At 36.3% G+C, this 72,089-nt stretch overlaps 2 protein-coding genes across 7 annotated transcripts; both read left to right on the forward strand.

Annotated features, from left to right (window-relative positions):
- The first annotated feature begins 4,654 nt into the window (after positions 1 to 4,654).
- On the forward strand, positions 4,655 to 9,569 carry LOC129282147 (dickkopf-related protein 1-like). 2 transcript variants are annotated; one of them, XR_010296465.1, is made up of 3 exons: positions 4,655 to 4,917; positions 5,398 to 8,457; positions 8,841 to 9,569. XR_010296465.1 is itself a non-coding variant. In XM_054918075.2 (2 exons), the coding sequence occupies exons 1-2, from the start codon at positions 4,764 to 4,766 to the stop codon at positions 5,949 to 5,951; spliced, it is 708 nt and encodes a 235-aa protein (XP_054774050.2). In that variant the 5' UTR covers positions 4,655 to 4,763; the 3' UTR covers positions 5,952 to 9,569. The 2 variants fall into 2 exon arrangements, 1 of the variants encoding a protein (XP_054774050.2); XM_054918075.2 differs by having other exon boundaries at positions 5,398 to 9,569.
- Positions 9,570 to 28,689: 19,120 nt separating this feature from the next.
- Positions 28,690 to 57,604, forward strand: LOC129282146 (cytochrome P450 4V2-like). 5 transcript variants are annotated; one of them, XM_064112874.1, is made up of 12 exons: positions 28,690 to 29,049; positions 35,566 to 35,754; positions 36,275 to 36,387; positions 42,285 to 42,370; positions 42,833 to 43,026; positions 44,708 to 44,777; positions 45,464 to 45,590; positions 47,407 to 47,583; positions 50,086 to 50,188; positions 51,473 to 51,607; positions 52,816 to 52,995; positions 55,014 to 57,604. In XM_064112874.1, exons 2-12 carry the CDS (start codon positions 35,589 to 35,591, stop codon positions 55,172 to 55,174), a joined length of 1,512 nt encoding a protein of 503 aa, XP_063968944.1. In that variant the 5' UTR covers positions 28,690 to 29,049; positions 35,566 to 35,588; the 3' UTR covers positions 55,175 to 57,604. The 5 variants fall into 5 exon arrangements, with proteins under 5 accessions (XP_063968944.1, XP_063968942.1, XP_063968943.1 ...); XM_064112872.1 differs by lacking the exon at positions 36,275 to 36,387 and adding an exon at positions 38,342 to 38,460; XM_064112873.1 differs by lacking the exons at positions 28,690 to 29,049; positions 36,275 to 36,387 and adding exons at positions 34,653 to 34,889; positions 38,342 to 38,460.
- Positions 57,605 to 72,089: the final 14,485 nt, after the last annotated feature.

Consider the following 72,089-nt stretch of genomic DNA (forward strand, 5'->3'; position numbering starts at 1 on the left):
GACGGAATGGCATTAGACTAAATGAAGGTAGACCATGTGGTGAGTGGACGAGTTGGCAGTGGACGAATTGGCAATTTACCGTTGTGACGACATAATGGTTATGATTAATTTTGAAAAGATTTCGCAAATGTCTATCTTCATAAGACGAAAATGATGTTTGAGTAGTGTTCCGTTAAACTCTTTCGCTGGTGATAATTGGGCCTAAGTGGTAGGCATAGGTCCAACATTGTTTCTTATCTAAGTGACCGGATAAAAGAACTCAAATTTTTATTTTAATAGGCAAAAATTAAAGAAACATCATAAATAGATACATGGGTAAGATAATGAAAATCAGTTTGAAATATTGTCATCTCGGTCGACCTCTCGGTTGTTGTGGTTTAAGCTTTTTCGGCGCGTTTCATTCTGCAGTGAATATTTGCGAATATTCGGTCTCCGTTATCCTATTAGTTTAGGTCTGGACGTTAGCAGTTATTTGCTTGTTGGAATACCATAATCTTACCTATCATGATAATAGACACATCGTTATTGCCATATTCTCTGACTTTTTAGGAATTTGAAAGTTGGAGCATGGAGACATTGGTATCTCTATGGCTGGTGTATTGTTAGTGAGGTGCGCAATAAGTGAGGTTTTCAAACAAAAATAACATGTCTCCGTTTTTCAGAATCCTTAGAGTGCCTTCTATATATATTTCCACTGTCACCCCAGCTATTCCCACCATCCTTGAACTCCTGGAAAGAGTTAAATAAATTGATGATATTCCGAGAAAAATCCTCTCATCCATCTTCCTCAGTACAAGCGTTGTCTCTTCTTGAAGATCTTCCGAACTCATTATTGTTAAGAGAGGTCAATGATTGTTCCTCTTCACTCAAGTGCAGGTCGAAGCATGGACCTAGTACCTGATGGAAAAACAAAAGAAGCGGTTGTGATACTGTCAAGTGGACACTACTTTCTTTCAAACTTCCAAGTGTTTAGTTCAGTGACTTTTTTTGTTTCAAGAAGACCTGCCCTCCAAAGATCTCAACCACACATTGAAGCTCTTATCATACTTGTATAGACCATGGAGGTCCATGTATTATTGTATAGACCAATGTGCTTTGAAATTGTCTTGAATCTAAACCTTTTCCTTAGATAATAATTAGAAGTATAATGGTTTTTACATAGATTGTCATTTTGATCTATTGTAAATTAGGTGTATTTGGGAGCATTGTGTGAAATAATTCAGTTTCTTTGCAAAAAATTGGACTATGAATACTTTGAAGAATAGTGCATAAGACGTCCTTTTAAATAAATGTTGCATCTTAGCTGAAAAATAAGGGACCACTTGAATAATTTAGGTTTTGGGGATGATGTTGTTCCAGCTATCAGCGGTATAGCCTGCCTCACTTTCATGGCGTCAACACATCATATGGACATTCTAATGAAGTTATAACCTAACTAGTCAAATGTGTGAAAACCGTAATTATTCCATGTTGTGACGACAGTATTTGCTAGGTTGTGTGGTCGATTTTGTTTCTGTGTATTGTTATATGAATACTTTTTCGAAGAGAACTTAAATCTTATCCTACATATTGGACTGGCAAAGTGTTTGTACCCGTAACATGGAGGCAAATGCTCCTTTACAAACTTTGCGAACTATACATGCAGGCTATTAGGCATCATGGACCTGATGCGAAAGTTCATTGGGCCCTTGACTTGAGAAAGTTTCGCCTGAAGAGCCGAGTCAGCCGACACATTCCTGCTCGCTCGGGTCCTTTACACCCACTCTCTCCTTCTTGGAAGATAAGATTGATTCGTGTGATCGGTGAGGAAGCCGTGTAAACAGAGCCTACGATTTAAGGCGGTGGACTTCAAAGGGGGTTCACAGACCTGATGCCTCTACGTCAACTATCGAGGAAAAATAAAGAAGATGTGGGAAGAGTGTGAGAGAACTGCATGGAGTGTGGGATGGGCAGAGAAAGAGGGTGCCGAGAGAGAGAGAGGGGGGAAGAAGGTGCCAAGGATGAGAAAGAAGGGGTAAGAAGACACACTGTAGCTAGAAATAAGTTCTTGAAAGGCAATAATGAGAAAATTCTCATGAGAAATTCAACAAAAACAAAGAATTAATACAGTTATTATTAATCATGTTAATGGTTGTGGAAATATTCCGAGGTTAAGATGCCGCAGTTGAAGTCAGAGGGAGGGTGGAGTCGAATATGGAGGTGGATAATATGGAGACAATTTAATTAGTATAAAATTGGCATGTTGGATAAAACAAAGAGAGAGGGCGGAGGAAGAGAGGGGAAGAAAGTTATCCTGGTTTGACCTCTCGCATCACTTTCTCCCCTGCTCATTCTCGCGCTCCAATTTCAGCCACCCCTGATGCCCTCTGCCACCAATTACCCACTACCAATCGCCGCATCCCTTTGACCCACGGGGGCTCAAATTGACAGTCATTATCTTTCACCTTGCTACCCATCCATTAATCCACCGCTCACGTGTCGACTTCTGACGATGTGGCGTTTCCTCTCGGCATGTTTTCAAGGATGGAGCGGGGCTTTGGAATGGGGCATATGTAAAGTTTCACCCTCTACTTTTCGTCATCCTTTTATCTCCCAGTCTTTACCGTCACACCTCTCCACCACACCCCTGGCCTTGCTTTACCCCCTTCTCATGGCCCTCTATCAGGTGAAACCCTGGAAGATCCTCGTTTAAAAAAAAAATGACTGCAGAGACCTTTAACAATCCCTATCGCGTCTCTTAGCCACGTTAACCATGTTAACTGATACAAGTTAATTCAGCCTTTGCAACACTTGTGATCAGTGAGGTCATGGCAAAACAAAACGGCATAGTTCATGGATGGTTTTTATTCATCACCTTCCGTCTCTTTAGCTCATTTCCGCTCTTTATAATTCATTTTAGACTCTTGATCTTTTCAAAAATGACTTTTGTGGGAATCCTACCTTTAAACTTAGAACAAAACGTAGGAATAGAACCAGAAGTTTAATTTCTGGCGACCCGATCCCTCAGCGTCGGTCGAGATCTCGTCACCCTTCGCCGCCAGGCCCCGGGTTGACGTCGGCCCCGTGTGTGGTTCGTTTACTTCCGACCCAGCCACGGTGTATACAAGACATCTAAACACATCTTTAGTTGTTTATCAATGTCGTTTGATGGAACACAAATTTTGGTTCCACTCACAAGATGCTGTAAATCATCAGAGGGAACTTGGCTGCTCCTATTCCGTTCTCGTCATCTGTATTCAATCGTTGTTTTGAAGCCCTTCCGCTATTTGACTGTTATATCTTAATGAATGTATACGTGTGGGCCTAAATACCTTTTTGCTCTCTCACACGCGATTATCCAATAATTTTGTCTGCAACGTTTGTACTTAGATTCCGACTTAAACTTTTAATGCCATTTGATATTTTCATTTAAATGTAACAAAATTTGCTTTATTAATTTACTATGAATCCTCGTCTAAGAATATATCGTGATTTTAGAGTTGCATTCGTAATTTGCATAGTTTGCATTTGTAATTGAACTTTTTTTCACAACATTTCGGATCACAAGGCGGTGGTTGATAACATGATATTCACATTTGACTACTTTTGAGAGCTCGTGAAAATATTAAAGGTCAATTCTCATTTGAAATTCCTTGTCAAATTTCTTGTAAACCTGTACAGATATCCTTTAGGAAACCATTATTTAGGACTGAGCGAAAAGCCGTTTGAAGCGTACCTCGGGTTATTATGTGATTAAATATTACGTTTCCACGTTCCATAGCCTCATTTTATGTCTTTGCAGTTTCGACAAGTGACAGATTTACGACGTTCGATCATAGTTAAGTGTACGAACAATAAATATAACATTTTATGTGTTGCTTTTACGCGAATAAAATCTGCAGTAAAAGTCATATTTCACGATCCAATTTTACGTCATCTCTGAACTCGCTCTCTCCGATCTCCCCCTCTCTCTCTCGTACCCTTCATCATATCCACTGATTGGAGGGATGTGATTATCTTATCTGCCCTTGTTTAGTTTGTCTATCATCTTCTCTTTCAACCCCTCCCGCTTTGCCCCCCTTTCGTGGAGAGTGATTGTAACAAAATATGACATCGAATTGAATTATGATTTCCGGTATCATGTCGACGTGTATAAAGCGTGTTTGTTTCAGAGGCTACCACTAAGTGTAAACGAAACGTTCAACGTCAAACATGAACTATTCTATAACTATCCATATTATTAAACATGAAGCAGAAACCCTCCTCATCTTAAACCTAATTTTAAGTCAAGGTCTGAAGTGTTTTATTGGAGTTTGTTGGCAATTGCGTGACATTTTATTTCTTGTTGCTCACATTATTAAACCCCCGTTGATGGAATGTTCATGGTTGTAGAAATAAATAGATAATTAAACATAATACAAGTGAAAATAAGTCGCTATTTTTAAAGATATTTTTTATGTGAAGAGGTATGGCAGACACTAAATAAGCGCAGTAAATATTGGTAAACCATGACAAACCATATTTAGTTGTGTTGTTATCGTTAAGGGTTCAAAATGACTTCAACCTTATAACCTAAACCAATGCATATTGATTTTAAACATGTTTGATTTTTTAACAGTTATGTAGAGAATTTATTTTCTTCTTAAACAAAACTCTCTTTATCATTACAGGTCTTATGTGAAACAGACAGGGAGTGTCCATACAAGTACTACTGCCACAGCGGCGAGGGCCACAAATCATGTCTCAAGTGCAGAAAATCGCATCGTCGCTGCCATAGCAACAAGATGTGTTGTCAAGGAAACACGTGTGTAGAAGGCCGCTGCATCCCCCACCAGTTCCGTTTCGACGAGGCATATAACACCGCCGTGCAGAACTTCGAATCGGAGGTGGAAGAAGAGGAGAGCTTTATCCAAGACACCAAGTACAAACTGAGAAAAGGTAGAGAATGTTTCTTGATTTCATTTACCATTGCGGTTGTCTGGGGCAGTTTCTTTGAATTTTGATGTGTTTGAGAATCAAAAATAAAAATGATAAATTCATTGATTTTAACTGACCGTATCGGTCACTAATAGAGTAAGGCTGCATTGGCATAATTCCATTTCGACAACCCCTTTAGTTTCGAATTCATTTTAATGCATTACTTGGAAATGAGTCATGTTTAATACGAAAGATAAGAGATCGGATTGGGCAATTTGGAGCTTATGTTTCATGTAGCTTGGTTACATGATGAAAAAATAGGAATCATAGGATTAATCCTAGAACCCGAGTGTTATTGTATTCATGATTTACAAAGTATGTGTAAGTTGCAGAATCGAATGATGAATTGGTTTACCAAACGAAATGAGCCGTACAATCCTCCAAGCTCAATTTCTATTCTCCTGATGAATCAATTTCTTTTGATTTTTATTTTCTGGACAGCTCGTGAGGGTGAGCAGTGTTCTTCGTCGGTACAGTGCGAGGATGGTTTGTGCTGTGCTCAGCATCTCTGGTCCAAGATCTGTAAGCCCATGTTGGAAGAGGGTGATATCTGTACCAAAAAGAGGGACCGTCTCACCGACGTATTCCAACGATGTGAATGTTCAGAAGGTCTTTCCTGCAAGAGAGATTCTGTTGCCCAACGACGTCTCCACGTCTGTCAAGCCGTCAAACACCGATCGAGTGGCACAAGCACAGAACGGGATGGCGCAGAGGGCGCTTTGCGGGATGAAACCTCAGCACAGCGAGAAAGATTATTATCACTTCCTGTCGAAAAGATCAGGCCGCTTCCAAGCAAGAACGACGGCGATCTTCTCGGCTACCTTTCGGCGGAATCAGGCGAGAAGCTCTTCGACCTCGCTAGTAGAGGCGAGCGGTGGATAATGCCTTTGGGGCGGCCGCCGGCGAAATTGAAAGGCACGGCGTACAGGGACACAACCGAAATTACGCGTACGGAACAAACCGATATTGAGGCAAGTCAGTTAACTGTATTATGATCGCTATGATCCTTACGATGACTTGACGAGGTAGCAAGATGGTGAGATGCAAATGGTATGATGAGCATCTTGCGCAAAATGATGAGAGGATAATCACAATATGATGAGGAAGACAATCATAGTACGGGCGCCAGACCTTTGACGATGAGTCGGGACAGTCAGACATGCTAATTGGAAAAGTAAACCTTACTCCTTGATGAAGCCGTTGCACTGCCGAACTCTCCCTGTCTGTCGCCGCTCTTTAAAATCTCCTCAAGCGGTGGTGTCGCCACACAAATATCTCGGTGGATCGTTCCACTTCATGAAAATATAGATAAAACTATGATTGGTGTGGGATGGATTAAACAAGCGAGTTATAAGAGAATCGTTTGTCGGTCATGATGAGCCAAATCATGGTATCTGTTTAACTAAATTGATAATACATGGGACATGTTGCGATGTATAAATTGGAGGTCCAACATGACCTTTCAAAAACGAAAGCAAAATCTGGTATTACGTTTACTTTGAAAACCCGAAGTGTGAAGAGTTAAATTGTCATTTCTAAATGGCCAAACACTGACCTCACTCCCAATAGGTAATAGGTGGATAAACACCTTTAACATGCTAGATGCAATAGTCTGAATCTATTATGTTAAAAGTACTTGTCTTCCATTTTGAAACGAAAACTTGTCACTTCTCATACCTTGGTGAAAGAACACGTCATTTTCTATGGTTAAATATTCTATATGGAGCATTTCAGCGGGTTTTTTTTTCTTACAGTTAAATATCAAAGGTCACAAAATATGTCTAGGCATTCAACATGTGAAAATGCGAATATTAATGAATATGAAAATGCATTTTCGTATTCAGATTGTTTGATAGATTATTGTGAGATACATAACTATCATTGGCTATAGGGAAGTCAGTCTCTGCGTCAAGTTTGCATTCTTTAATAAAAGCAGAAAATGAGAGATTAATATATCGATCAAAGTTTAACGGAACTCAATAGATAATAAGGTTATGATGTTACTTTAGAGCTGCTCCCCCTTAATATCACGTACTTTAATTCCATAAATTGCATTCTTAATGATTTATTGTTAATCAGTCGATCCCTTTTCAGGGAAACGTGAACGAGCAAATTGTCAGAAACTGTATTTTGATGCCCAGCATAGTTTGTGGTTTTCTGTATTGGTCACACAGTAACAGTGAATCGTCGTATGGAAAAGCAGCTCCAAAGTATCATCATGATAATTGAAACTAGAAAAATTCTTAACTTTTTTTATCCTTAGTTTTCTATTTTCCTCGAACTTTCATTGATATTTTTCTCCTTATTTTCAACGTCTTTGTAAACATGCTAAAAGCAAGATGGACGTCCCTTGTACAATTGAGACATTTTGCATTTATCAATGTAGAATGTGATGAAAGATCTTGTGCATCAAGGAAAAGGAAATATGACATTAACCTTTAATATTCAAGTTTACAGAAGTTGATTCAAATACGTATTCAGATATTAATATTTGTTATTGGCGTTTTAGTCATTGCACAGGTTAAACTAATTATGTGACATGGATGACCAGTGTGTGACGTAACAGCATCAATCATGTGATCTCTCTTTATTGATCTCACGTGACGTCGTGTCAGGTGATGTAACTGTCACGTGATTACTTGAACATGTTGTATCCGATCCGACAGTAATTATAAGTTTGATTTCGTATTGTTGTGGAGCAATATAGAGTTAACCTATTATATGAGCATATGTATTATTTTTCTTTTTGTAAATAACACGGGTAAAATATTTCTATATCGATGTTAACATCATATTGGAACGAATCTGCTTATGGTTTTTCGAAAAAAAACTATTTATGATTCCAATAAGAGCTTTAGTAACACATTTTTATGGTTTTTTTTCTATTTATGTACTTTCTAACAAGCTGATATAATTACATAGACATGAGGCTGTTCTACATGCTTAAAGCATGTACTTATCTTAAATATCATATCATTCGTAATATTTGTTAGACTGTTAGAACGCTAACTCTTGTTATGATTTTATTTAACGCTTTAGTTATTTATATTTTCTAGACGATGTCAGTCTCGATGGAGACCGAGTTAGTCGTTCTGTGTAAAGATCCTAGAACAATTATTGAAAGTGACACCGTTGCGTCGAACCCTTTCAAATTTTCATTGCTATTGTTAGAATTGTTTAGTTTTTGTTAGATGTGTTTGTTTTTCTCAACCTGGTTTATCAGAAGATATAAATCTATCATTTGTTCTCAATCATCATAATCAGAGAATCACACTTTCCTTGTTTGCATCTACTGCCGAGGTTAATTTCCCGTTCAACAGTCTGATATTTTCAAGTTATTGTTAGATTATTTCAAAAAGTATATTTTGTTTATTTTAAGTTTTGCATTGAAAAAGTGAATACGGTGTTTTTTGTGCTTGTCTTACGTTCATGAAACAATGTAAAATCACGAAAGGGTAACGATTTAATGTGACGATGATACATCGCTTAGAATGGGTTAAAGTGATTGGTTAACATTGTTTTGACTTTTTAAAAATCTGAGCTAGAAGGTCACACTTGTCACCTGTGTCTGTGAAATGTTACAAAAAATGAAGCCCAGAAAAAATTGCGTTCGAAAATAATTATTTAGTGCTTCAAAAATTGAAATATAAAGTGACCGAAAACACCATCTTAATTTCATCCCATACACTTATGTGTACTATTTAGGCGTCTATAAGACGCCTATTTACAAAATCGGGGTTTGCGTTGTAGTTTTAGCTTTTCATTCTCAATAATGGTTGTTTTCAGGGTTTATTAGTTCTAATACATGCACTTGTACACATGTTTCATCTTGGTTTGAGAATTTTTTAAATCGGCTGCTCACAAAGTTAAACAATACCTTTAAGCGACTGAGCAATTGTGGTTAGGAACACTTTATTGACCATGATTGCAATGAAAAGCTATTACATTAATAGTTATTGGACACGAATTGCAAGCAAAAAGAGGTGAAAAGTGATGATTTAATGGCATCGGAAATATCTATTTCTTGTCATTATCACCTTGGCAGTGGCCTTTTCCCTTTTCTTTGTTTCAGAAAAGTTGGCTTCAGGACTCGGCTAAAGATTTTAATAGCTTCCCCTAGCCACACCCTTCACCGTGAAAATTATTCGTGTTAGTCTCCGATCCATGCTTTTAAATTTCACATCGCCATTATACCTAACCCATAATTCAATATTTTGTAATGTGACGTTTAAAAAAATAATTGAGATTGATCGCTGGGGTTTATTTTCATAATAATTCAGTGAATGAAAATTCGAAGTTTGGAGTTGCATTTGATGTGGGTTTTCTTTTAAAAAAAAAATGAATATTTGTTTTCCGAAAGGTTACTTTTCGCTGCCAACGCTGTGCGTTAATCGACCACACCCTAAATTTCGTCACCAATTTACCCTGAAATTCATGGATAACGTTTATATCCTGATCCCTTTTTGGTTCAAAATGAAATAGTTGAAGTGTGACACATTTTATAATTAATCTAAGTTAAACGACATATGAAATTTAAAAAAATGGTTTTGATATCCCCCATCGGACTAATGACATATATTGAAATTGCAAACTAATATCATTTCCAATGACAGAAAAAAAAAATTATATACCTTTTCGGCATTCAGTGGGCGCGATTCGGAAAAAAATGACTGTATTTAACGAGAAAATCATGTCGTTTCACTGCTGACATATTAATCACATTTTGACTATAGATTTACACCCACCTTGTTGCTCTTGCGCGATATGAACAACAGTTCTTGTCATTCAAAGAATGTTTGAGATTTCGACCATGTTCTCATTTTTTTTCAAAGAAAACTATTGATATCAAGTCTACTGCGTTTTTGTGGAATTGCAATACATGTTTGAGTACATTATTTATTAATATGGATTAGAGGCGAGGCTTGTATTCTCCTCTTTTTAAAACATGTTAAAGATATTTATGAAACTTCAATTATTGTTTAAATCAAAAGATTTATATAGTAGCCAAATTCGAATGTGATATCAACCTTTTCAACATTAATGTTCGCCTTTTTACCATGGCGGTGTAAATCATTCAAAAACAGTTTTGTATACAGTCAAGGTTTTCGCGATGGTAAAAAGGCGAACATTAATTTGGAAAAGATTGATATCACATTTGGATTTGGCTATACTATATAAATCTTTTGATTTAAACAATAATTGAAGTTTCATAAATATCTTTAACATGTTTAAAAGAGGAGAACACAAGCCTCGCCTCTAATCCTTTCTGTATTGACAATTATTCACTCTAAACTGAGTCAGAGAGTAATTTGCTTGGAGAATAATCCCTTTTGTGGTTTTAACTCATCTCGAAATATGACGAAACCTGGTACGATTACGAGTGCTGTTGGCGTCGTCTTCTCACAAATTTGGCAGGTTTTACAGCGCGTCGCAATATGATCCTGACTTTTCGCATTTACTACGGGGAAACTCTACAACGCACCAATTCCTTTGAAAAATGCAAGTCAAATCAGAGCTGACAGTCTTTTGTCGTAAAATAGTGGACAGGGACAGCATCGGAATCTCTTGACTTTGGACAACGACATATTTGCAATTGTTCGTCCGGTGCAAGTCTTTGGACGATCTAATGTCCCAGTCCACCAACTTACGACAAAAGCCTTTTAGCTCTCCCATGTGATTTTGATTACATTTTCAAAGGAATCGATGCGTTATAAAGAGTTTCCCCGTAGTAGATGCGAAAACTATCTATTCCTTTGATTAACGCGAACACGGGGTATAAGAACGCCAATGCTTCGTAGTGAGTGGTGTTACGTCCCCGCGCTCTTTGCGAATTTTCGTGACGTTCTTTCGAATTTAAAATGGTCTTAGTGCGATTTTATGGGAAAATGCAAAGATAAAACGACATTCGATCTGATTAATGACCATTCGGTAAAGTATCTTGACTTTAATGGAACATCAGGTTTAATGTCCTCGGAAGTTTGATATCCAATTCGGTGAGTAATCGAGTGTGAAGACTCGAAGCTAATTTGGATTTATATTAATTAGGTTGCTTTTAAAATTATAATCTGTAATCGCATTTTTATGCACAATGCCCTTTTCAGAAATTGATGAATGTTTAAATTCCATCAGTGTCAATGCATTTTCAGTTTCTTTGGACATCGATATGGACAATGACAATATAATTACGAGTTGATATTCGGTAATAAGGAAAACTGACGGTGAGGCTATATAGACCCTCTTCTATTATGGTTGTGAGATTTTATAATGCCTTTCTTTTTTTATTGTTAAGGTATTTATCCTGAAACGGGTAAGAAATTGTTTAAATTAGACAAGTCGTTGCCAAATTGTAAATGAAGAGGGGGTATATAGCGAGGATCTAATTGATGAATCATTCGATATTCATTGGCAAATAATGATGTAATCAAATTTCTTACATTAGTGGGAACTTGGACTTGGGGTAGTGTTGTGTCACGGTAGTGGTTTTGTGTACTTGTTATTGCTGTAAAGACTGTCGAATCAAATTCATAGTATGAGACAAGATGTGATTTCTTGGGCGATACCGCTTCAAGAAATTTAATAAGCTTGTTTTCTCGATTCGCTGATTTTCATCACCGACCATGCTACCCTAGTTCAACCAACTTGTTTCCTAAATTAATTCACGATCAGAATCATTTCCTTTTGGTATTATTAAGATGATTGGATTCTTGGTAGAATAATGATTGAGTTTAAACTCTGGCAATTTACTAATCCCTTTCCAATCGCTGACTAATCGGAGAAGAGTTGAATTCATTGGTTTTGGAGTCGTGCCACTATTTACTTGGTGTTTTACTTACGTTCGTAGCAGGATTTTGATATCTCTTTGGGCATATATGTACCTTCCTTGTTTAAAAATATCATTTCGCATATTCACATGATCCCGTGGGATTATACAAACAGTTTAGGCATTTATGTTTAGAAAGGTTTGGGGGATGGAGCGGAGGGGTCATCAACTAATTCAAGAAAAAAGAACGTTGTTATGGTCTAGAGTAAATTTATTATCACAAATCGGGAAATGTATTCTGCCAGTTGGATTAAAACACATTTCGAACTTTTATGAGTTTAGTGCCTTTATTATGATCTGTTCCCCGCCAAAAGTTTGTTCAATGTATTAGGTCTATATTTGGTAGTTACGACTTTCTTACAGTAACCCGACGAATACCCTCGTATAGTGTTTTTATTCTATATATAAAAGAGTAAATCTTTATGATTTGAAATCCCCATGCACTCTTGAGCATATCGTCATTGAAAGTTTACTTTATCTGCTTGGTGGTCCACGATGACATTTCATGATGACATATGAGAGCCATCCTTTTGAATCAAACCACAGAATAATTACGTCCTAATTCTGGCTTTGTTTTAGACTCGTACCAAGCCATTTATCCTTTGTCTGTGTTTGCCGCCTAGCGCCATAATACGGTTCACGTCGTAGTTGCTTATCTTTTCGATTTCGCCCCTTATTAAGCCGACGTGTATCATCTCTTCGTTTTGATCTTTTCTATGATGGCGTATCATGTCCGTACTTTTCATTAGGCTCATTTTGCAATCTCAATATTTCTTTCATATCTCTTTCTCTCTAGTATTTCAGCTCTTGTTGGCTAGTAGCAGTGCGGCGTATAGTCGATGGCGCCAGTTGCATTTGCATCTCAAAGGGTGCCGATGTAGAAAAATAATTTCTTTATCTTTAGGTAATGAGTTTCTGATTCTTTGTGATTTCGGTTTCATTATCTTTTACAAATGAAGGAAGACTCTTATTACGAAAGACGAATAAATTTGTGTCCCCTCCCCTTCTCTCTCTCTCTCTCTCACTTTCTCTCTCTCTCTCCCCTTGTAACCTTTCAGTAATGACGAGCATGGGTATTTTTATTCCCCAGAACACAATCAACAGTTAATATTCGAGTGAAACAACATTCTTCTTTTATTTTCGGTGGGCAAACCTGTTTTCACGTGACAAATTTGTTCATATTAATGACAGTTTTTGTGTATTTACCATCAAAGCACTTCTACATGTTATTGAAAATTTGTATTTTGGCACTTATTCGAAAACGCTGTATTCATTTTCTATTCATTGCATAAAGCGTTGTATTTTGTCGACATTGATTAAAAAAATACTTTGAGTGAGAACGTAAACTTACAATGATATTAACAGGGATATATATTTATGTCTGCATATATAAAGAAACATTTGTAAAAACTATATTTAAATTTTCACATTTTTAATTAATCATGTAAACAATTTTAAAGAGTTTTGAAGAGTGTATTTTTATATGATATAGCAACACTAATCATGTACTGAAATCGTAAGGGCAATTTTGATTCAAGCTTTTCTGCTTTTCGACATGTTCTATGGATTGAAGCATACTATATGTTTTGGTTCAATATTACATATTGTTCTTCTTTACAGTTATGTTATTGGAACATTTGTTTTACTTTCGCCGTTTTTCATTTGTGTTATTTGATTAATTTTTTGTTCTACGGCTTGAAATTAAGTTCAATGTGTGATTAGCTATACCGATACCAGTATTTTTATTTGATTCGATCAATACTTATCCTATATACTTTGTAAACCAATTACACATGGAATAAGGAATCATTTTCATGTTAGATTTCCCGGCAAAATGTTTCAGACTTTCCTTAAAAAAAACTTCCCCTAACTTCAGGTAAAATAAAACCAACAATTTTTAATTGGTATTATTTGAAGACACCCGTTAAATTTATGTACTCTTTGAGAACTTTCTTGCAGGCATCATAATCTTGTGATCACAGTATTTATTCCAATGTTTTCTTATATTATTTAGAGGAATTATTTTCTTGCAATCAAGAATAATGTTCCTTCTCCTTTTTTCTTGATCAATGATGGTTACTTGTTTTGATTATGACTATCATTTTACTACAATTCTATCTGTTGGTAAATTGGTTTATTTAGTGTTTTTACCTCGATTGGATGTTTCTTTTTATGTTGTGCTTTTTATCTTGTCTATTATTTATGAAAGGGCCATTGTGGTACCGACTTTTGTACATATTTGTACATGCCTTTATACAAGAGAATTAAATTTGTATATTACCGAACACGTTATGTCATGGTATGTTTTGTCGGTAATTGTTTACGTTTTCTTTACGAGCGATATTGATTGATTGATATTCATTTGATTTAAAAAGTGAATGCACAATGGAATATACCCTTTTCAGTTTATTTGAAAATACAGTATGAACTCCATTTATAAGATAATTAGATAACGAGATTGGGAAGGGATGATAGGGAAAGAGAGAAAAAAATGTAAAGGTATATAAAAATTAAAGAAAGAAGTGAAATAAGATAATTGAAAGAGTGTTGGATGGGAGGACGAAAAAAAAGAGAGAGATTGAGAATAAAGAAAGAGCAATAGAAAGAGAGAGGGGGGGGAGTAAAAAGAGTCAAGTGCAAAAAGAGCTAGAGGAGGAGAGAGAAAGGGGGAATGGATACGTCAGGAAAGCAAGATAAAAGTTATACATCAACCAGTATTTACCATATACATCCTCAACATAATACAATGAAACCACATAATGTATTTCAAACATTAATATCATTAATATAGCCTTCTCGGGTGAAAGATTTCCCGTATTAAACACGACAGATTTCACCATCTTGAATTAATTAAGGAATTCATGTGAAGGTTTTTTAAATGATAATGGATGTATTTTGTTCGATGATTAATTTGCAAAAGTGCATAAATTATATGCCAGGACGGTGAATAGGAATATGAAGGAGAAACAACGAGTATGGGATTGTATTCAAATCTCAAATTCGTTATCGAAGTATTTTGAAATAAAGATTTCGACGGAAAAATCACGATTTAGAATATTTTCATATTATATTGGAGTCAGGAAACGTAGTCTTTGTTCTCATATCGGTATAGAAAGTGCTCATTATCACCATTGACATCATCATCATCATCATTACCACCATCATCATCAACATCGCCATCATCGTCAATCGTCATCATCGCCATCGTTAATTCATAAAAAAATCATCATCGCCATCATCATCTTCATCGTCATCAAAATCATATTCATCATTATCACTCCACATTATCATCACCACCAACATCATCGCCGTCGTTGTGAACGTCGTCGTCATCACCATCTTCATCATCTCATCATCACCACCACCCTCATCTGCCACCACGTGATCCCATTTATACAAGCTAAATTTTCTCAACCCAGTTAAATGTGGTATGCAAAATTATTCTTTGAGGACGCTGTAATTGACTTTAACCTTTGAACTTCAAGACCTACTCTCACTTGGAAAACCTAGTTTCTGTCCCGAAATTATTTATATTTCAAGCCACGAAATGACCATGAAAATATAGGCTAGCCACGAAATGACCATGAAAATATAGGCTACATGGTGTGCAATTTCCGCTACGCCTAAAACAATGTTTATGTCAAAGCAAATTAGAACGTCCATGCAAACCATTCCCGAATATTAATAATAACGCGAGATTGAAATTGGAAATGACGTGAAAGATAGGAGCGTAATTTCGGCAAACCCTCTACCAAAGGAGGAATGAAGTATTGTGAAAATAATACATAATTGAACCCTCCTTTATTATTAGCAGTGGCTAACATCATATCGAATTTCTTAAATCATGTCATTTTGAAGCCAGTGTAGGTCCAAGTGACAGTGAAAGACCCATAGCAAGTTCAAAACATTAAAGTCATTAGGCAGTATTTTGTGGGGTGGATCGGGTAAGATTTTTAAAAAAGAAAAATCAAAGAATTAAATGTTTTTTTATTAAATACATTCTTTCATAGACAATCCCAGACAGGATTTTACCTAATGCTACATTGTGATATCTCATCAAGCAATAATTAAATATAATGGGCCTTTATATACAATTACCAAAAAATATATATTATAAAATGCACATTATGACAATCACGACTTTAGTCGAATTGGTCTACTCCACAACGAGTACTTTAGTATCTTTAAGGATTTGCGTTAAAAATAATGAATAGGCCCTTAGGGACGGGATATGATCAATTTTTATCGTTGACGGTTTGAAGATGTCTGAATCGTTCAAAATTCATTTATATTTCGGTACAAAAACATCGAACTGTCACACTTTAAAACTCAAGAATACGAAAGAATTTGATCTGAGCATTTTGAGTTCAACTTCTCTATCAGTATACCTTTAAGGCAGCGATCAACAGCAGGGGTACCAATCCGTGAGGGTTTATTCACCACAGCAAGCCCGCTGCGCGCCCTGATCCCGTTACGGGCTAACGGACCGCGCGCGTAGAACCGTTAGCCCGCGGGACCTTTAATCGGGATTCCCGGGGCGCGTAATTACCAAGACAAATTGGTCCGCGGTTTTGACGATATTTCCGACAGTGACATGGTATGTGCATAGCGTTGTATGTACTTTCATTCTATCCTTTTCGGCTATCAGGAATATTGACCCCTAATCGGCATGGTCATCGATAGTTTGTGTGTGCAGTTATGAACATAAAAATATCCATCATTATTCATTCAAAATTAATAAAAGTTGTCAAATTTTTAGGTAAATTACGCTATAATCTTTTATGATTACATTCAAATTGCATTGGGTATCAGCAGACACTATGATAGAACTATTGAATACAGTTTGATGGCAGAAAGATTCATATTTTTTTATATTAATCGCCCGACCTTTTTCTCTCTGTCCATGATGGGTCTTGAAAGGAATATGGGGTAGGCCTAATATTAATTTATAGTCCTTTATTTTAATTCAGTGAAATTTTTTTACCCCTCTTCATTTTTTTCCAGGGGCCCGTTACAGAAAGAGTTGCGATCAAACGTAACTCAATTTTTTTTTCGCAATTTGATTTTCAGCCAATGAAACACCCGTATTCGGGACTTGCGCTTGATATTTTAACTTGCGTTTAAACGCAAGTCTTTCTGCAACAGGCCCCAGAAAATTTTTTCATGGACAGTACACTTTTGTGACACACACGAAGATAGAGCACAAAAATATCCTTTATTTTCTGAAAAGCTAAAAACAGATTCAAATTTTTAAAGGATTCAATTGCTCCACCAACAACAAAAGGCAAAAAAGGGCAAAAAATAATGAATCAAGAAAATCCTTAATGAGCACTATGGCCACGTAACCCCCCCCCCCCCTTCTCCCTCCCCCTTTTTTTTTCCTGGATCCGCGTCGCGAGATCGAACTAGCAAACTTTCATTCTTGCCTGCAAACTACTTATAAAGAAATAAATAAATATTGAAGAAAAAAAACGTTGTGGGAGGTTTTCATTCATTGTGAGTGATAACAACATCGTGATCATTAGGCATCCATTATTCTTGACTTAATCTGGAACGAGTATTTAAGTAAGTTGCAGTACTTTCGTCAAGTACCAGTTTACCATTATCTGTTGTTAATCACTTTAATCTTCTAAGTAGCAATAGAGGGTGAGTAAATACCAGCGAAGAAAGAAAGGAATCCCACACAGACCTTCAAGTACCAAATTTTCCTTCCTTATACGAGAGGGATTGGCAAACGGTTCGTTTCTTCAAACCTTTATCGAAAGGAAACTGCTAAATTTTGATCTCTACAATATCTCATGAAAAATAAAGGAAATTAATTTCTCCAGAACTATCATCAACTATAATTTATTTACTTTTAGCACATATCCTTATGTGCAATATTGATTAAACGACGTCACAGATGACCCCCCCCCCCCGAAAAATAACAACAATAACACACTACACTTTCTTAAGTACAGAAATGCTTAAAATGGGACATAGTGAGCGGTCTTTCACCCCACACACGTAGATCTCAAAATTAAACGCAAATTATGTGGGAAAAGGAAACCAATTTGGTTTTAATTGGAGCCAATTTATCGGCCAATAGTCCCACGCATGTATTATCACGGTAGGCAATCGGCGACTGACAATAGTCGATGATCACCTATTCAAGGTGGGTTTATCCATCACTTTGATGCCGTTTTACTTCAGATTTTATTGGTCTTCCGCTTAATCAAAGTGATTATTACAGCTATATGCGTTTCATCAGAAATCCTTGTCAGAATAATCAGATAATACCACACAATTTGCAATAGCAAATTTATTTAGACATGTTGTCATGGAAGGGAGGGGGGTGATCAAAATGTCTTCACTATCTCGGACGATGACACCGAGAGTGGAAGAAATAAATCAAAATAAACAACAATAAACCTGATATTAGCAGTAAACTAAGGTGGTGATCTTTTTAGGATGCACGGGCATAAACAATGACGGCACTTTTGATGTACACATCATTTGGAGTGTTCAGTCCACATGCGCGGTTTTAAACCATTTTTTTTTTTGGGGGGGGGGGTGCTTAGAAAAGGGGACTTGGACCTTATGAAAAATATCAATAGGAATAAATGGGATTTGAAAAAAATATAATCAAAAAGGGGAAATATTGCAACTGATGTGACTCTGTTCTGCAAAGTGTTGAATCCAAAACCATCCTGCACACTATTAGAAAACTTTAAAAAAACACAGCAAAGTTCAGGCAGCAGAGTCTCAAGAACATGCACCTGTAATCTTACTCGATAATTGCATTGTGTAAAATTACAGAAACTCTGTATATGGGGAATTAAACCTTACAAATTTCCTTTATTTTTTTCATTTTTTTTAAAATAACCCTGTTCTGTTAAATTGCAATCTCTCCTAACAACTAAATAATATCCGGGTCGACCAACCTCTAAACCTTTTATTGTCTTTATTTCGATACCCCTCGCATTGCCTCAAAGAACCAGGATAAGATTTAGAATGCGTTTCGATTTTTTGTGACATTACATTTTTTTTTACAATATTGTCCAATAAGTCGTCTGTATGCAATTTGATATAGATAAAAACAAGTTTGAATATCTTCATGATCTTGGGGAATACAAATAAAAATGAAAATCCATATTCTATAGTTTAGAATAGAAATCTGAAACAGAAATACTCCGAAAATTAATTTTGCCCAATAAAATAGTGGGCCCGGTAGCCACTGTGCAGCGCCAGATCGACGTTGCTCTCAGATGCAGAGTGTTTGCTACAACAGTTTAAACAGGGACGTGCCCTCTCAAGTCCCTGCCAAAAACGTCTTGGTTTTCACTATCAGATTGCTACACATATCGAGAGGAAAATTTGAAAATAAAAATAAAGAAAACAGAAAAAAATGAATCAAGACAAGATTGGCAGTCAAGACTGGTGTTTACTCATTCCCAAAGAAAATAATACTATTACAAAGCATATTCGACATGAAGGGGAGAAAGTTCATCAAATTGTGTTTACATGTACACACGAGCTATCAAACCTGCACACAATTAACACATCACCCTTTTCGATTGATTGCGCGACCAAGAGGGGGCCTACGCCCCTTCAGCGCCCCTTGTCCCCCCCCCCCCGTTATAGAACTAGAGTGCCGTGCAAGTGATATTTTCAATACATTACGATGAAGCTCTCACAAATAACTGGTAGAAATTATTAGCATGTTTTGCTACTTAGTCCTAATCTCCGTTGCTTGACAATTATGCCTTTGTGTGAACGGTAATACAAGCGACTTCTTACAATAATTCTGATTTCCTTTCTCTGTTTTCCCCTTAATGAATAAAACATTTTGCTATTTAATCCTTACTAAGTTTCAGTCCAAATCACCTAGGTCTAATCATGCGGTTACTGGCGGGACTTTGTTCTTTTCTTCTCTCTGTATAGGATGGCGCGATGTATACAGCAAGCCGATTGACAGTCAATAGGTGATCATCATTACAATTAAGTGCCGCTTTATACCGTAAAAGCATATTACCCCCATGAATAGAGTGAAATTACTGGAATCACGGTGTTAAATCATCCAAATAAGACGTTGCTTATACATTAATTGTCATGTTATTAAGACTTATGTAATGAAGAGTGAAACCCTTAACTTTCTTGGATTACAGAAGAAACATACAAGGTTTCATCTTCTTTGCATGCAGGCAGGGGATGAAACGTATGCACGAAGATATTTGAAGATCGAGTAATTCTTTTGAAAAATTTGTGAATTTAAAATGTCAACTCTATCCTTTTTCATGAATGTTGATTTTCCATTTTAACGAGTTATGTATGTTGTTATCCTCAAGTAAACACAACTGAACTGAGGAAACTGTTCTCTTTAACATGTTTAAGTATTTCAAAATTTCCTTTCGTGTGTTGACGTCCTCCTAAATTGCGAAGATAAAGAAATACACAATTTGAAATATAGATGTGGGGTATAGGATACAAATGATCTACTCTGAAGAGTGGGGAAGGAATTGTGAAGAAGAGAGGGGATGCGAGATGAAAGGAAAAACAATAAGGACGAATAGAAAAACGGGGACATTGCTCCCAAAGAAACAACACCAAAATTATACCTTTGAAGTTAGTCTCGAATTCTACCTTGGATGGTGAGAGTTGGTTATGTAAACATTCAGAATATTTTGGTATCATTATAATCATGCCAATATTAATTCTAGGTCAATTCAGTGCTTCTTAAATCTGTCCCTGGAAGTTGTATAAAATCAAATTTTATTTTATTTGTCATTCTCTATGTCTTCTTCAGATTTTTTTTTGTACTCTAATCTCTATCAAATTTGTCAAATCGAATGAGATCTATTCTTGTGAAATATGCATGTGAAACGTGTTGGCTCACAGTATCAGGTATAAAGAGATTAATAAAGTGGAGCATTATTTACGAATTGATATCTATATCATGAACAGCAATTATCAACTTAAAAGTAATTTAGCCATTTTCAGCTTATCAAAGCAAAATAATCTCCTGTAATTTTGGCCAAATTCCCTTTCGTTTTATGAACCATTATGATGATTTTGTAAATCATCCAATCAACCATTGGGGTAAAGATGGTGGGGTTGGGGGACTCTGCCCCCTAAAAAAGATAAAATTTTTTAAAACAAATATTCCACCACTAAGCAAAGAAGAAAAAACTCAAAATTTCTCTGAAATATGGGTCATCAAATATCATTTGCCAATTGGGAAGCTCTTTGGTCATGTTGGTAAAGATGGCTCCTCTAATTTACTCCCTTTTATTACACCAGAAAAGTGAAAGTTCTTTTCTCTATATCTGCCACAAAATGACAACTCCAATGAGTACTGTTATATAAAAAATAAATTACAGATTTGTCAGACACGTTGATTTGATTCACACTTAAAGGGGAATTAATTTAGTTTAAAGTATACATGTATATATCAATTTGTCATCATGTAATTTATTTTTACAAAGCCGTTAGATTAGTCGGTAAAATTCAATGAATTCAGCCCCATCAGAGCAAATTATTCACCTATCATTGTTAAAACCAATTTCTGTTAAAGTTGATTGGGGTATAAATTGTGATGAATGCCAATTTAATCAGAATTGTGCTAGTTTCTGAATTTTGAGAGATATCAATTTGTCGACGCTAAGCTGCGATCTTCTCATTGTGATGAGCGCGATTGTGGTAGTTTGGTGTCATTATCCTCTCATCTCACAGTTTTCAATCTCAAAGTATGTCTCTTATTCTTAATCTATACGGTATGTCTTCTTATCTTTTATTTTATATTCCTATTTTTCTATTCTCTCCCTGCTACTGCTTCTTCTCCTCATACACCTTTTCCTTCTTCTCTTTCTTCCTCTCACCCTTCTTCTTTATATTCTTCTTTTTCTTCTCCTTCTTCTTCTTCTTCGTCTTCGTCTTCTCCTTCGTCTTCTTCTTTTTCCTTCTTCTCCTTCCTCCTCTTCTTCTTCTTTTTTCCCCTTCTTCTTCTTCTTTTCCTCCTTCTTCGTCTTCTCCTTCTTCTTCTTTTTTTTTCTTCTTCTCCTCCTCCTCCTCCTCCTTCTTCTTCTTCTCCTTCTTCTTCTTCTTTTCCTTCTTCTTCTTCTTCTCCTTCCTCTTATTCTTTTCCTTCTTCTTCTTCTACTTCTTATGATAATGGTAAAGATTGATTTATTATGAGCAGAATAGAAAAAGCTATCTATATGCGCTTATAAAGTGTAATACATAAATATTAAAAAATATAAAACAAAATAATTTTACGAATGCAAACTAGCTAAAAGATAGAAATTGCTGACACAGTAATTCTTCTTCTTTCCATTGTTGTTCTCTATATGCATTTATCCTAGTATAGCGTTTATTTGCTCTTTAATGAAACCAATGTCGTCAATATCACATAGATAAACAAATACATTATTTTTATCTTGTTTATGATAACTTAAAAAATCATTTAAAAAAAACATGCCTTCTATAAAATTAATAAAAAACGCATAAGTTTGATATCGATATATTTGATTTTTCATATCGTTGTCGATATCGTCATGCATCCAAGCAGGTCCCGCCAAAAACTGGGACGAATCAGTCATCCCCTCCCACGCAATCATGGCAATTGCTGTAGTCCAACAAGCAAATCAAAATATGGACAATATTCAAGGGAATTCACAAAAAGTTCAGAAATAGATAAATGATGAACATGATTTTGCCAAGAGAGGAAAATGAGGAAAACAGATTTTGCTAAATACCACCTTCATGACAATGTCCCCAAAAAGCATGACGTAATACAATGATGAAGAGGGGGGGGGGGGGCTAGAAAATGTGGGTATTTGATTTTCGTTGTTTTTCGTCATCAGATACTGTATATGATTTAAACTTTTTTGTGTCTCTTCTTTATGAGTGAATGGACCATTTATGAGGCTTGATAGTTTTTATGATAAAAATGGCATCAAACAAAAAAATGCGTAATTCTGGGTCAAATTTATGAAATTAAACATTACTGAGAATCTTTCATTGTGAAACTGTATTTTCATTGCACTGCTTTTATCATTATTATTATTATGAATTAATTTATTCATCACCGTTTTTTTTTTTTTTTTTTTTGGGGGGGGGGTCTTACCTAAATCATTAAGCCTGCTCGTTGTCACATAAAATGTTATTTCAAATTATTGAAATTAACACCAGATTTGTAAAAAAAGTAATCAAATCTTTTGGCAAGGCAGGGGCCAAATTTTTATCCAACATTAGTTCCCGCATTACAGTTTCATAGAATAATATCTCACTTAAATTTTGTGATGATGTAAGTTCATTGTCGACTGACGATCAAGCGAGATTAAATGGATTGCAGGCACACCCTAAAAGTGATGTTGATATTGTCGGTAACAAAAAGCATCCCGTTTAAACGTCTAATTCAATACAGGAAAGTTCTAATTAATGTGATAATTATAACAATATTTTCGTGGAACATGCACAAGAGAGGGGAGTGATGAGTAGATAGATGGAGAGAAAGAGAGAGGGGGTGGGGGTGGGGCGGGTGGGGAGATGGGGGGGGGGGGGTAAGCGCAACCCCAATTACAAAGACAACATCATCATTACCACCAAGAAAATTATCATTCTGCTTTTGGATACTTTTCTTGTTTGAAGGGCTACCATACTACGCTATTACAATTCAAATGTAAAAAAAATCACAAAATTATTATTTTTTTTCTACAAAAAAGGGAGAAGACACTTTTGTTTCAGACAAAAATACTCTTCGGTGGTTTAAGGTTCCCTCTTCAGACTAACTTTAGATTAATTTTGGAATACAAAAGGCACCCTTTAAACAAAACTAAAATGGCATCCGAATGCAAATAGTAAACTAGAAGCAAAGATAAACAACAATAGCGAGAAAGGAATCTCAAGAACCTACTTCTGAAAAGAATAATCGTTTCCTAAAACACTTCAGATGCAGACACTACCATACAAAGAAACAAAATGAACCCACAATTTGGTCTTTTGTTCTTGAACAAAGCTTTAAACACACAATTACTAACAAAAAGAGAGAAAATTGTAATTGTCCGTCTGACAGTTAGGGCTAGTAACACGCCCAAAGTTGACTCACCTGCGGTTTTTCATTTTTAATTGTTCCGTTTATTGGCGATTTTCTGATGTTTCTCCACGGATGGAAGGGAATATTGGCTTTAAAGGCGTGGAAAGTGGTTTGAGGTTTAAAAATAAAGTGAAATGTAGTTTTTCATGGAAATTGCAATGTGTATATCAAGCAGCTGTTGCTGCGTGTACGAATGTGTATGTCTTTATGAAATGACTTAATTGAAGTTTCTACTTACCAATTTAGTTTCGGAATACGAATGAATATGGCGATACATCAAGCCTATTATCAGGTTATTGGACAGGGCAAGTTCAAACGTTTGGTCTTCCCTACAAAGTAACAGCTATCAAATGCAAGTCGATTGATGCATTGAATTGTGAACTATAGTTTCGACCGTATATAATTATCATGAGGTGGTATGACTTTGAATACGGTATGAAAATCATCTCACGCAAAACAATACATAAAATCAAATTACTCTGAATATTTAAAATAGCTCTTCGCCGGCATACGGACCCCATTCTCTCCTTTAAAATCGCCAGAAATAGAAAGTGACCTCTTTGACCCAACAATGGTTTGGTGCTAGAGAGTCGTCTTGCTAATGATCCTCCTATTGTTGCGGTCCGATAATGAGTACGGAGGGTAAACTTTGGAACGGATACTCGAAAGAACTTAAAGAGGTTGCTAATCTTGTTTCTTTTATTTAAATGGAATCGGATTTGTTGAAAAGGGGCCCCTAATGGTTTGTCAAAACAGCGGGGGCTTATAAGTTTTTGTTTGTATCCTACCCGGTTTCTGTATTCACACTTTGATTTGTTCTTGCTTATGTTATGCTGGTAAACAGTCTAATGTTATGACTCATTATAATTATGGTACTCCTTTTTTTTTTGGGGGGGGGGGGGGGGTGGGGGGCTTTACATATTTAATCTGTAAGTGAATCACACTCTGTCATTCCTGTTTAATATGTCTGAATGGAAATCAAAACCCATTTTCATCATCAGAGCGACGGAGGGAGGGGGTGCAGTGGTGACTGCCAGGGCGCGCCCCTATGAGAAAAAACATGACGTCACCTTTCAAACGTCCCCCCCCCCCTCCACACCTCCTGGCGCCCCGTGAAAGAAAACCTATTAAACGACTGTGGACAAACCACACTTTTATAAAGAAATTCATATTTTTTGGTTAAAATGTAATACAAATTTGGTTGAAAAAACGTCAGGTGATACAGCCCCTGCCCCCCCCCCCCCATCCATCTCTTGAATATGTTAATACGTTAGTGGGGTGACTTGTTCCGATGGCCGCCCACATCTGATCAGGCTACAACGCTATAAATATGACAATTCATATTAAGATGACATTTAATACATCAACATTTATTTTTTCCAGGCAATTCCTCCTTGAAATTTGGCCATCTGGATAAATATCAATCTAAAAATAGGTCGCTGATTTCGTGTTCACTTCATAAATTGAAACAAAATGTCAGATGATATATTTCGGGGTATACACTATACACGTGAGGGGTGGTTTAATTGGGGGCGCTCTTGTAAGTAGACGTGACATTGATTAATGAATTTGAAACTTTTTATTGGGGGATTGCTAGTTGCACCAAGCTTTATGGAGATTTCTACATTCCTACTTACATAACCTACAATTATAAAATGAAAAATGATAAACCCTCTCTATCTATCCAATGGAATATTGTTCTCAAGAAGAAAGGGTGGGTGTTGAACAGCTCACTTAACATAGGCCCAATTTTTGTGTATACGATCGCGTGTGTGTGTGTGTGTGTGGGGGGGGGGGGTTAACAATGTCTTTTGGATCGAACTGTTACACTTATTTGATATCCAGACCAACACTTTTCATCGGACACCCCCCCCCCCCTTCCTCCCGCCCTCCACTTAAGTTGGCCGTGATGGTGCGTACATGATACGCCACCGGCCACTGGTCTATGAAATGCGAGTGACGTCAGTGTTTGGGTTGTAACTTTTTGGTTCACAATTTCTCCGTTGATCCAAACTTAAATGGATTGAAATTAATGGGCTCATCATCAAAGGGAAACACAAAGTACCGACATCTTAAAAACCGGAAAAGATTTGCCCATTTTTTTTTCTTCCATTTCATTCATTCTCCCCTCTTTTCTACTTTCTTCATTTTTTTTTATTCTTATATTCTTTCTAACGGCTTTCTGTTTTGTTTGACTTCCTCCCTCCACTCGAAATCGCAAGCTCTTGGAGTGTGTTTAAGGAGAGAAGTGAGGCCATTGTTACCAAATTCATTCTACTCCGCTTGTTTCCGATCCCTGGAATAACTTTCCAGTGCTTATAGAATTTTCTACTCTAGTTCACTGAGCCTTTGAGCGGCTCAAAGCCGACGTCGGCAACACATTTTTTTGCATTAAACAAGCATGTATCAAAAGCAGGGGCGGTGATCCGGGGGGGGGGGGGGCACAGTCCCCCCCCCCACACACACTCACTTTTTGAAGCACTGAAAAAGTGCCCTTTTTACGCAAGAAAATGCCCCCTCACGAAGATGTACTGTGCCCTTTTTACCTGAGGAGGACCCGTTTTAGGTGTTACCAAGTGCACTTTATCGTATAAGTGCCATTTTCTAAAGCAAAAATGTCCCCTCTCGAACGTGTTCTGTGCCACTTTCACCTGAGAAGGGTCCGATTTATGTGTTAGAAAGTGCCATTTTTCGAATCTTTGCCAATTTTCACATTAGAACGCCCATCACGATCGTGTTCTGTGCCCCTTTCACCTGAGTACCCATTTTATGTGTGAGCAAGTAAAAGGGTGTGATATTATTTTCTAAATATAAGTTATCAAAATCTATCACAAAATTGGATTTTCATTATAAAAATGTCAAAATTTGTGCTCGCTCCCTTCGCTCGCTCACAGCTTCTTATCTTTACGTGAAACGACATATCTAGCCCCCTCAGAATTTTCGTCTCATTACGCCACTGTAGATAAGTCATTTATTTTGTTAAGATAGTGCCCTTTTCAAAATAAAGGGTGCCCTTTTGACATATTAATATTGGTATAAAAATCTTATTTTGTGTAAGATCATGCCACTGCATATTGTTCAGAAAAATAATACAATATGTACCATTTTCGTTTCACATTTTTCTATCTTTTTCCCCATATTTCCTTGGTGGTAAAACTTTTGGGGGTGCATTGTCTAAAAAAAAAATTGAATACTGCAACATAGGGGGAGTGCATGGTGTCCCTAGTTCCGTCATTTGCAATTTATGTGCAAATCAGTTTTATTTATATTTTTTCAATGAAATTTTCAATGCTAAGCTTTGTTGATTTCTTCTATAATTTTTGTTTTTGTGTTGGGGTGGACCTGACCTTTTGCGTGAGGCCTGAGTACATCCCTCGCTCCAACGCATAATAATATTAACTGCATTGGGGGGAATGCAGAGGGGGAGCTATCGATGCTAACGGTAATTTTGTCCTCACAGATCGTGTACCGTTTTTCACACAGCCAATTCTTCTATATTGCTGCTCGATAGATGGCGCCTGACCAAAACATTTGCAGGAATGCTCTGTACACAATCATGGGACAGTAACATATTCCTCCAACATTTTTGCTCTCGAAAGTCAGTCAGCGGCTTTATCTTTTTCTTTCCCTGAGGTTTTCACTCTCAGTATAAACTTAACATATAAAGTATTATATTCTCTAAAAAAAATTGGATGAATAATTCACTCCTTGTGGAGGGAGGAAAACAATTTTACAAGATTAAGGGCGACAATTTATTATAGTTGATTTGAAAGTGAAATTTGTGTCATTTGTACTAACAATTCACTCGGCATTGAATGATCCGTGAAAATTCACTCAATATTTGCTAAATTTTGTAATGATCTTTTCATTCATTCACAAAATTAAAACATATACAAAGTTATATACAAATACAATGTTAAAAATAGTTTGGTAGACCAAGCTCACCAGGCTTCCGTCGTGGCCCAACTCACCAATTCCTAAACACAATATATATATCGTTAATTCAAATTAATGGCATAAGAGGAAGGGGTCGTTGTATGCCAATGTCGAGTAGGACTAAATGTCGTGTGTATCATATTCAAAATATATTAAATATAGTAATGTTTTCTCGTTGTTACAAGATTCTTGTATTTAGTTTGTATCGAATAACCAATTTACAACTTCATGTAAGCTCATTGTTACTGACATGTATTTCTGATTTCATACTGAATATTGATATAGAAACGAACTAAAATAATGAATTCAAATTCAAATAGGCACTATTATTGCTTCCGCTATGTCAAATTTATGTTCGTTATGTTAATCTATCGATTTAAACATATATCCAATTTATGATAGGATGTGGGACTGAAGCTATATAGAGCATAATAATAGGCGGATAAAGCTAATCCACCTCTATAATCTTTGAGCTCGAGAGAGCTTGCTAGGGCCAGTGTTTCTACTTAATCTCCCGATCTATTCCGGGAAATTTCCCGCGGCGGATCATTTTCAGGTAATTTTCGGGAAAAGAAAAAAAATCCAGGAAATTCCGGGAAATCAGTAAATTACAATTAAACTACAATTAAACGAAGCAACTTTTATAGTCATATTATTTTTTTCTAAAAAAAGTGCAAATTAACAAAAGAGGCGCGATAGCTCAGTCGGTAGAGCGGGGGTTTCGGATTCCGGCCCGATTCCGGTGACCCGGGTTCGATTCCCAAGTGGTGCGCTAGTGCCCTTTGGTAAGGCATTTATCCTCATTACCAGGTCCCTCGGACAGGACCTTAAGCCGTTGGTCCCCTGGTTGCTTGCTCACAGGCATTCGTGCTTTCTTAGCAGTCAGGTAAAACAACCTCGGTATAACAAAAAAGATTAAATTCCTTGATTTTGGTCACTTGGAGCAAATGTAGACTGACTTTTTTATTGTCCGATTTTCGTTAAAAATAAAATTTGAAAATTTCAGGAAATGTCTGTGAATTTAAGTAAATTTGAAATTCAGTTTCGGGATTTTTTTTTGAGTCTGCATGTACTGCCGTGGATCAAACACTGATTCAGCTCCAGCTCCGGCCCCGGCGCGGCCGGCCAGCGCGCGGCCTAGGCCCTCATAACAATATTGGATCTTTGAGTGGTGTCATGCCAGCTAGCCGTCCGCTGAACTGCAAACTTGAAAGTTGAAACTGTCTGGAACCAGAGCTGCAGAGGAGAAAATTAAGTGAAGTTGGTGAGAAAATGTGTTGTATTAGGTCTACATAGAATTAATCACCCTTTTACACTTACAGCATCAATTTTCGGGTTGTTTTGAATCACGGAAGTGCATGACTACCGTACGGGATATTCCCCAGTTCAGTCCCGTGCACCTTCATCTGTGTCTGTAATAAAAAAATATTCTGCACAAATTGATATTTTACAACAAAATTTATGATACTAACTTAGAATCACCTTATCATGCTCATCGGCACTGATATACCAGATATTGATGCAAGGCTGGGTTGAGGCATGTTAGCATATATTTTATGGCTTTATCATGAAAAATTTCCCCTCTTCTTTAGCCTTAGCCTTAGCTTAGCTAGCCTTAGGCTTAGCTTAGGTAGGACAAAAAAAAAAGAAATGGCAGTGTGCACAGCATTTCTACTAACATTTAGTAAAAGCATTACCTTAATATATCCTTTATTTTAATATTAACATACTTATCACATAAATTGCTCAAAACTTACCTCAAAATTTCCTAAATAGTGAAAAATAAGGATTAAATACTCCATAAGGCATAAAATGTGCCTGGAAATGCATAGATAATAAGATATACCGTATAGCCTTGAGGACTCCATGATGATGTTTTTTTTTAATATTTTGACATACTTCTTCATCATGGAATCTGAACCGCCTGCAATATATGCATAAGCGAGACCTCCACACCCGGATGGATTCCATATTTATAGGGTGAAATCGGTTTTTTAAGTGTGAATTTTATTGATATTTGAACCTTCAAACGCCTAATGCATATGAAGGTTCCAAAAATTGGTTAATTAAAAGGTGAAAATTGTGAGGTTTCTTACCAGACCGATCTCATGTAGATCTCTCGATCCGTTTGTCAACAAAGCAAATACAATAGGTCTGACCCTTGAACCACTTCGTTATGATGTACATTCAATTAGAAAACTTTTGTTTTCGTGGAATATTTTCCCCAAATCTTAAAATATTTCTGGTATTTTCTGAGCCATCCAATATAATATAAATATTCATGCAGTTTGACCTGCGACCCTCGCATGCGATGTTTTGAAATCGGCTGTGAATAATTACGTGTGAGGAATTAGATACTGGCCCAAAATCACAAATTTTGAGGATTACCGGAGGATGGACATAGAGTGAAATAAGGGTGAAGAGTAAGAAATTAAGATATTTTTCTTTCTCGTTATATTTTTTTCTATAATTTTTGTCTCGCCTGCATAGCAGAGCGAGACTATAGGCGCCGCTTTTCCGACGGCGGCGGCGGCGTCAACATCATAACTTAGAAAGTATATGGACCTAGTTCATGAAACTTGGACATAAGGTTAATCAAGTATTACTGAACATCCTGCCTGAGTTTCAGGTCACATGACCAAGGTCAAAGGTCATTTAGGGTCAATGAACTTAGACCATGTTGGGAGAATTATTTTCAAAATCTTAACCGAAGGTTAAGTTTTTGAAATAACATCATAACTTAGAAAGTATATGGACCTAGTTCATGAAACTTGGGCATAAGGTTAATCAAGTATTAGTGAACATCCTGCTCGAGTTTCAGGTCACATGACCAAGGTCAAAGGTCATTTAGGGTCAATGAACTTTGGTCAAGTTGGGGGTATTTGTTGAATTACTATCATAACTTTAAAAATTTATGGATCTAGTTCATGAAACTTGGACGTAAGCTTAATCAAGTATTAGTGAACATCCTGCCTGAGTTTCAGGTCACATGACCAAGGTCAAAGGTCATTTAGGGTCAATAAACTTTGGCCAAGTAGGGGGTATTTGTTGAATTACCACCATAACTTTGAAAATTTATGGATCTAGTTCATGAAACTTAGACATTAGGTTAATCAAGTACTTCTGAATATCCTGTGCGAGTTTCAGGTCACATGACCATGGTCAATGGTCATTTAAGGTCAATGAACTTTGGCCGTGTTGGGGGTATTTGCTAAATTACCATCCTAACTCTGAAAGTTTATGGATCTAGTTCATAAAACTTGGACTTAAGAGTAATCAAGTATCAACTGAACATCCTGCACAAGTTTCAGGTCACATGACCATGGTCAAAGGTCATTTATGGTCAATGACCTTTGGCCGTGTTGGGGGTATTTGTTGAATTACCATCCTAACTCTGAAAGTTTATGGATCTAGTTCATAAAACTTGGGATATAAGAGTAATCAAGTATCACTGAACATCCCCTGTGAGTTTCAGGTCACAAAACCAAGGTCAAAGGTCAGTTAAGGCAAGGCTCCACATTAACTTTTTTTGGTGGTGGCCCGTTCGGGCCACCAAAACCTTCAAATAATTTTTTTTGGTGGCCCGATATTGAAGTTTGGTGGCCCGGAAAATATAAAGAAAAACATTAAACATTCTGAAATATCAATTCTGCAGCCACTACCACTAAGTTACTTTCACTTTGTACATCTTGTGTGTAAACCTTGTTTGCTGTTTTTTACTTTGCTAATTGATTTGTGGTAAAATATAAATTGTTCTATCATTGTAAATATGTAATGATTGAAAGAGAATAAATGAATTGTGTGGACTTTTTTTTTAAATCTCCCTATAGACACAGACTCAAAATGGTAAAGTAAATAAACAGTGCATAACAAACTCAGATAGATGTACAAAACAATGATTTTTCCTTTCTTCCTCTTTGAATCCTAAAACCTAGATTATGCAGGCCCCAAATTCAGTTTATTTTTTTTCTCTTTTGCAGCATATTATAGCAGGAGAAAATCACAGAAATATATGCTGCAAAATTAGAACAATGCATAAAAGGGGGAAACAAACCAAAATAATTTTCAAAAAGTATATTACAAAAAGAAATAAGTGAAATAAAACAAAAGAAAGAAAATGAAGAAAAAACCAAGAACAGGAAAAAAATTAAAAGAAAAAAAGAAAATAGATTTAGACTAAAGAAACAAAAGTAAATGAAAGAAAAATGAATAAAACAAAATTAATATAAAAATGGGGAAAGGGGGAAAATTAAGAAGCCATTACAAATATTTTTTAAAGTCTATTCTGACTGGAATATAATTAAAAGCCAAGCAAATAATTTTCACTTATCTTTTGGGAATGGCGCATTTCTATTTTTATATCCTTTAGTTTGTATTATTTTTTTTAGTAGTTCTATTCTTTAATCAGGCATATTCAATGGGAAGGGGTATAAAAAAAAATGAAACAAAAAAGAAAACGGCAAAAGTTATATCTGAAAAAAAAAGTGTGAGAAAAATCATTCCCTATATTTGCAAAAATGTTGGAAAAATTCACATTTCATATCAATAAAATGCCTTCCCAAAGTATAAACTTTCTCAACAGTGGTTTAAGAAGTCATTTATAAACAAGAAAGAAAGAAACTGTCTGTTTATTTTTGGCTAGAAAGGACACAGCTCCGAAAGAAACAAAGTATCAACATACATACAAATGCACACATGGGACTGTGATGTACTCACCTATGGGTTTTTATGTGTATTAATTCATTTGGAAATCGGTCTTTTTGAGTCAAAAGAGAGGTCATAATTCCTCTTTTTAATGCTTGCAAATAATCAGGGTACACCAGATTTTTAGTAATATGGACTGTAGAAGGGCATTTCATTGGTGTAAAATGTGGCTTTGACTTAAATTTTCAGAGTTCTGTGGAAGATTTCTTAGCAGCAACATTTCATATCGCAGCTCCCTGAGTCTGAATAGGCTGCCAGCGCACAGCTAGCTAGCTGCGCATATCATGGCTTCATGCAAAGCTAGCTCATTCCAGCCTGCCGGCACGGCCGGCTGGATAACAGCTACTGTATGCTGTAGCGGTAGTACTGTCATGACTATGCAAAATTTGTGTGTGTGTATTTGTGTGTAGATCAACAAAAAAGGCGCATGACAACTGGCTTGCAATTTGAGTTGTAGAAAGTTGATAAATGCGTGCAAAATCGGGAGAAAAATTGTGCTACTTTAAAAACTATTGGTTGCCCGATTCGGGCCACCAAGACTCAACATTTTTTCAATAATGGTTGCCCGAGGTGAATTTCTGGTGGCCCCGGGCCACCGGGCCACCGCTAATGTCGAGCCTTGGTTAAGGCCAATAAACTTAGGCCATGTTGGGGTAATTGTTGAATTGCCATCATAACTTTGAAAGTTTATGGATAGAGTGAATGAAATGTGGACATGGGTAGTTGACAAGTCTTAAGTCACCGTTCAAATGTCATTTATGGTCAATGAACGTGGTATTATGTCATTATATGAATGGTGTTTTTGTGAATTATCATTTTATAGTATTTTTCAAAGTTAGCACTGCTGCTATATTAAATCGCGTAATGCATGCGAGACTGCCAGAGGCGTTCCACTTGTTACAATAAACATCTTTTTTTCCCACCTTTGCCTCTCGGTGTATCCGAACGAGTTCACGGGTGTTCGGGTAGGTGGAGCGTAGGGTAGTGGTAGTGAAGTGGAGTGGAGCCTCCACGAACATCGCTTGAGGTAAGTATCTGTGGGACTTGAATGAATGGGACAGGATCTGTTTCTGTGGAGGCCAGCAATAATTTGTCATTTTTTATAACCATTACTTAAACCTTATGATACATTCAATTTTGGGGGAAGAGCAGTCGTACTAGGGAGTTGAAAGCAACCAGTGGCGGATCCAGAGGGGGGGGGGGGGGAGTGTGCGCATCCAGCCCGTGCCCCCCCCCCTTTTGAGAGCCATAACAAATATTTGTAGTGGAACATGGCCAGCATACACAAGTGATAACTTGTTTTTTTGCTTGTCAGATTTTTCTGAACTAAAATCCCCCCCCTTGGAAAATCCTGGATTCGCCCCTGGTTATTTTTGGATGGTGGGTATCCTCTGTTAGAGTTGTCCTAGATCCCAAATGGTGACATATTTATGTTGGTAAATAATGCTCATCAACAGAATGAAGAAAAAAAATCCTCCAATTCTGTGATCAGAAATCCATCCAAGAAGACGGCATTCATGTCATTCTGCCAAATTTGGTTTGCTCTGACAATTAGTTTTGTTTCAAACTGTTGATACGCTTATCAGCTTTTACAACCCTGGATAACTTGGAGAAGGCTGTCAGATTAGATTTTAAACTGGCATTAATCAAATGTATGCAGATTAAAGGCAAGATGTCAAACAGTCTGGTGAGTGGCACCAATAGGGATCAATGGTCACTGATAAAAGGGCCCATTAACACATAAGAAACACTTTGTATAAAAGCATTTACACTGCTTCAAAATAAAAGAAAGAGAGAAAGTACTAAAAGAACGTAACGGATTGCTTGATCTAATTTGGAGGGCAGTCAATGTGTGTTGGGGGATTTGATTCTTCTGTGATCACGCTTAAACATTGAGAGGATAGAACATGGTCACATATGCAACATATTTTGGGTGAGAATTAAGTTTGATGAGCTAAAAACAACTATTTATCCTCAAACATCTCTAAAATTACTTTTTTAAATACCATTCAACACTAACAATTTTAACTTTATTAATTTGTAGTACCAGTCTTATATGACGCGAGTCTCTATGCAGCAAAGCATGTTGGTGTTATTATATATCTGTGGTGTAAATGAACCTACTATCATGTAGACAAGTACATGAACTGTACTATCTTTAAAGTACCAAAGTGCTGGAAAACTACCGACTTCACATGCAATCGGAAATCTAAATTATAAATATCATCCTTGAACTTTGGCTGATACTTGTTGCTGATTAAAGAAATACCTGATATAGTGCAAAATTCACCTTGGTTTTGTTGATCTGAATTGGAAAATTGAATTGGAATCCATATCCACACTATCAAGCTTGAGTCTCACTAGGATTTCGTTCTTAAAAAGAATCTTCAATAAAGCAAGGTACTAGTATTAATATTTTGAACACTTGTATCTACTTCATTTTATTACTTCATTTGTTTTAACATTTGCCATACCGTACTCTACCCAGGTGTAGTAAATGGGTAGTACCCGGTAGGAAGGCGTTTATTGAATGCTCAAGCTCCTGATCAGGGTAGCTTTGCTTAAAGAGAAATTCCAGTATTTGCAGTAAACACTGATTTCATGAGAAAGTCTGTAAAACAAGGCTTAATTGTCAGTATATCATCGAGGATCCAGATCTGGTACAGTTACATAAATTGAACTTTGTGAAATCTTGAAATCTACGCTGAAAAATGTTCACACTGAAGATCACCAACACAGAAAGGCACACGTGGGACACTGTATTATTATTGCTAAAATAAAGACCCGACGGAAGTGACCAAATCCGCGCTTATTTTGCTTATTTCTCATCAATTACACAATTTCTTCCAGAATCCTTTGGCACATATTTTTTATTCATACAAACAGACATTTAGGTGGTCATTATATTAGATTCTGTAAAAAGTCATTTTTAGATCGTTACCAAAACTGGAATTTATCTTTAAGCCAGGGTAATATGTAGCACTTATATATATCCATAGTAATATGTAGCAACATTGTTCTTTTATCAACCACTTTATGAATGTATCTTTTTATTATTTGTTATATATTCCTACAGATAGTCACTGCCAGTAGACGATCATGGCGGTCAGCATCGGTGTTGTATCGGTCATCGTCACCTTGTCGGCCATCTTGACATACTTCTTAGCAAAGATCTTGCGTGTTTTCCATCTTATCAGCAAGTTTGCTGGACCCCCGGCCCTACCTATCGTAGGCAACGCCCATTTACTCAAACAGGATGCTAGAGGTAGGTGCCCCTCAAACGTCTCATAATCCAACGTCTGAAGGCCAAGTACACCCAAAATATTGCAAATTTTGCATTTTCTTCCTTCCTCTACAATTCCATGTATGAAATATTGTTTGACTCGTAGATAGGCCTACTTGAGAGATAATAATCATTGCAGTTTATTAGTAAATTCCCTATTTATGGTAACTACCCAACGGAAATGTGATTTTGATTTATTTTTGTGTTCTGCTAGCTTTTAGTTGACTTTGAAGGCAGAGATACTTTGGATGGAAAGTTTCAGGCAACTTTGCCTTGGTCTCCCCTTAAAAATGATGATCTTTACTATACTGTTGCCATGTTTCACAAAAACAAGCTATCGTGACAAATATTAAATTTTTGTTTAAAATTTTTAGTTTAAACTCTAGTTACAATACAATTTGATCATCCGCATTTATCACCATCAGTGTTTATCAGTTACCAATGTTCATGCAGTCAGTCAAGTTTCATGAAACCGGCCCACTTGATCCTTTCCCCGAGACAGAGTTCTTTAAGCAGATAGTTGGCTGGACGGAGGAGTTCCAGTCCCAAGGCGTCTTCCGATTCTGGCTTGGGCCGATACCTCTCATCGTCATCTGCAAGGCGGATTCTACTGAGGTACCGGTTATCATTGAATGCCAAAGAGTTGCCAAGCCTGTGCCTGTGCTTGTACTTCATTCCCCAGCATTTCATAATTTCATTCATTCCTTCATTTTATACGAGGCCAAGGCGATGGAGGTGATTGCCGTAGGCTTACACTTCAACCACTTTGCTGCTTTCCAATTCCCTAAAAGCTGACAATGATTCTAAATTGCCTTACACTCCTTAGGGCTACTGTGAGAGCTGGGGGATGTTTCACAAAAATAAGATGGATTAAAGTTGGACTATCATGTCACTGACCATTCTTTCTATAACTCTGATATTAAGGGATGAGCAAAATGATTCTCTTCTTAAGCACTGTTGTGTGAATCCTTGAAAAAATAATGAAACAATGAGTGAGCGAACCCTCGCCCTAACTCTTGTCCCTAGACCATGATACTAACTTGCTACATTATTTGTTTTATATATAAGAATTGTTTATGAGCTGTAAACCTAGGTATGTGAAGTGTCATCACTGCTTGCATGCAGTTTATTCGCTTTTACTCGCAAATACCTTGAATGCATCCATGCCCTACACCCTCTCTGCCTTTTAATTTTGAAATTGCACTTCAACGCTATGAAAGCAGCTTTAAATGAAAGTAAAAATGCAGAACATCCCCCATCCCCGAGACTATGCTGAAAAAACTGTAGAAGTATACCTTAGCATATTACGATATTGTTATAAAGTCTACATTTTTAATGTGCATGTATCTTCCCGGATCATTACGTCATGTCATAACCACAATTTACCACTATATTTTATCTACTCTCTGTGGATATTTTACATTTATGTATAACACTGAAATCCCACTTTGTTGATATATATATTCTCAATAAATTTCCTCAATCCCTTTCCAACTGGTTATTTGTGTGAAAAAACAGAATTCTTCAAACAGCAAGAGGAATGGATTAAAAAATACTCATCTAATGGCATTATACGTGTGTGGCTTGGACCAATGCCAACGCTTGGAATATACAAGGCTGAGCATATGGAGGTAGTCTCTTCTGTGAAGTACTGTACCATCTTATTATATCCCATTTACATTTAAATTTAGTTTATGATCATTGTACAGTTCACAGAGGGTTATTGTATTTTGCTTTATTCCATATCGTATCCTGCTTTATCCCATATCCCATACAATGATCGTACAATCTTCATACATATTCATGATCATTATAGGGTCTACAATTGTATAAGCGTGGAGTTATACAAATTTTTTTCGAGGTCACGTACAATCAGAGCAAGTGCTTGGGATATTCAGGGATGTGAGAGGGTTATTGTATGGACATCCTCCGATCAGCGCAGGGGCATCGTACAATCTTGGTATGGCCTCTGTATGGCTATGTCTAATATGGTCCTATATACTGCCCAACTCATGAAATCATGCAATGGCCGTGTTGGTCATGTAAACACAAAATCGTAGCCTGTGACCACCTACAATGCCACCAGAAAATCGTAGACTATCCACTGTACAATGATTGAAGCAGATTTGAACGACTCATTACCACACTGCATTGATGTTCATGCGATCATGAACAATGGACCTTTCACACTTAAACCTACAGTATTTTTCTTTGAAAGACACTTTATCAGAAGTACCCAAGGGCATTCTTGTATAATGCAGTATGATTGCCTTGGCTTTAGCAGAGTTGCTGTTACACTCTTCGAGTTTCAAATTCAAGTATTGCAACTTATGGATACATTTCTTGGTTGTCAAAGGAAATAAACCCCTGGAGTAGGATGTGAACCCACGACCCTCTGATTAAGAGACAAGAGTCAGAACCACCACACCATGGCGCTTTAACAGGCTCATTGGGAACATATAATTTTGAGAATATTCAAATCGAGATGAATTATGTGTATGGATAGCATGGTTACTTTTTGTTTAGATTTCAAAGCCAGCTTTCGCACATTTCTCTGTTCATTTTTCAGACTTTTTCTTACAAATCGAGGACTGGGTGAATGAGTACAGACCGAAGACAGGGGGTAGATTGAGGCTCTGGCTCGGCCCTGTTCCCGTTGTTTTTACCTTTAACTGTCGAGATTTTGAGGTGAGGGGTACGGTACTTCTTTCAAAATGAAAATGAATTGCATATGGGAACTTTCCTAATGAACTAAGTGCTTGCACCATGCTTCTTATATCCATACTAAAAAAATAATTGAAGATAATCTTGACACTGATAATTGTGGTGGAGTTAATGATGATAAACTTGATAAGCTATTAAAAATAAGATTAATGAAAGATGAAAGTGATAATAATTATATTACTTGTACCTACTACTGCTGCTACTACTACTTCTACTACTACTACTTCTACTACTACTACTACTACTACTACTACTACTACTACTACTACTACTACTACTACTACTACTACTTCCACTAATACTTATACTAATAATAATACTACTGCTTCTGCGGCTGCTACTACTACTACTACCACTACTATTACTACTACTACTACTACTACTACTACTACTTCCACTAATACTTATACTAATAATAATACTACTACTGCTTCTGCGGCTGCTGCTACTACTATTATCACTACTATTACTACTACTACTACTTCTACTACTACTACTACTACTACTACTACTACTACTACTACTACTACTACTACTACTACTACTACTACTACTACTAATACTAATACTTATACTAATAATGATACTAATTATAATTATACCTACTAATTACTCAGTCTATAATTGAAAGAAAGATGTACGTGATGAAAAGTTATGAAGCACTGATTGTCAGTGTGTATTATGTTGATAATGATGATGAAAGTAATGATAAGGTAATAAATATGCTCTGCGGTTGGTGATGGTATTGATTATGATGGAACAGATGCCAGTGATAATATTAGTCCTGCTACCATTGTACTTCAAATTGTCTGGATGGATTCGCCATTAAATAATTTTGCCTGCCATATGGTCAAAAGAGAAAATCTATCAACAAAGTTCTGTCAGTCCTGTGTAAAAAAAATTGCTGCACAGAGACCCTTGTGTAGCAGTCTTTAAAGCCTTGTCCGTAAAATGTTGTTTTGGAAAGGAAAAAAAGAAATAAAACAGAATGGTGAAAGTTTGAAAGAAATCAAGCAATAAGAAAGTTATGGCTGCTTTAACATTAACTTCCCTAAAACTATGTAGATTTCAAATTGGCAACTGGTTAAGTAAATCATGACAAGGGGCAAGCCGGCAAGGACAACTTTACATGGAAGAGTAGTCCTTGCCTTACATCACTATGACATCACATACATGCATCATGATGCATGTGGCCAATTTGAAAGTCTTCATGGGTATAGTGATTACCAATATTTACAACTTTTGAAATGATTATAACTTTCTTATTGGTTGTCTGATATTGTTAAAACTTTCATCAATCAGCTTGTCTGATTTTTCTTTTTCCTCTAAAAACAAGTTTTTATTTGGGTTGGATTAAAAAAATGTGGAGCACATTGTAATGCAGTATGAGAAGAATTATTCTGTGGTTCTCATATAGCTCCCATTATCTTCCCACAATACATTTGAACACTACTCAATCAAACTTCAGCCAAGCCGCTTGGTAAAACTTGAAATCAAACATACAGTTTACCAATTTACTTCTGACAACTAGGAATCGAATGCGTGTTTGGGCATGAACTCTTGTGCTCTTTCATCTACATGTACACTCCATTGACATGAATACAAGCCTCAATACCATCTCCATGATAACTCTTCAATTTCATAGCATATGAGATTACCAGTGCTTGCACTCGTTTCTCAACCCTTTTCATCATTAAGATTTTGATATTTCAAATGCGAGTGTGCATATGCCCGTTTTAAATCACAAACCTTGCATCACTCTCTCTCTCTCTCTCTCTCTCTCGAGAGAGAGAGAGAGAGAGAGAGTTCACTTCCTTAAAGTGTTACATGTAATGTATGTTTTGAAAGTGTTTGTTTTGCTTAAATACCCATCCAAATTCATAAAAATTTGGATCTCACAGATTTACACTTTTGGGAACAGCTTTGAAATAGCTGTAGTTTAGAATTGTGCCAATGGTGGCAGCCTTACATTGTATGAAAACAGTCCCCTAATGAATTTACTGATTTTTTTAGGCCCAAATAGGTTATGTCATATGTCACAACCATAAAATATCTTTTTCTATGCCATCCTCAAACTTTCAAATTTTGAAGGTTTTAGCAGCCCACCAATGATATATTTTGAATCTTTTGCTCAAAGGGCCCAAATTTTTCACTATTTCATAAATAATTTCACTATATCAAAATCACTATGACCATTATATGTTCAACAATGCATGTGTTTTATTATTGCTTATGATATATTCAGGGTTAAGGTTAATCAACAATCACAATATTATTCAATCATTCTGTGTTGTCGCGTATATTTGTGAATAAGCCTGTTCACGGTTGTAAACTGCGCACGAGCAGAAAAAGGTAATTTGAGATAATCCATGAAGGTGGCTTTCAAATTCACTGACAAAGGCATTTGTGATTTGATGATTATTCATGTATTCCTTTCAAAATATTCATTTTATCACATCCAAGCTGAAGAGTAATAGATAGAGCCTTCATAATCCCTGGTATTTGACAGTAGCCTAAACAATAGTCAAATGTGCCAAAGGCAGACAATAAAACAGATTTCCAAACTTTATCCCTGATGTACTATTTTAATCACCTGGTCTATACAATGCCTTTTGTTCTTAGAATTTGAATACTCTACCGGTAAAGCTTACGCAACATCTACATTTGAAAATGATAGTGCTTATCCTAATGAAAAATCACAAAGGTCATTTGAGAAAAGTTGATCATGAGCTAACCGTGAACTGGCTTATTGGCGTGGAAATGGCTTGCACATGTTCTAATAATTTCACTGTTAAGTACGCATGTACCATTTGGGTCTGTATTATACACATGATGTACACATATTTTGTGCATAATTCAGGATTCATGTACAGTGTAAATAATTGTAAAAAACAGTAAAAATAAAGATGCCTAGATTTAAGTTTTTGGCAGTGGTTTTGTATTTTGCGAATTCTGCTTGTCCAACATTGCTGAGGCACCTCACCAAAGTCAAAGCAGTGGCTTTCTTAGAGGAATCCAGCTATTACAAGCGTTTTTTTCATCACCAATCCTCACATTTCAACGTAGACAAAGCTATGGGGAATGTGAGAACATTTCTGTGAAAGACAATACCACGACGTAGTGAAATGTCTACTTAAAAACACGCCACACTCTTGGCAAGATGCCTATTAAAAATGTTCACTTTCGCACATTGCTTTCTATGGCTGTTAGCTGCGTACGAAACAAAAGATGTTATTATAACAATTCCTTAGTATGCAAAATAAGTAAATAAAAAACTATCTGTATGCTATAGTATTGGCTTAAATACAGACAATTCATTTGATCTCTCTACCTGTTGAATTTCAGCATTTTTGTCAGGTGTATCAATGATCATATTGTAATCAATATTTAGTTTCTGTGGGATATTGGGATAGTAGGTCTATATTTCATCACGCTGCATATACTTTAAAAGAAATGGCAGTAGAAGAGTCAAAAGTAAAATTAAAAAAGTTCCAATGTTAACTATTATTAAAACATAATTTCATGTACTTACTAATGGCACAGTCATATTAACCCTACAGTGGCCTTACGGCAAGTAGAAAAACAGCCATTTTAACATTTTTGCACCAGCTACATATACACTGTATGTAGGTGGTGTGAATGAAAAAAAATGAATGTAACGGCTGTTAAACTTTGACTCGTCGTTTCGGCACTTACGGAGAAATGTGACTGCAGCATTACAGAAAGTTCTTGCATCATGGACATGTCCTTATTTTTTTTCTTATATACTTGTACATGTATGTGCATAGGTTGTGATGGGTAGCAGTAAACACATCAAGAAAGGCTATGTTTACAGATTTCTCCACCCATGGCTTGGTCTTGGATTATTGACAAGGTAAATTACAGCTTTTATTTTCTTTAATTTTAATGGTAACTTTTTTAAATCTAGCTTTGATAAACAAGTCATGTATAGATGACATGTTTTTTACTGTACTACGTCCATTTTTTTTAAATGTTGGGTTCTACCTCAAAAAGTCAATTGACTCTGCATAGTTTTACTTTGTAGTATGCGCATTGTATTTATTTGTTGGAAATTTTTTACATTTATTCTCTGTTATTACTTTAACATGATTATGGAAATAAACTTGGAATTTTTATTGAGTTTTTGATTATTTACAGGGAGATTCACAATCTGGTTCATATTTCACATAATACATGTATAATTCCAATGAAAAGGATGTCACATTGATTTGATGTTGCTATCATCAATTTGAAGGGGGGGGGGGTCCGTGTAATAATCAGACACCTTTTTTGAAAGGCATGACCCTTTTCTCTATAAATCTTTCTACTTGTGTAGTACGGGTCAGAAGTGGTTTCACCGGCGCAAGCTGCTCACCCCGACTTTCCATTTTTCCATCCTACAAAACTTCATGGATGTTTTCAACGAGCAGAGCGTCATCTTGACGAAGAAGATTGAGAAGTTCGCCGACCAATCAGAGCCTTTTAACATCTTCCCAGAGATAGCCTACTGTGTTCTTGATATTATATGCGGTAAGGTTATCTATTGAGGTTTGATTGTTATTTGACACAGGGTGGTTCCCCAAGGCTGTGTATTAGGGACTTTTTTTTTTCAATACTTGATTCAAAGTATTGTATTCAGTGATTACAACAAAAGGGAAAGACAATATGAATACAAAGAAAAAAAAAGTCTTAAGACTCTTTAAGAACTTGTGAAAGCTCAGTGGATTGAGCCGTTATCTCATAATCTAGTGATTAGATTTAAATTCAGACTAAGTGCTGGTGCCCTTTAAGAAAGTCTATCAAAATAAATGGTAACCTTTCTTAAAGTAAAGGGTCCCCTTCATGTTAAACATTTATAAGTATTCATCAATTCTTAGCAATCAGGTAAAATATTCAGCTCTGCCTAACAACAGTACGAGGACCAGTGTTGCAACACAACCTCCCCCCCACCCTCGGCTGGCCTGGAAAAAAAAACACTGAGAAAGATGTTTTAAAAAGTGGTACCGGTATAACAAACCCACTGATCCCAAAATGGCTCGGTACTGCATTGCCAACCCTAATTACTGAGCCTACAGCTCTATTGAAATATGATGTATGATCAGATCAGGCCTTTTGATTATACAGTTAATATTAATCCAAAGTAGTAGACTTTGAATTTCTTGAAATAGATATAATCCTGAGTAAATACTAGTATCTGCTTCCCAATGCTTCATTTTGAACTGTTCCTTTTATCATGCAGTCTTAAACAAGGAATAAGATTAATTGATTTGTTTAAAAGTAATTGAGTTTACTTCTATTACTGATGATAAGAGGAAAAAGATACAACAAGCCTACTTTTTAGGTCTCTCATATCGAACAATTCATATTCAGATTGTGTGTTCATTGGTTTGGCTTGTGTGTACTTGTACACAGTTGTAGTTGTGACTGTCTTTTTAAACATTAGTTTATCATGTTTAGTATTTCTTTACTTTCAGTGTTGAAAGCCCAGTGTTGTTGCTGTTGATAATTTTTTCACCAATTGACTCTTTGTGAAATCTTACTTTTAGATATTTTTGTTTTGTTATATATATCTTCACCCCCCTGTCAGCACTGTCTATATTTTTGCTTAAAAAAGAACCTTTAAGTACTTTAATTTAGCTGTTGGATATCATAAAGCTACATGTTCAGGCCAAAATCATATCTTACCATTTTCAGCCCATTCTATAATTGGGAAGTGGTTTTATATAAAAATTGAATAATGCACAGATGTGCAGATATTTTTGTTTGATCAGGCATCCAATTAAATAAATGTTCCTCTAAATACATCTACCAAAACTATTTTGCATTTTATATCATTGACCCTAACGACAAAAGACATACACAGTCATATAATGTAGTAAGGAACTAGAATAGTGACAAAAACTTTTAAGGATGTAATATTAGATTTTACTATTTTGATTCTCTGGGATAATTTGTCAACTGATACCCAGAAAATATAATAATTCTGTGACCTTATTCTAAAAAAAAAACGATATCAAATTTTAAAGAAAATTTAACTTTTCTTAAAAGCTCTAAATTTTGTCCTAATTTCTCCAACAATCAATTTTCTTTAAGCCACAATATTTTGTCCTAATTTCTCCGTCAGTCTGTTTAATATTTGTTGTTATTTTGCAAATTTTTGTCCAGAATTTTATACTTTGTTTGCATACTTATATACTCCTCCATTTTCCAGACACTGCCATGGGAAAGTCCATAAATGCGCAAGGAGAAAGTGATAATGAATATGTTAGAGCAGTGATAAGGTTTGTAGAACAGTCATTTTTAGCCCTACCTTGTTTCATATTTCAAGGAGAAAGTGATAATGAATATGTTATAGCAATGATATAGTTTGTAAAACTGTCTTGTTCCATCTGTAGAGGAACTAGTACTTCCAAGTATCTTTCATCCTTATAATCTCTGTTTCGTTCTACTCCTTTACTTTTTTCCTTCAAAAGTAAAAAAAGAAAATTATTTTGGTATAAATTGATATGAAGTGATGTAGTTTGTAAGAATATCTTCTTGATGTCGTATTTGTTCTAAAGTTTTTTGTTTTCTAAAGCTTGGTACAAGATTTTTAAACCTTTGTCATGTTATGATTGAATTACATGATATCCAACCCAATATTATTAATAAACAGAACACCCCCTTGATTATTTTCAAAAGAGTAATGATATTTAGTTACAATTTGCACATGTCTGAAAAAGAAGAGTTATCAAAGTATTAAATTTGAAATCTTCAACTTCCAGAATATTTTTTCCAGCCCAAGAGATAATCGCAGGTTATTGCTGATATTTTGTTCAAAACCTCTGCTCTTTCATTGAGCAGTTGAATACAGTGCACCTTCTTATGTAACCTTGATATTTTCTTTAAATTGATAAATTATATTGTTGCTTCATACTTTCACTGGAATTTTCATTTTAGTTTGTTTGTTTTCCTTCACCATTATCAGCATGTGTGACTTGGTTCAAGAGAGGATGAAAAAACCATGGTTTTGGCCTGATTTGCTCTATGATAACCTCGAATCTGGTAAAAAGCATGCCAACCATCTCAGAATATTGCACGATATGACAACTAAGGTGAGAACGTTTGATTGATGTAGAAAGAAAATGGAGAAAAATAAACAATAATAGGAGTGTTTATGATTCCCATTCTTAGGCCAAACTTGGGCTATTGGTAAGCGCTTAGTTCAGAACATGGTTACATCTTTCCTCGTTTTGATTTAAAACCCAATCGTAAAGGCAGGTCCATAACTCACACAAATGTGCCTTTACATTCATCGTTTCTTCAAAAAAATTCTTGGGAAGCATGAATTCAACATTACTTCTAAATGTGTTTCGATGACATTATTATAAATACAATTTCGAATTGAAAACAAGATGTTATCTACTCTTTTTTTAAAAGCACATGCCCCTCAAGAATTCATGAATATAACTCAGTGAAAGTGTGTTAGTTATGAATGCTTGAAAAGAAAACATAAATTGAATAAAGAAAGCTAATTCATTGGCTACATGATTCAACACCCCCCCTCAAAAAAAAAATGAATTGAACATGACTGACTGTATTACCAGAAGACTATGATAATTTTTTTTTAAATATAATTTGTAAGAATCCTAATGTATTTGTAAACAAGAGTTCAGGATGCAGTAGTGAGAAGAAGAAAAAGATTGTTTAAACATCTATTATGATACTAAGAGGTAGACATTAGCAAATAGTAACTTTGAGAATGTTTTCTTTTTGTCTTGCATGCGTAGCAGAGCAAGACTATAGGCACCGTTTTTCCAACGGCCGCGGCGGCGTTGACAACATTGAAATCTTAACCTTGGTTGAAATTGAAATGTCATTATAACTTTAAAGTTTATGGACCTAGTTTGTGAAATCAAATATCCCTGAACATCCTACCTGAGTTTCAGATCACATGACCAAGGTCAAAGGTCATTTAGGGTCAATAAACTTTGGTAATGTTGAGGTTATTTGTGGAATTGTTATAAATTTAAAAGTTTATGGATCTAGTTCATGAAACTTGGACATACATGTAAGAGCAACCATGTATCCCTGTGCGTTTCAGGTCACATGACCAAAATCAAAGGCCATTTAAGGTCAATGAATTTTGGCCATATTGGGGAAATTTGGTGAATTGGCATAACTTAGAAAGTTTATGGATCGAGTTCATGAAACAGGCATAAGGGTAATCAAGTATGAATGATTGCTTTGCACATGTCTTTGGTCACATGAGAATGGTCAGAGGTCATTTTGGATCAATGGACATAGTATTTTATTACTTATGTTTTCTTTTGTGAATAATTATTCATTAGCTGTTATCAAAGTCAACACTGCTGCTATATCGAATTGCGTAATGCAGGCGAGACCACCAGAGGCGTTAAACTTGTTTATATGTTTAATATTCATAAGAAATGCAGCTATTCTACTTTTATCTTAGCCTCTTGACCATATTAAGAAGGGGTAAAAGGATATAAACAAATAATCCTGTACTTATTCTGTAGAATAGAATTAAGTTCCAAAAAATGATTTTTTTTTTTGGGGGGGGGGTGAATTGAAGTGAAGTGACTTGAAAAGAATCAAGTTGCATTGGGTAAAATTGCATGGCGTCACATGGCATTGAACTAAATTGATTGAATTGAACTGAATGAAATTTGATTTGATTAATTGCAATGCATATCATTGATTGTGTTTGAATTAAAATGATTGATATAAGTATAAGAATTGGATTGCATGTAATTGTACTGAGGTGAATTGAATTGAATTAAATTAGAATAAGAATGAAACGCATTGACTTTATTGCATAGCTTGGAATTCAATGGAAAAGAATTAGAATCGTATTTTATTTATTTTGAATGGCTTTGAATCATTGAAATGGTATATTCTTCTTTGCAGATCATCAAAGAAAGATTGCAAGAGCCTCCCAGAGTGCTGGACGGCAGCGATGAAGATGTGGTTGCTGGAAAGCGAAGGAGGATTGCATTCCTTGATCTCCTCCTCCAGATGCACAGGGAAGACTCCAGTTTTACTCTGGAGGATATCAGAGAAGAAGTGGATACCTTCATGTTTGAGGTAAGGTAATGGTTATTGCAATGCTGATGATGGTGGTGATGATGATAATGCAGGTGGTGGTGATGATGATGATGATGATGATTGATAGATAGATAGATAGATAAATGGTTTTATTAATTAAACAAGTGGAATGCCTCTGGCCGTCTCACCTGCATCACACGATTCAATATAGCAGCAGTGCTGATTTTGAAAACTACTATAACTCGCACAAGATGTTCAGTGATACTTGGTTACTCTTATTTCCACGTTTTATGAACTAGACCAATACACTTATAGAGATATGATGGCAATTCAACAAATACCCCCAACGTGGCCAAAGTTCTTTGACCTTACATGACCTTTGACCTTGATCATGTGACCTGAAACTCGCACAGGATGTTCAGTGATACTTGATTACTATTATGTCCAAGTTTTATGAACTAGACCAACACACTTTCAAATTTATGGCTGTAATTCAACAAATACCCCGATTTGGCCAAAGTTCATTGACCCTAAATGACCTTTGACCTTGATCATGTGACCTGAAACTTGCACAGGATGTTCAGTAATACTTGATTACTATTATGTCGAAGTTTCATGAATCAGATCCATAAACTTTCAAAGTTATGATGGTAATTCAACAGATACCCCCAATTCGGCCAAAGTTCATTGACCCTAAATGACCTTTGACCTTGGTCATGTGACGTGAAACTCATGCAGGATGTTCAGTGATACTTGATTAACCTTATGTATAAGTTTCATGAACTAGGTCCATATATTTTCTAAGTTATGATGACATTTCAAAAACTTAACCTTAGGTTAAGATTTTGATGTTGATTCCCCCAACATGGTCTAAGTTCATTGACCCTAAATGACCTTTGACCTTGGTCATGTGACATGAAACTCAGGCAGGATGTTCAGTAATACTTGATTAACCTTATGGCCAAGTTTCATGAACTAGGTCCATATACTTTCTAAGTTATGCTGTCATTTCAAAAACTTAACCTCAGGTTAAGATTTGGTGTTGACGCCGCCGTCGCCGTCGGAAAAGCGGCGCCTATAGTCTCACTCTGCTATGCAGGTGAGACAAAAATCACATATAAAAATACATACAGGCATGGTAGTTGATACATACAGGCATGGTAGTTTAAAACTAAATTGCACCATGAATTTACAATAAAAGTGTACATTGTATATTATTTGAAGGAATATTAATTATCACAAAAATATAATTTAAAAGAAAATACAAAATTATTCACAAGGTCACACTCATTAAACATTCATATATACCCAAGCATGCGCTCACCCTCACACTCACCCCGCATCCAGACACACACACACACACTATACAAACAAAAGTGCATACTCAAATTTACATAGGGTGGATAAAACCAAATCATTAGTACGGATATTAAACAGATGGGGGGCACGGCATTGCTAGAATAAGATTCAAAGGAATAGGTGTCAGAATATTAAATTTAAAGCGTATGATGAAAAACAGAAGTATATTAAACAAATTAATGAAGGAATGGTAGGGAGACATATGAAGGTCTCCAGATTTCAAGTGTATGTGTGTCATTAAATAATTACCGGTATACAGATAAATTTAGAATAGAAATAATATAAACAGTTGAAACAAAAACAAAAAAGATAAATCAAATACATGTTATATCTAAATACATTATACCGGAATACATATCTCAAAAAAACATCACATATTAAAAAACATATATGGGCCCTATCATCCTGTACATAGGTATTTATTGCGAGTTCAACAGGTTTGTCATGAATGGCACTGGGCTATTTTTTAATCGGTCAGTGCGACACCTAGGTTTTTTGAAGCGTTTCGATTGTCTAAGGGTTCTTGTCGGATTGTTTCTTACAAACCAATCATCGCAGACGTTCAACTTGATTGCAGACTTGGCAAAAGAGAGACAGAGAGACTGCCTCCTTGACTGCAGACCTGAGATACCCGCCAATTCAAGGGCCGTGTTGTAGGACGATCCTGGAAATATCAGCTGAAGGGCACGCTTCTGGATCCTTTTGATTGACTCTGATTGGATCACTGTCAAACTAGAATGCCAAACTGGACACGCATATTCAAGAATGGGTCGGACAAATCCAATGTACCGGTACACGGTCACAAGATCGGCAGGGGACAATCTAAACTCCTTCAGTCTCCGCAACATGTAAATTGGTGATGATAATAATGAAGGTGGTGGTGATGATGATGTTGATGGTCATAATGATAATGATGGTGATGACAATGGTGATGATGATGATGATGGTAATAGTGGTTGTGGTGATGATGATGCTGATTGATGATGGTGATGGTAATATGATGCTGATGATGATGTTAACGATTACGGTATTCCAGTTTTGATTACCAAAATCCAGTTGTGAGGGCAGTTGCACAGCTATCATAACTGGTATTGTATTATGTAATCTTTACATCTTATTCCCTTGAACCATAGTAAGTGTAAGAAACATGACTTGTGTGCATGTGTATATATATTCTTGTAGGGACACGATACCACAGCCGCTGCAGCATCATGGACAATCCTCATGCTTGGCCGACATCCTGAGGTCCAGACCCGTCTTCATGAAGAGCTTGATGAAGTATTTGGTAAGCGCCTTTATAACCACTAATCCTATCATATTGGTCATCTAAATGAGAAGTCGCCATGCCAAGAATATCTTTGTTGCTATCCAGTTTCAATTTCTGTTTTCATATTATGAGTAGATCACATAGTAATAGTAGCAATAGCAGTAGCATAGGTAGTGGCAGTGGAAGAACTTAGTTGGTGAATGTGTAGACGGTAGGAATTATCCCTTGAACGCTTTAGCGTCTGTATGGCGGCCCAGCTACAAAAAATATGAAACCATGTACTAAGTCCGGGGGGGGGGGGGGGTAACTCTGCATATTGTGGACATTGGGTATGTGCCGCGGAGGGGACCCCCGTTTTTACACTCGATTTTCCGTTCCAGGGCATACCGTTTTCCCTCGGCGGGTAGGTGCCGAATAAAACCCGTTCTGAGGCATGAGGATTTGTTTTCCTTCTGCTCCAGGGGATAAGATTTTTATTCCGCCCGTAGTTTATGACGTCAACTTCCGAGCATTTTCCGAGGTGTTACGATTCTCCTCTCGCGGCTCTGATTCGTGGGTTCCAGTAGTCTTCATGCGTAAAGCTTATAAAAATTGAATGGGAAGCAAGCTAGCTGTCTACATGCTGTGCACGAGGCAGTGCAGTGCAGTGGGGCTGGCCTGCACCTGAAAGCCACACCCTTTTGATAGTTCAACTTATCCAAGACCAAGGCATTTAGAATGTCCAAGAAACAAGTGCCAGGGCATCAGCATTTACTTAAAATCTAGTTCCATGGCCCCATGATTTGTCATGTTTATTAGATCCAGGGCATCATATTTATGTAAAGATTTAGTTCCAGGGACCCTTGTTTTCCAACATTTTAAGTACTTCCAGGGACCCCCACTTTCATAATGAGCAGTTCCGGGGCCCCTTAATTTTGACTTGCCAGTGGCACATACCTACCACATATTCGGTCGAGTGCCCCTCTGTATTAAGTGCAGTAGAATACATGCATAACTGCACAATATAAATAGAGCTATTATTATAATATTAGAAGTTGTAGTAGTGGTGGTATATTAATGAGAAATATAAGGAAAAGAAAATAAGAAGAATGATAAAAGAAAGAATAAGGACAATGTAGAACTTCTCTGTTCAAATTTTGCAAGAAATGCATTATGCATTTGATAGTGGAGTTCTATCTTCAGTTTAGTATGAAAACCAAAATTTTCTTTCTTCTTTGATACTGATTGTAGTGCATGTTAGGCATATTTGCAACAAATTTGTATCCACTATCCTCCATACATTTTCCCCTGATTTATTCACAGGGGATAGTGACAGACCCATCACTGCTGATGATCTCCAGAAACTCCAATACCTGAACTGTGTCCTCAAAGAGACCTTGAGACTCTGTCCATCGGTGCCCATGATAGGCAGGGACCTTGAAGAAGACTGTGTCATAGGTAAGGATTCTTGTTCTGTTAGTCATTTCCCCCTCTCCTGTACTCCTAAAGGAGACCTTCAGACTCTGTCCATTGGTGCCCATGATAGGCAGGGACCTTGAAGAAGACTGTGTCATAGGTAAGGATTCTTGTTCTGTTAGTCATTTCCCCCTCTCCTGTACTCCTAAAGGAGACCTTCAGACTCTGTCCATTGGTGCCCATGATAGGCAGGGATCTTGAAGAAGACTGTGTCATAGGTAAGGATTCTTGTTCTGTTAGTCATTTCCCCCTCTCCTGTACTCCTAAAGGAGACCTTCAGACTCTGTCCATTGGTGCCCATGCTAGGCAGGGATCTCCAAAAAGCCTGTTTCATAGGTAGTTGTTTTCATTCTATCATTGATTGTTCACTTGGTCCCCTCTCCTATACCCCTTAAAGGAGACCTTCAGACTCTGTCCATTTGTGCCCATGATGAGCAGGGACCTAGAAGAAGACTGCATCATAGGTGAGGATTCTTGTTCTGTTATAGTTCTTTTGGTCCCCTCTCCTTCACTCCTAAAGGAGACCTTGAAACTCTGTCCATTGGTGCCTTTGATAGGTATGGACTTAAACGAATACTGTGTCATAGGTAAGGACTGTCATTCTGTTATTAGTCTTTACCCTCTCTCCTTTACTCCTAAAGAAGACCTTCAGATTCTGTCCATCAGTTCCCATGATAGGCAGGGACCTAGAAGAAGACTTCGTCATAGGTAGGTGCTTCTATGAATCTTACTATAAACACCTCTTATAGTGCCTGCTGTTTTTATATTAGTGATGGTGATGGAATGGCTAATATATTAATCTATTAATCTGCTATGAAAAGAATCACTTAATTCAGGATTATCCAGTCTTTGTCCCCATCAATAGCTTCTTTTTGTGGTGATGAACTGCAAATGTTAGTATTCGCTCTGGTCTCGCATAGTTGTTCATTTTTAACAAGGGTTTTTCCTTTTGAAAACCTGCCACTGGACAATTATCATCGATAAGAAACAACAAGAACTAACACAAGACAGGAGTGTATATGCAGCCACTGTGCATAGTCTTTCGCATCAGACGTATTGCAGACGTTCCGCCTAAGAGCATCAGACTCATAAAGGCAAAGACAGAAGCTGGAGCTCGCATCTAGATTTTAGGCTACTAGCATTTGGATATGCTATATTATTAATTGATTGTTATCTCTGCTCATCCACAGATGGTAAAGTGGTTCCAAGCGGTACTCTGGTTGTGCTTGGTATCTATGCTCTTCATCGAGACCCAGAGCAGTTTCCAGACCCCGAGAAGTTTGACCCGGATCGATTCTTGCTGGAAAACTCCACCAAAAGACATCCCTACTCATATGTCCCATTCTCAGCTGGACCCAGGAACTGCATTGGTAGGTCTGCGAGCTGATTTTTTCTTTCTTTTTTTTAAATAACAACAATAATACAAGTAGTTACATTTATATAGTATTTAATACACTATAAAGCACTTTAAGTAGTTTACATTGCAATTATTATTACTACATCATCGGATCCTGGGGGCCATTTCATAATCTCTTCGTAAGTTAAGAGAGTTACTTGAAGAGCAACTGGTGATCCTTTGTTGTGGTTAATGATATTCACCATTACATGTTGATTGGTGATTATTTAGCATGTAAGAAAGGTTCACCAGTCGTTCTTAAAGTCGCTCTTAACTTACGAACAGCTTTATGAAACACCCACCTGGCATGCCCGCACAAAGTGTATGCACTTTTTCACTCCCTGGGGAACATTCCAACAAGAGTTCCAAGACTCATTTGCTAGGCATACTACATAGGCTTTCGCATCCTACCGGGTACCCATTTAACACCTGGGTGGGCTAGGCCGTGGTCGGATTCGAACACACGGCCCTCTGATTACAAGGCGAGAGTCAGAACCGCTACATGTACATACGATGCTTCCACAGGGTTTTTATTGATTTTTCAACATAACAACATGTATTTTTATTGACAAATTATGGCAATAGAATATATTACAAGCCATTACAAAATATAAATTGAATTCACATAATAACTAACAAATTAAGGAACAAACAACCAGTAAAGGAACAATAATAATCATGTAACATCATTGCACAGGGGAAAAGAACTGAGCATATCACTTCACAAAAACAAGGGTCAAAATTGAAACCATTTCCTTGTAAAATTAACCATTTTCCAAATTGAATCAGAGTTATATTTTTCATTATGGAAATAAGTCTGAGGGGCAAATATGATACTGCACAGATCAGATAATTTGATTATTTGGTTTAACAGGTTCAAGTAATTCTGCAGTAAATTATTTATTGATAGTAGTACAAATGAATGGTTTATTTTCATTTGGTCCAATGCTAATTCATCCAATAGCCAACTCGTGTTCTATTATTTGGTCTACCATCAGTTCGTCCAATATCCACATGGTCTAATTACCATTTCGTCTACTCACCATTTCGTCTAATAACCAGTTCGTCCAATAGCCATTTAGTCCATATCTCATTTGGTCTAATTAGACTAAGTGTTAATTTGGCAAAATGAATGAAAATAAAATGAGTATTGGACCAAATGGTTGTTAGACAAAATGTTTATGGACGGAATGGCATTAGACTAAATGAAGGTAGACCATGGGTGAGTGGACGAGTTGGCAATGGACAAATTGGCAATTTTGTCTGTCTACAAAAAAACAGTGTATATGAGGCAAAAGGCTTTCATAAATATCATCACATCAGGGTACCTTTGAAATGATAATTGTTGAAAAGACTTGGTTTTGTCAATTGATTCTTTGTTTAGATTTGAATTTGACTTTTGGAAATATCTTGTGCCTTCTCACATTAATAGTTGCTTCTTTTTAAGGGGTCCTGTGAGTGTTTATCTTAAAAAATTATATCCTGAGGTTTTCATTCCTAAAGGCTGATAAGTATTTTATGTATGTAAAAAATGCACTTAATTTTATTTTTGGTCAGGTCACAACCAGAGTAAATTTTATTTTAACATGTCATTGAAATAATCCACTGAAACATATATATATATTTTTTTCATATATCCACAACGAAATATTAAAATAGTTTAACAAGGACATTTTCCATGCAACTTAAATGTGGCTATGAGCAGGAACAGTGACAGATGATGGGGGGGGGCGGATATACCGATCTCAAGAGAGGCCTTGAATATACTTTGATCAGGGGCAAACTTATGAGGGTGGCTCAAATTGCCCCCAAAATGCTGAAAAGAACCCCTAAAAATTCCCATTCACTGCAATGTTAAAGCTTATCCAATGTTGCAGATTTAGGCAGTAAGTTGTGAAAAGTAGCCCCCGAAAATAAAACAAATAATGTTTTGCCTGACTTTGATGTTGAAATTCTTAAAATATATTCCTGATGACCTTTGACCCTTCTCAGGTCAGAAGTTCGCCCTGATGGAGGATAAGATCATAATCGCCAATCTGATGAGGAAGTATTCCGTCCAAGCGATCCAGTCCTTCGAAGAGACCAACCCTCTCGGTGAACTCATCATGCGACCTCGAGATGGAATCTATGTCAAGTTAAGTCGAAGGAAATAAAAGAGTGCTTTTCTCATCTGAAAAGTACTCTAATAATATTTACAATTTGTTCAGACGGTTATGTGCCTTTAAGGCTTCACATTTTTGCACATGGGTGCCCTCACTATGGCAGTGAAATGCCTGAATAAATTATTATAAATGTCTTTTACATTCCACTCTTACACCAGCTCATTCACTTACAGTGTTCGAAAGCGAAATCATAATGCCAAAGCGATGCCAAATTTTATTTTATCTATGAATTGTGATAACGATGTAGGCCCATTAGGAGGAAAATGTGTTCCTCCATAATGGTTTTATTTTGTACAGCAGCCGTTAGAGGTTCATCCAGCCCACGTCAGCTTGAAAAGAAATCTCTACATATAAACTGGTCTCATGATTTTCATATTCATGAATGTCTTATGAAGCCAGTATACATTTTATTGTTTTTATAAGAAAATATAATGTGACATTAACAGTGGCCATTTTAAGTGTCTTACCTAGAAAGTTTTGAATAATGATAATCATAATAATAACGAAGAAGAAGAAGAAAAAGAAGGAGAAGAAGAAGAAGAAGGAAAAGAAGAAGAGGAGGAAGGAGAAGAGGAGGAGGATTTAAAACAAAGGGGCATACAGACGAACATCAAATTTATAATCATTTCAGGACCTAGTACACATGGGACAATGAAAATTTAGATGTTTAAATGTTTTAAGACAAGCATATAATTCTGTTTATTATTATTATTAATTTTTTTGGGGGGTTAAAAGACCAGGAAGATGAGAATTAATCATCTGTGATTTGGAGATTGGGATTAAACAAGATATTTTTCATATCTTACATACAATATCCTGCTGTTTAAAAAAGCAAAACTATTACATTACATATTTTTTGGTAAATAGTTGTGTTATAAATTCAATTCAGTGTCACCGCTGCTAACACCTGCTTTATCGTGGTAATTCTACAATTTCACGTGCAGTTGACTATACCAAGTTTAATACTCATACCTTTATATATTTTGTACTAATTATGTGTGTGAAATCCTTGACTAATTGTATTTTAATCATATATCAAATCATTTATATAATTTGTATATGGGAGTTTTTAAGAAACAAGAAAAACTTGTTGGCATTTGTTAGATTTTTAGTTGATTATTTATTTTGCTGACTGATAGAAAGAAGTTTTTCCATGAATCATGATGCTCTTTTTTATATATATTATAAAGAGGTGAATTACATATCTTGCTAATCCCAAACACGTTTTGGCAGAGAATCAAATCAAATCTGATCTATAAAATCTCAATGATCTTAGTTCAGAATGGTAGTATGAATACTAAAATTAGAAATACAGGGGATTACAAGCTGATTTTTTAGCTGATCTTTGTATTAATTACTGAGCTATTCAATTAGTAATTCATGAATGCAGCTTTACCCTTAATATTCAAGAGATGTAATTATAGTATGCCACATATCAATTTTTATTTCTTTCTTTACCTTTTGGGGATCGGTTATATAAGGTTTCTATTCACTAATAGAGGGATCATTGCCAAATAGAATAGGCATCATGATGACCATGTAACAATTTCATGAGATGTTGGGGGGTATAACTAATATCTTCTCACATTTTGAAACACAAAATAATTTTTTGTCTTTTGCATTTATATTTCTTTATTTTGACCTCATGTACCCAGTCCCTGATATATCATATACATGTACATGTTCGCTTGAATGATTCAAATAACCATGTAGCTGAAATTTTCTTCAAAAGGAATGAATTTCTTTAATGCATTAGTAGGGTTGTATAGTTGTTTATCATCTTTTTCGGGAGATAGTAAAACAAATTTGTAAATCGTAAAACCGGTCAGGCAGGAATGGTCAACATTGGCTCTAGATCCCAAGTTAGGGAAAATAGTCGGAGAAAACCCTCTTCATGCTCAGCGTCAGGCTCCCAATCTGTGGAAATTGCTTGTGAGCACTAGACTCCCGACACCTGAACATCCAAGAGGTAACACACCTTGTGACAAACCCAGATGTCAAATCTGTAAACACATCATTACTGACACCACAATTAAAATCGCAAATAATGTTACTCTGCACCCGCAGAGACATGACCGCGATGCCAGTAACGTGCTTTACTGTTTGTTCTGCGCACGCTGCCATCATGCAATCTATATTGGTGAAACCAGCACGAAATTCCGAATGCGCTTCAATAACCACAAATCATCTATTCAGAAGAAACATACCGACCTTCCTTATGCCAGACATTTCTGCCTCCCTGGACATTCGGTAGCGGATGTGAAAGTGCATATTTGGGGAGGATACAAATCAGCGAACGAGAGAAGAATCGCAGAACTACGAGTAATTGTTAAATGTAGGAATTTTGAGGGTGATGGTATGAACAGAGATCTGGGATTCCTAAGCGGATATTCATTCTTTCATTAGTTTCGTTAGTTTTGATGTTTGGTATCGTATCATACAGGAATTTCTCTTATTGCTCAAAAATACCTATTCGTACTTAATACTTTTCGGAGGAGAATCATTTTCTCTGAACCATTTTGATCTTTGTTCTATCATCTCAACGCTTAATTTTCTTATTGTTACGTAACGAGAAATGTTATTGCGCAATATTTTCTTTACTGATACGTAACAATTTGATCATCACAAACAAGCGTTACTATGACTATAATTGTTTCTGTGAAGGGCGTGCATCCTCAGCCAGTCATCATAGCAACATCTGTCTGAGGATGCGCTCTCTGATTGATCTGATACTACACATTGTAAACTCCTGAAGAAGACGGAGGACCGTCGAGTGAACAATAAAAACTTTATTGGCAATCAAAGCATTATCATCAGCATTATTTGTTACCCTACTGAAGCCAATATGTGAAACTTTAAGATATATATATGTGTGTATGCAGAAAGAAAGAAGACTGCCTGATCCCCGGAAAATGCATGGCCACCAATGTCATCTATGAAGCCGAGGTAGCGACATCTAGGGACAGGAAAGTGTACATCGGGCTCACATCAACTCCATTCAAGACAAGGTACGCAAACCACAAAGCAAGCATCACCAATCGGGGGAAACAGCACCAAACTGAGCTCATTAAGTACATATGGAGACTGAAGGATGAAGGAACGCCCTACTCACTCAAATGGAGAATCGTAGGACATGCGCAGCCTTACTCACCAAAAACAAAGAGGTGCAACCTGTGTCTGTTGGAGAAGTACCACATAATCACGGCCAAGAAAACAGCAATGATAAACTCAAGAACAGAACTCATTTCAACCTGTAAACACAAGAAGAAATTTTTCCTCTCAGGTTATGGTTAAACATAGAACACCCCCCTTATGTGTTAAACCCACTCCGCCCCAACATTACCCCCAAATCTCCTTACTCAGTTTAAAGAAAATAGCTATCATCTGTTCACTGTAGTTATTGTGTGTGTGTTTCTTACCAACCAATAATACACCCCCCCCCCCCCCCCCGCACCTGAAACATACTTTATTCCCAACGGCATCCCAATCGTGGGAAAGAGCTTAATTAATACGCTATTTCATTTGATACCAAATTCGTCATGGTAGTATTTATATTTCTAAAGATGTAATAAATTTTACGATGCTTAGCAAGTGAACTAATTTCACTGAATTCCATGGGTATATGTCAACTTTTGGCCTCAACTGTATATTACTGCAACATTCTTCAGTTAATCTAGGTAAATGTTAAAGGCAATCACATTTAAGTAAAGCTCTCTGGGGGAAAAATGATGTGAAATTGTTTCTCTTTGCCCTTTTTGTTTTGAACTAGTGTTTCATACAGGGGACTGCCAACTGTGACTAAAGACACATTACATTAACAATACACAGAGTGCATTAAGTTGTCATTACACACACATAAACAATTATAGTGATGTGTGTATCACATTGTGCAATGTGCACACAAAGCTTTTATGTACAATCATGGAGTTGGGATAGAATAAACCAATCAAAATATGTAATGAGTTGATAGTCCTTGCAAAGCCCCTCATAAAGTTGCACCCTAAAAATAATGTGGCACAGGAGAGTTTATGTTCGTGGCAGACAAACTGCCCTTTCACACAGTAAAAAAATCGTAATTTAAATGATTCCAGTGATAAGGCTATAATGATGAATTTTTAGCACGTGTGAAACCAAACTAGAATCACGAACTCTAATCACAAATTCTACTCCGGAGGTGAATTCCAGTCAAATTACTGTACAAATTTTCCGTGTGAGGGGTCCTATGATTCTAGAGACGAATTGCAAGCATCATTACAATGATGGTTTAAGATTCACGTGTGAACATCATTACAATGATGGTTTAAGATTCACGTGTGAACATCATTACAATGATGGTTTAAGATTCACGTGTGAACATCATTACAATGATGGTTTAAGATTCACGTGTGAACATCATTACAATGATGGTTTAAGATTCACGTGTGAACATCATTACAATGATGGTTTAAGATTCACGTGTGAACATCATTACAATGATGGTTTAAGATTCACGTGTGAACATCATTACAATGATGGTTTAAGATTCACGTGTGAACATCATTACAATGATGGTTTAAGATTCACGTGTGAACATCATTACAATGATGGTTTAAGATTCACGTGTGAACATCATTACAATGATGGTTTAAGATTCACGTGTCAACATCATTACAATGATGGTTTAAGATTCACGTGTGAACATCATTACAATGATGGTTTAAGATTCACGTGTGAACATCATTACAATGATGGTTTAAGAGTCACGTGTGAAAAGGCCCGAGGAGTGATCTTCTATTTTTTCATCAGATTCTTAACTCTTAATGTGCCATTCACTGTAATCAGCGAGTGCCATAATTTTTCAGTCTATATTTAATTGTTTTATTTATAAAGAAAGGGAATCACTCCTGAGACAATAATATTAAACCTCTTGACCATAAGCTGAACTGAACAATGGAATCACTCATGCATACAATGCACTCCTCAAAATGCAATAGGTATAACAATAGCTGTATGACCATTGCACGAAAATGTGTTCGTGGCACTCCAGTGGATGCACACATATGTCTTCATGGCACGTTAAGGGTTAATGATATTCTCTAAGACTTTTTTATGTGCGTTTGTTGTGTGTGTGTTTGTTTTGTGAGGGTGTGAGTGTGTGTGTTTTGTGTGTGGGTGTGTGTGTGTGGAGGGGGTGTATAAGTACACTGCTGAATCTCTTTCCCTGTCCCTGCCTCTTACCACGTCAGTCTACTTCTTTCCCTTCTATGTTCTGTTTTCTTTCTTTCTCTCCTCTTTTTCATTCCCCTTTTTTCTCTCCCCCTTTTAATCTCACTCTCACTCACTCTTCCGTCTTTTCATATACACACACACCCACTGTACTTATACCCTTTTCCCCTATGTCTCTGTCTCACATTTCCATTTTTCTTCATTTCTTTAAAAGATTCTTCAGAAGATTAAAACACTGCATTATTTTAATTCATATGCAATTTATTTCAGTATATGAAGAGCTCACTTGCAAAAGGGGTTAGGTCCATTTTTCATCATATTTGATTTTTTTTTTGTCTCAATGTATAGATTTTTAGTAGCTCTATAAGATGATACCAAAGAAAAGTTCAAATTCCCATCAAAAATTGAACTAAAATGGCTAATAAAAATCACTTTTTTTTCCAAAGGGGTTGGGTCTATTTCAGTTTGGTTGCAAAAGGGGTTAGTTAGGTCCACACAGATTTTTTTTGGAAAAGAATATTTTAGAAAATATGAAGACGGGTAGATTTCATTTATACCCAATTTTATGTTCTCATGGTATGGTATCATGAGAATTGAGTTTCACATAAGAATATTGCAATATGGGAGAATTAAAAAAAAAAAAATTCTTGGAGTGGACCTAACCACTTTTGCAACCAAACTCTTCTGAAGAGCCCATTTGTCAAAAGGGGTTAGGTCTATTTTTCATAAATTTTATTGTTTTCTGTCTCAAAACCTCTAAATTTTTAGTCGCTTTGATGATACCAAAGAAAATTTGAAATTCAAATGAAAACGTGAATAAAAGTGGCAAAGAAAAATCAATTTTTTGATCAAAAGAGATTGGATTCATTTCAGTTTGCTTGCAAAAGGGGTTAGGTCCACAATGATAATTTTTTTTTTAAATAATACAGAAAAAATTGAAGACAGGTAGATTTCCTTTATACCCAATCATATGTTCAAATGATAGGGTAGTGCATCATGGCAATTTAGTTTCTCATAAGAATATTGCAATAAGTGAGAACATGTTTTTTCTCCGAATGGTCCTAAGTGAACCTAACCCCTTTTGCAACCAAACTTGTATAGGCCTAATGTTCTTTCAGGGAAAACTAAGAATTGCCTTGCAGTACTCTCTGCCATTCAATACACCTTTTTGTGTACAAGCTGGCCCATTCCACGGTTGATATCTACGATTGATTGCACATAATGATGAATGTAATAAAGCATTATAATTGGCATTATGATCAAACATAAACCTTTGTGTAACAAGAGCCCAGATGCTTTTCTGCTTTTATCTTGAAGATCTGGGTCCTGTCTTACCAAGGGTTGTGATTGATCTGATCAACCTCAACTATGTGGAAATCAATGTCATAACTTTCCTAGTGAAACTTGCAAAATGTCTTTTGGTCAACAAAGAGGAGCACACTGAATCTTCAAGACAACGCTGAATATTCATCATAATCCAGATTTTTTGTTAACGAACATGCATTTTAGATTTTGGCGTTGCTGGCTTACCATAGTTGTGGTTGATTGGATCATCGCAACTCTTTGTAAGACGGGCCCTGAATATCAACCATGTTATAGTCACGAATAAACTGATTAGATTCAGAAATATGTACACATCTTGCAACTGAATTTCTTTTTTTTAATGTTCAAATATCTTTTTGAATTTATTTCTCAATCCTAATGAAATTAACTGAAAATCAATTACATTAATTTCCTGAGTATAATGTATATGATTTCTGCAGGAATTCCTCTGAATTTTTCCTACATGATGGAAGAAGCGCAAGTGCTCTGATCTTGATAGTGTGGCCTTGAAATTGAAATACAAAATAATCTGGGCCCCATCTTACAAATAGCTGATCAACAATGTCATAATTTTTTCTCCAGGAAAGTTTCATGATGTCCTTTGTAAACAGAGAAGCACACTGAGTTGTCGGGTCGGGTCGAGAAAACGAATGTGAATGTATGACTATACATCATATCTAGAAAATAATTAGAATAAACATGCATTTTAGATGTTGACATTGCTGGCTTTCCATAGTTGTGGTTGATCGGATCATTCGTACACTGCAAAAACACCAGCGTTGATTTAACACCAGCCTGGTATATATATCGGTCCACACCAGAAAGGTGTTAAACAACACCAGTTAAGAATCAAACCGATATAGCCTAACGCCAAACCGGTGTTGTTTCAACACCTCTTTGGTATGGACCGATATAGACACCAGCTTGGTGTTAAATTAACACCGGCGTTTTGCAGTGTAACACTTTGTAAGACGGGGCCCTGGATTACCACCTGAATAGAAATGAATTTTTAAAGCTCAAGTTCACCCCAGAAATTTGTTGATTTAAATAGATAGAGAAAAATCAAACGAGCATAACGCTGCAAATTTCATCAAAATTTGATGTAAAATAAGAAAGTTAAGACATTTTAAAGTTTTTTCACAAAACAGTGATATGCACAACTCAGTGACATGCATATGAGACAGACGATGATGTCCCTCACTATTTCTTTTGTTTTTTATTAATTGTTTGAATTATACAATATTTCATTTTTTACAGATTTGACAATAAGGGCCAGCTTGGCTGAACCATATAGTATTAAACAATGCTAATTCCACATGTTCAGGGAAGAATTAATCGTTGTTTCACATGAAAACGTGGAGAAAAAATTAGATTATGTCATATTTCATACAATAAAATACAAAAGAAATAGTGAGTGGATGACGTCATCAGTCTCCTCATTTGCATACCGACCAGGATGTGCATATAACTGTTTTGTGAAATTAACCGAAGCTTTAAAATGTCATATCTTTACATCCGATTTTGATGAAATGTTCAGTGTTATGCTTGTTGGATTTTTCTCTTTTTATTCAAATCAACTTTTTATTGGGATGGACTTTTCCTTTAAGGATTTAATCCGATTACAAATTAAGATGAAAAGGCCCCAAAATCAAAATCAGATTTCAAGGATCTAAGTGATGATGGAACGTCTGTCTGAGGAAGAAAAGACAACGGTATTCGTTCGTTACTGAAAATGAATCTACCTTCATTAGCTATAAAGCAGGGGCCCGTCTTACAAAGAGTTACGATTGATCTAATCAACCTCAACTGTGTATGGAAATCCATGCGATGTCACAACTTTTTTCTACAAAAAAAAATTTAATGTCCTTTATAAGCAAAGCGAAGCACTCAGAATTTTCAAGAAATCAATGAATGTATGAATTGACACCATATCTAGAAAACATCTCAAGTAAACATGGATTTTAGGTGTTGACGTTGCTGTCTTTCCATAGATGGTTGATCGGATCAATCGCAACTCTTTGTAAGACGAGGCCCAGATCTAAGGGGGAGGGGCAGGGGCATGTACCCCCTTTTAAACCTAAGTTTGCCACCACCACCACCACCCCCTTCCCACTCGAAAGTGAGAATGGAAACACACAGGACACATTTTGGTGTGAAGATCTTTTGTATATTACTATGTGTGCTTGTAAAAGACAAATATCAAGAAAAAATGTGACACATTTTAAATGAAAACCCTGTTTTTTTAATCAAGAGAGAGGGAGAAAATAAAATTTTCGGTGCCTGCACAAGGTAAATACCGTTTCCTTTCTAGTAGGTCCTTATGATTTTAAAAAAAAATTGCGTTTGTAAATGTTTGTTTTCTTTTAATATGGTTTTTTCTTGTGTAAGTTGTTGTAAACCTGTTAAAACAAATCAAAAAGGGATAAAATGTCACGAATGGGTACACATTGGTTGTGTGGATATCAATAGGAATTAGGACTATGATAATCCTTTATATGAATTCTTAAACTGGGAATGCCCAAAATGTTTATTTTTATACTTGCCTCAATATATATCTGAAAACAATGAAAATAAAGAAATCAACGATGACATTACATGTCAGGTACCATTGATTGAGTTGAGTTGAATTTATTAACAACATTAACATATTTACATGAATGAATATATGTGTAATACATATTTACAAGAATGTGTTATATAACATGAATCATATAAATGCAATTCATAACATAACATAATCATAGTCTAAATAAAAACACAATATAATACCGCATGTGATATCAGCATATAATACAAAAGAGTAACATCATGTGGTTTGTCTTGATGCAGTTTCACCTGACAAGAAGCAAATCACCATAAAAATTGATTGTATGCATGAACATAAATTATAAATGGTATGGGTGATTTTGTACCAAATGAAATGCTGTTAAAGGGAGAACCAAAAGTTAGCACAAGTGCTAGTCGAGAATGGTTTCCCAAAAGGATCAAAGTTCAATGTATCTACTTCTAAAACAACTTTGTTTTATTTTATTTTTTTCCAAACTCATATCAATCATCAAACTTCATTAATCAAGTAATTTTTCAGATTTTTACGAAATGAAAACCGTGTTCTTTTCTCTCGTATACTCTGGGGCAAACTATTCCAAAACTTTGCTCCAATAAAAGATATAGAAAAAGTGCCATGTGTAGTGTTACATTTGGGGAGTCTTAGCATGGAATGTTCTCTGCCTCTGGTTTTGTAACTATGATTTAACATCTCAAAGTATTGCTTTACAGAATGTGGTAAATGTTCCTTGTGTAAATCATAAACAAATGTTGATACTGCAAGTTTATTGATAACCGTAACTTGGAATTTAATGCCGATTTACAGTTTGAAAAATTACAGCAAAAGGGCCTAAAATGTTTACACTTGAATGTTAGGAGTCTACTTAGAAACATAGATGAAATTAATTTGTTACTGACTAAAAATGAAGTACATATATTTTCCATCAACGGATCATGGTTGGATGCATCAGTGCATGATAATGAAATACATATTAACGGTTATCGTATAGTTCGTAAAGACAGAAATCGTAATGGAGGTGGTGTTTTATTATACATCAGTAATGATTTAAGCTTAATTCAGAATATTGGAACACCATTGTTTGAATAATATCGAAGCACTTCCAATCTTGGTAGATAGTAACCATGCCAAACCGTTTATTTTTATGTCTTGGTATCGTCCTCCAAACTGTACAATTGGTATTTTTTATTACTATGAGGAATTGCTTATATTTCTCGATAGTTTTCATCTCAATATTATTATCACTGGGGACTTAAATTGTGATATCAAAAGATCACCGTTGACTAACACGACAAAACGACTTAATCAAATTCATAATCTTTTCTCATTAAAACAGATTAATACAACTACATGTACGAGAATATCCGGTGATACACTTAGTTTGATAGATCATATGCTATCAAATTCAGTGGAAAATGTTAAATCATATAGTATGATACATACTGGGATCAGTAATCATTCCCTCTGCTTTTTGATCTGGAATTTACATGTAAAAATATATATTTTACGAACAATAAGCTATAGAAGAACCAAAGACTTTAACTCTAGTTTGTTCATTGATCACTTAAAATATCAACCCTGGCACAGAGTATACGATGCCAACAAAATAGATGACAAAGTTAAAATCTGGGAGGAATGCCTATCTGTCACAAACGTGTTAAGTCTAGACACTCCCCTTGGATGTGTTCTGAGATAAGCAATTTGATCAAAGAAAGAGATAAATTGAAGAACAAGATGTACAAATTGAAATTCGAAATACTTGAAGAAAAGAATGTATCTTTAATGAATTCAAAAGAAAAATTTTATGATCAATTACGGACCCGTTACAAAAAACTTCAAAATATGATTACGTCTAAAGTGAGAAAGTGTAAACGTAAATATTACTCTGATAAAATATCTTCTGCGAACTCATCCTCTGATGTGTGGGATGTTATTAAATCTGTTATGCCTAAAAACAAATCTATGCTGTCAGAATGTTCTGAAACATCTCAAGACAAATTAAAGGCTGAAAATTTTAATAACCATTTTGCAAAGACTGGTGAAGAATTAGCAGCTTGTATACCTTATGTTCCTCCTTCTTGTGCTCATGGAAACATAAACTTTGAATCCTTTTCTCTCAAGCCAGTCTCTGAAAATGAAGTTATTATAGTATTATGTAGTATAAAAAATAAGAAATCCATCGGAACGGATGGAATTCCCATGTACATTTTGAAATTGTCTGCTCCAGTAATAATACCATCTCTGACTCATATTATAAATAATTCATTATCAAGTGGGATAATGCCGTCACGTTGGAAACAGGCCAAAGTTGTGCCGATTTATAAATCGGGTGAAAAAACAGATCCCTCTAATTATCGGCCAATTGCGATTCTTTCATCGGCTTCCAAAATCATTGAAAAACTTGTTCAAATTCAACTTGCTAAACACTTGAAAGTGAACAATTTACTTTCTTCACATCAATCTGGCTTTAGAGAAAAGCACTCAACCATCACTTCTCTTATAAGAGTCACTGATGAATGGCTTCACGCTCTTGACAATGGTTTATACACTAAAGTGGTTTTCATACACCTGCGTAAGGCCTTTGATACCGTTAACCATTATATTCTGTTTGATCAACTCAAATCTCTTGGAGTGTCAGAGTCTTGTCTTACGTGGTTTAAAAGTTATATGAACAACCGTAAAATATGTACTTGTATAAATTCTACTGTCTCTGACTTAATAGATATACAATACGGTGTGCCTCAGGGCTCAATCTTAGGGCCACTGCTCTTTACTATATATATAAACGACATCATAAAGAATGTCGATCGATGTACTATCCATATTTACGCAGATGATACTGTCCTTTATTTTTCCCATAAAAATGTAAGAAATATCGAAAGTATACTGAACACACAGTTAGGCCATATTTATAAATGGATGTGTTCTAATAAGTTGAGTTTAAACTTTGATAAAACAGAATGTTTGTTGATTGGATCCTGCACTATGTTAAATAAGTGTTCATCACTTCAAATAAGCATACAGGGAAAGTGGATTCAACCTAAAGAAAGTGCTAAATATCTTGGAGTGGTCATTGATCAGCAATTAAAATGGGACAAACATATTGAATACTTGATTGAAAAGGTGAGCAAACTCGTAAGTTTTTTGGGCCGTCTTCGACACAGTTTTAATAAGGCTAGCTTGAAATGTATCTACCAATCAATTATTCTTCCTATTTTTGATTATGCTGATGTAGTGTACGATTCTAGTAACAAGAAATGTGTTACACAATTGCAAAAGTTGCAAAACAGAGCTGGAAGAATAATACTTGGGATAAGTCCATTCAGACAAACATATATCGAACTGTAATATTCACCAAATATTAAACTGGGAATCTTTGGAATGTCGTCGACAAAAACATATAAACTCCATGGTTTTCAAAATCATTCATGATCTCAGTGCACCTTACTTAAAAGATTATTTTCATACTATTTATTACAACTATTCCTTACGCTCAATTGGAAACTTATCTTTACCTAAGCCACGTACTGAATCGTGTCGTCGAATGTTTTCATACCGTTGGGCCTCGCTATTTAATTCTTTATCTCCTATAAAATTATCTCCCAATTATAATACATTCATTAGGACACTGAATGACCAAAATTCTGAAAACTATTTCCCTTTAAACCAAAGTTCAAACATAACTTGCATGGGGGACTTTTGGGTGGGTGGTGGGAGGGGTTAGGTACTCGGTTTTTACTGTAGGGTGGGGTGGGATTGATGTTCTTTCTCCCTTTAGCTGATATTGCCTTTATGTTACACAAATTTGTTAATGAATTTATTTTGTATTATGAATTTCATGTTGTTTATTTAATTATAGCTGGACCCCTCGGCAGAACAGTTGTGCTGTAATGGCTCAGCTGAGTAGGGCGATCCATCCAATGTTATTTTATCATGTATTATGTTATGTTGTGATTTTATATGTATTATTTTTATATTGGTAAATCAAATCAAATCAAATTTCAACGATATTGACTTGCCACTTAGTATCATTCCCTGTAGCTATTGGGCATGTGGCCTTTGTTGCCATATTTCATATCTGATATACCAGAAATCCAACCACAAGTATATATATGGGAATACAATCTAATTTACAATGCAACACTCTGCCTTTGTTTAAAATCGGTGTAACATCAGGCATCTCCAACATATATCTCGTGGCAGATTCAGGGTTCACACTGTTACTCTCCTTATATGAACATATTACAGACATATTCATCTCATTCCCTAACTCGTCCTCATCCCATGTAACCCGCACATGAAGGTTGATATCTATCATATTTTCGACGGATTCAGCAGAGCAATTTACGACAAAGGTTTCCGTTGCATCCAATGTAGGGGAAAATTCAAGATGTCTTCCGATTAATTTCAAAGAATTAATTGACTTAGGTGATCTGTCCTCGTAAAAATCTTTATCCTGATAGTCAGTGACCCAATGGATGAGTGGATCAGGGTGCGAGGTTACAGGACATGTGATCACTATGTTAGAACTGTTACTCACACTGCAGAATCCACTACGGAGAAGGGTCAATGGACATGGGTAACCATGTGCTATCAAGGATTCCAAACTATTCCCCTTCCCCACGGTAGCCGAACTAGCACAAGTACTCTCTATTGTGAACGAGTCCTCAATGTCTATCAACCATCGGTGCGAACAATCACATGAAATTTGATTTTTTGCGAGGAGCAGTAAAAGTTCATAAGGTGGTCTGTCGGAAGTGCTAGATGGCAGAAGGCTCTGAGGGATTTCATTCAAAGAATTGTCCTCCAAATATAATATCCGCAATGAGTAGAATACAGGGTATCCTGGCCCATCGTCCCAATTGGAAAACCGGGAGAGGTCATTACCGGACAGATCCAAATGCTGAAGCGGATGAAATATGTCTTCTGTTGCTCCACATCCAGACAAAGCTTTGATGTGATTATGAGACAATACAAGCTTCTCGACTTGAGGAAACAAGGATGAAAATTCCTTGACTTCAAGTACCTGGATGAAGTTACTGCTTAAGTTTAGGTAAATGGCACTTGGAGCATAGATTCTTGGTATGGCTTGAAGGCCACTCTTACACCATGTCAAATATTCGATTTTAGAAGCGTACATAACAGACGTTTCATTGAAAGTATTTAGCTTAACATCAATTAGAACTAAACGGAGCACATTTGTCCACTCCTTTAGCACAATCCCAGAAGTTTGGTTCATTGGTGGAAACCTGAATTCCGTTTCCGGCGTTGAACAGCCGTCATCAAAAGTATTCATTATCTGGAGACTTATCAGTTCAAATAAAGTGATGTGTGCATTGCAGAGAATGCTATTTGGAACTTCTAGATTATTAGAACCTTGAAGGGTAAGTGTAAGAAAGGTCCTCGGGAAGGTGTCTAAGAAACAATTCAATATGGGCTGGGTGACCTCCGATCCCAATATACCCAAGCTAAGTGATGACAACTGAATTGGACATGCTGTATGGAAGTGGACGAATGGATTTCCTTTTAACATCAAAGTTTGAAGTTTTTCCAGAGTTGAAAATATGTCAAAATCAAGTTGTTCAATACGATTGTAACTTAAGTCAATACTAATTAGAAGCGGGAAATCACGCCTTAGAGTTTCAGGAATACCTGATATTCTGTTCCCCTTGAGCCCTAAACGTTTTACCTTCATGAGTGTTTCTTGCAGTACAGGGAATTTGACAATATTGCAATATGACATCGATAGTATTTGCAAGTTTGGCGTGTTAGCTAAAGCAGTGTAGTCTATAAATGTTATTGGGTTATAGTCAAGATATAGATCAGCAAGTTTTGGTAAAAATGGTAGGTCTACGATTTGCGATATTAAATTGTTTGAAAGGTCCAAGTGACTTAACCTGTAAGACCCTATCAGCAATGATCCATCAAGTTTCGGTATCATGTTGTAAGCACAGTTAAGGAATACGATGTGCATATTGTGTTCCATGACCAGAGCAGTTGTTATTCGATTGTCATCAAGGTATATTGTTGCCGTATTTGTGGAAGAAAAGGCTCCTTGGTTAATTCGCTCAATTTGATTATTTGAGACATCAATAAATAGAAGTTTATTGTTACGAAACTGACCATCGATTTGCAGTATTTGGTTAGATTGTAATGCCAGAACAGAAAGCTCATTTAAGTTACTGAAGTCTTTTGCAGACACAGATGCTATCAGATTGTACGACAGGTCGAGATTCTCAAGAAAATACAATCGTGAAATATCTGGAACGGCTTGTAGTAAATTGTAAGTCATGGTTAATACAACGAGCTTGGGTATGCATGAAATATTTCCAACAGTCTTTATCGAGTTTGAACTCAGATCGAGTTTTATCATTTTTGATGAATTGGTTAGTTGTAGGTGTGGGATCTTGCCGTCAGTGGCTGTGAATAAAATGAGGTTCGGAACCTTCTCTTGCAGTGATGATAGGCTTTTGTCTCCTTTGATGTGAGAGACGTATAATCTCTCTAGACTTGGTATAAATGGAATACCTTGCGTTGGGTCTTCCTCGGTTTGATAATGTAGAACTGCACTCGTCAAATTCACGTTTCCAAGAGCAGAAAAGTTTGAGAGTTTGTTTCTTGAAATATCGATGTTAGTGAGAGTATTTGAAAATGAATTCTGTTCAATAATTAAGATGGCATTTAGATAAAGCCGGATCACCTTTAATTGAGGCAGAGAGAACATGCCCATCGGGATTAGAGATATTCGATTTTTACTCAAATCAACTTCACGGAGTTGGTTCAAACCGACGAAGGATTCGCTAGTCAGAGAACGAATTAGATTGCCCTGAAAGGAAATATAAGTAAGGTTTCGTGGAAGGCTGTTCCTCTGAATGGTACGTAGCTTGTTGTGTCCTAAACCAAGGAATTCAAGATTTGGGACATCGACGTGAAAATCAGGAGGGATGGATTGAATAGCGTTGAACTCTAAATGCAAAACATGCAAATAATTAGATTTATAGAAAGTAGGGATTCGTTGAAGAACGTTTACACTTAGCCCAATGCTCCGAAGATGTTTCAACCCTTGGAAAAGGAGACTGTCAAGCTTGATGAAAGCATTTCTAGACAAATCTAGCAGAGTGACGTTCCTATACTTGCGTAAGTGGTTGGATCGTATTTCCAGTGGTAGATCTGTTGAATGTTTACCAGACCGCTGATCCTTTAGATAGTCTGCTCTGAAGCGATGCCATTGCTTCCCACGGAGAAACACACCACGACAAATAATTGCCGGACCATTACCTTGGCAAGAGCAGATCTGACATATGTCTACTTCTTGTTCTTCTGTAATTGTCGCGGCATTGGTGGAAAGGAAAATGTAAAGGAACAGCACAATTTCCTTGTCAAAGAGCGCCATCTGTCAACATACAAACAAACAAGAGATTTGAATTACAAGAGTCAAGCAAGGTGTTTTCAGATCTTATCATGCATCGAGACCAACTTAATATTTCGTAATTGACTACAGACTTTGGTCAATAATGTTACAAGTAATACCTCAGTCACATTTGCTGCGGCCGCCGTGTATAAAGGACTGGTCACACCGCCCGAGCGTTGTTGGAGCGGTCGTGGAGCGGAGAGAAAAATCATCACCGCTCGCTACCGTTCACCACCGTTTAACCAAAGTTGGCCTCCGTTATAAAGGCAACGCCGAATACGCTCGGCCACCGCTGATGGTCCCTCCTACCGCTCCGAAAGTTTTGAGCTGCTCAAAATATTGCGAGCGGTGAGGAGCGGGCAATTTTCCGCCCCAGCAAAGTTGACTACCGCTCTAACAACTCC

Source organism: Lytechinus pictus, chromosome 18 (genome assembly GCF_037042905.1).
Source record: "Lytechinus pictus isolate F3 Inbred chromosome 18, Lp3.0, whole genome shotgun sequence".
Classification (NCBI taxonomy): Eukaryota; Metazoa; Echinodermata; class Echinoidea; order Temnopleuroida; family Toxopneustidae; genus Lytechinus; species Lytechinus pictus.

What these genes read in the sequence shown, in the direction of transcription:
- LOC129282147 (XM_054918075.2), top strand. Translation starts at nt 4,764, where the DNA reads ATGTGTTGTCAAGGAAACACGTGTGTAGAAGGCCGCTGCATCCCCCAC. An exon ending in CAAGTACAAACTGAGAAAAG is followed by an intron (nt 4,918 to 5,397) that starts GTAGAGAATGTT and finishes TTTTCTGGACAG; the next exon opens with CTCGTGAGGGTGAGCAGTGT.
- LOC129282146 (XM_064112872.1), top strand. Translation starts at nt 35,589, where the DNA reads ATGGCGGTCAGCATCGGTGTTGTATCGGTCATCGTCACCTTGTCGGCC. An exon ending in GGTCTTGGATTATTGACAAG is followed by an intron (nt 42,371 to 42,832) that starts GTAAATTACAGC and finishes CTACTTGTGTAG; the next exon opens with TACGGGTCAGAAGTGGTTTC. An exon ending in TGCACGATATGACAACTAAG is followed by an intron (nt 45,591 to 47,406) that starts GTGAGAACGTTT and finishes TCTTCTTTGCAG; the next exon opens with ATCATCAAAGAAAGATTGCA.